This window comes from Phoenix dactylifera, chromosome 2, assembly GCF_051530095.1.
Source record: "Phoenix dactylifera cultivar Ajwa chromosome 2, Ajwa_hap1_PhDact_Kaust_v1.1, whole genome shotgun sequence".
Classification (NCBI taxonomy): Eukaryota; Viridiplantae; Streptophyta; class Magnoliopsida; order Arecales; family Arecaceae; genus Phoenix; species Phoenix dactylifera.
The window spans coordinates 42,539,528-42,603,310 of NC_143191.1; the positions used below are offsets into that span (position 1 = coordinate 42,539,528).

Below are 63,783 nucleotides of genomic sequence, written 5' to 3' on the forward strand. Positions count from 1 at the left end.
GTGATCGATTCCGGTGCTTCTTCTCATATCACTCCACATGGTGGTTGCTTCATATCCTATACTTCCGGTGATTTTGAATGTGTTAGGATGGAAAATAATGGTTTATCTAAAATTGTTGGCATGGGAAGTGTATGTTTAGAGACTAATATAGGGTGCAAGTTGCTATTCAAAGATGTTAGACATGTTCCGGACATCCGCCTCAATTTAATCTCTACCGGCAAGCTTGATGATGAAGGTTATAGCAATCATTTTAGTGAAGGAAAATGGAAGCTCACGAAAGGCTCTTTGTTGATAGCAAGAGGAAAGAAAATTAATACTCTCTACATGATGCAAGCAAAGCTAAAGAAAGGAGAGGTGCATGCAATTGATGATGATTTCTCTACAAAGCTTTAGCACATGAGTGAGAAAGGACTTCAAATTCTAGCCAAGAAACAGTTGCTACCAAATACCAAAGGTGTGTCCTTGAAAATTTGTGTTGATTGTTTAGTTAGAAAACAACATAGAGTTGTATTTCATAAAACACCTATATCTAGAAAAATTAACATTCTAGATTTGATACATAGTGATGTATGTATGATGGATAGTAGAACTCTTGGTGGTGCACTTTATTTTGTTACCTTTATTGATGATCATTCTAGAAAGGTATGGGCTTTTGCTTTGAAATCCAAGGATCAAATCTTGGATATATTTAAACACTTTCATGTCATCGTTGAAAGAGAGATATGCAAGAAGCTAAAGTGTATCAGGGCAAATATTGGAGGTGAATACAGAGGGCCATTTGAAAAATATTGCAAAGACTATGGCATCAAGCTCCAAAAGACAATTCCTAAAACACCGCAAGAAAATGGAGTTACAGAGAGAATGAATAGAACAATTGTAGGGAGAATCAGATGTATGCTCTCTCATGCAAAGTTGCCAAAACCATTTTAGGGTGAAGCTATGAGGACTGCAGTGGATCTGATCAACCTTTCTCCGTCGGCTCCTTTGGATGATGATGTGCCAGAGAGAGTTTGGACAGGAAAAGATGTATCTTATAGTCATTTGAAGGTATTTGGATGTAAGACATTTGTTTACATTCCAAAAGATGAAAGGTTTAAGCTTGATGGAAAGTCTAAAGAATATATTTTTTTAGGTTACGGCCATGAAGAATTTGGATACAGGTTATGGGATCCAAAAGACAAAAAGGTCATCATGAGTAAAGATGTTGTCTTCTTTGAAGATCAGTTTATTAAAGACTTTGGAAAGCAAGAGAAGCCGAAGTATTTGAATAGTTCTCCAATTAATCTTGATCTAGTTCCTCCACCTATGGTACATGATGATGATATGGAAGATGTGCAGGATGATAGTGAGCATAGTGATACAGGTGCTAGTGAGGGTTCTACCGGTGATAATGGTCACAGTGAAGTTTTAGAACATGGTGAGCTATCAAGTCAGTCTGAAATGACAGAACCAGAGGTCAGAAGGTCTACTAGACAACATAGGGCATCATCTAGATATCCCGCTTCAGAGTATGTTCTTCTTATAGATGAGGAGGAGCCAGAATGCATCCAAGAAGTGCAGAATCATAAGGACAAGGATAAATGGTTTCAAGCTATGCAAGATGAATGAAATCCTGGTAGTTGGTGTATTAGTCTTGCTTTGTACACCATGTGAAGGGCTTTGGTCGAAAGAAAGGTATAGATTTTGATGAAATTTTTGCTCTAGTTGTAAAGATGTCATCTCTTCGGATTATATTGAGTTTGGCAGCTAGTATGAACCTTGAGATTGAGCAGCTTGATGTGAAAACAGCCTTCTTGCATGGAGACCTGGAGGAGGAAATTTATATAGAGCAACTTGAGGGGTTTAAAACTAAGGGCAAAGAACATCTTGTTTGCAAGTTGAAGAAAAGCTTATATAGGCTTAAACAAGCACCAAGGCAATGGTATAAAAAGTTCGATTCTTTCGTGATGGGCCACGACTACAAGAGGACAAAATCCGATCATTGCGTCTATGTGCAAAGGTTTAGTGATGGTAATTTTATCATTCTATTGCTTTATGTAGATGATATGTTGATTATTAGCCATGATACTAACAAAATTGATAGGTTGAAGAAAGACTTAAGCAAGTCTTTTGCCATGAAAGATATGGGGCCCGTAAAGCAAATGCTTGGCATGAGAATTTCTCGTGATAGAAAGATCAAGAAGCTTTGGCTATCACAAAAAAGGTATATTGAAAGGATGCTTGAGCGGTTTAATATGGAAAAGGCTAAACCAATTTTCTCTCCACTTGCAAATCATTTCAAACTCACAAACAAGCAATATCCTACAAGTGAAAGGGAGAAAGAGGATATGCAAAAGATTCCCTATGCTTCAGCAGTAGGAAGTTTGATGTATGCCATGGTGTGTACAAGACCAGACATAGCCTATGCAGTTGGTGTTGTGAGCAGATTTCTCTCGAATCCTGGCAAAGAATATTGGGTTGCAGTCAAATGGATACTTAGATACCTTAGAGGTGCTTCCAAAGCTTGCTTATGCTTTAGAAATGAAAAAACTATGCTAGAGAGATTTACAGATGCAGATATGGCTGGTCATATTGATACTCAAAAAGTCTACATCGGGATACATGATGACTTTTGTAGGGGAAGTTGTTTCATGGCAGTCCAAATTGCAGAAATGTATTACTTTATCCACTACAGATGCTGAATATATTGTAGTGACAGAGGCATATAAGAAAATATTGTGGATGAAAAGATTCCTCCAAGAATTGGGCTTGAAACAAGAAAAGTATACTCTCTTTTGTGATAATCAGAGTGCCATTTATCTTAGCAAGAATTCTAGTTTTCATTCAAGGTTGAAGCATATTGATGTGAGGTATCATTGGATTTGGGATGTATTGGAAGAAAAGCTTTTGCATCTAGAGAAAATCCATACCGATGAGAATGGGTCGAATATGATGACTAAAATTTTGCCTAAGAAGAAGCATGATATTTGTATGCTTAAGGTAAGCTTGGTGGAACCTCTCACATAAGGTGGGAGGGGGAGAATTGTTGGCCGAATCCCACCTTATGTGAGGTGAGACCCAGCAATTTAAATTAAAAAAAAGAAAAGAAAAAAAGGAAACAAAAAGAAGGAAAAGAGAGGTTAGGGTTTATTATTCTATTAAAGGGTGGATGAGAAGAAAAAGAAGGCAACCGTCTTGGTTAAGTGCTTGTGGAATCCATCTCAAGAAGGAGGTGAAGATCTTATTCAAGGCATCTCTATAGAAAGAAGAACCTTGTGCAAACCTACACTCGGTGAGATTGTTCTCATTTTATTATTGGAGCCTAAACTCTTTTTCCATATAAACTCTTTGTTTGTGATCCAAGGAAGAGATCCTTGATGTATGTGATCCTCTAGCTTAGCATAGAGAAGATACTTTATAAACCCATTATTGTTGATAGTGGAGGTTTGTGGTGGACTTAGGTCCGGTGATTTTTTTCCTCACATTGGAGGGTTTTCCACCTAAAAATTCTTGTCTCTTACTTGTGGTTTCTTGTAGTTTGATTTTTTGATAGTTCTTACATTGATTAATTATTGTGGTATTCTCATTCTACTCACACAAAGATAGGAAAGTTTTTTATCTAGTAAAGGGTCTTTCCTAACATGTATCTAGTTTCCTATTGGTAAGCATTTGCAAAAGAAAGAAGAGCAGAGGCAAAGGGACTTCCGGAGTGCGATTTGAGCGTGCACTACATGAGAAGAGGAGTGGCAGGAGGTGATAAGGTTGATGCGTTGGCGTGCAAAGACACACCTGAACATTCATACATTCAAGGATGTTCGGCCACCGAGCCTGCAACCTCCGAGCTAAGCGTGCGATCCACACATTCATTGATCTACTTACTACTTTTTTTTGGCAGTGGTAGGCTCAGTGATGCTAGCCTACTCGTTACGATGCAAAAAATTCAAGCGGATACTGTACGCCTCAGTCCCAGTAGTCAAATAGTTGGTAGTAAACTAGTAATTGAGTCCAACAGAGTAACCAGACATCCCATCAAACCTATCCATTTTGCTAAAAAATCTGTCTTTCACGGTTTACAAAACCATCTTTCTATGTTTCATTATCTTCATCCGTTTTGAGATAAAGTTTCAAGGCCTTCTTGATCTACACTCCTTCCATCATTGAGCAATCAATGAAACTCTCTTGCAGGTGGCATAAATCCAGGACTCCAATAAGGTTACCATTTGTTGTGGGAATAAAGGGTCTCGGACTTAGTCCCACATCGACTAAATAGCGAAAAGATCTGTGCCTTAAATGGAGGGCTCGATTATTCTTCTCTCAGAAGGCGCCTTTTAAAGGGCAAAACCATGAGGGGAGTAAGCTGCCCACGACACGCGTCACGCGATACGTACGCACTTTCCTAAAGCGGACAATACCTTCTGTGGAGATGCAGTCTTCTTTTTCTGTTCCAGTTCGAGCGGGGCTCAACACCATTGGAGGGTTCAAATCTGAAAACTTTGCCGTGATGAGAAAGGTGCAAAGTTATGTGCCCGACTAATATTGTATTTATTAACTCAACCCACAAGGTTGGCTATCAAATTTCAGCTATGCTTGGACATCTGAACATACTGCCTTTCTAGCTATTCTAAAATCCATGTCCAAGGGTGCCTGACATAGAGCTTAAAATAGAGTAGCTTATATGTTGCCTGGCACCACTTCCATCTTTTTTACTTAAAAAAATATTTTTTAAAAAAAATAAAAAATTGACATGTTTGGTATAGTTAAGTATTTTTTTAAAATATAACTTGATAATGATAATGGAGACAATAGTAGTAACATTTGAGATGCGGAGGAAGCATTGACATTGTTGATTGTGGCAGAGACAATACTGACAGCAGTGATAGTAGAATGGATGCCAGCAATATGATAGAGGCAACGATGATGATGGTACTGATGTGGCTGTCGTAGTAGAGTTAAAAGAGTGGGATAGCAAAGGTGGCAAGAATGGTGGCATAGATGATGGCGCCATCAGAGATGGTGACAAAAAAATATAAATTTCTTATTTTTAAAATAATAAAAATAAAAATTTCTTATTTTTATTTTTTCTAGAAATAATAAACCATATTTGGAAATAAAAAGGTATGACTAATAGTATCAAAATGTTTTTCATTTTGGTTTTTGCAATATTATTTAAAAAAACAAAAAACGGTGCCAAATTGACCCTCACTGATTCAGCTATTTATTTATTTATTTATTTATTTATTGGCAGCAGTAAGGTGAAGATGATGCTAGCTTTATTAGACTGATGCAGAAAATAAAGTCTACTCGACACAATCTGGGCCCAAGGTCAAATAACTGATGCAATGCAGCTTGAACGGCTATCTGGCTTCATTTTAAAACAGCGGACTGGACCTATTTGCCTATTAGGCTGATCTGGCCCATTTGACGCTACTAGGAGCATGCGTCACATAACTCTCGCCATCTTTGTGTCTTATCTACTAGATTTGGTGGAGGGTTCAAAGACACCTTGCAGGTACCTTGGCTCATGCAGGCAGATAACAATATCTGGTATTACCTCTTATGCTTTCCTTTTTAAAAAAAGTATAGTAAACTTTTGACATTTCTTCCTTCGAGAGTAAGATTTCCACCGGCTGGACCAAAATTAGACAGGCTTTGAAGAAACCGAACGAAAACTCGTTTACCAAATTGGTTTGATTTGTAAGTCGAAGCCACTTATAGCTTCTGATTCCCATTGTATTTTCTCGTGGTCAACCTGACCCATTTCTAGAATGTAATCAAACTTAAAAACCGAATCAGGTTTAAGACAAAACCCAACCTAGACCTGACCACCCAAATCTAATTCCGGCTAAACTCTAGATCCCTCAACCCACACACGATTTAGACCAGGTCATGTTTAGTCAAATCCAATCAGATTAGTTTAAGTCGCACATGAATACGACTTTAGGCATAAATTCACATTACAATATAGGTTTGCTTAGAAGAACAAGTTGCATCTTGATTTGTCTTAGACCTGTTAACATTTCAGCTGTTGTAGATTGCTTGAGCCGCCTGCTAGAACTTGAACCAGTCGACGTGCATGGGACAATGTCTTTCACATGTTACCTTTGTTCAGCCTCAAATCCACAGTTGCATCTCCTCGCGCGTTAAAAAAAAAGGAAAATGCTCAAGGGACAGGTGTTATTATCCTTAAGAAGCTTTTGATTGCCACGTTTCGTTGGGGGCGTCAAACCACAACTCAACGTATCATCCCGGCCCGAGGAGTTGCACCTATCGCACGTACGTCATGGAACTTGAAGTTGGCACTGTCTTTGGGCCCCGCAGGGCATGGCACGGAGCTTCAAAATCACCGGCCAATTGCAAATCAGGCGGTGGAAGAGATACCCAATAATTCGGTCAATCATGGAGCACTGGAAGTTTTACAAAAAAAAGTACATCCCAACATCAGCGTACGACTGGGGAAGAAACCCATCTCACGGGATCTGATCGTAGTGTGAAACATGCGTAGCTTTCCGACGCCACTGTTCCAGCTTTTTCGTCACCCGATGGCCAAATGAGTCAAAAATTACGGTCCACGAAGATTTTGATAAGCACACCTCCCATTTCGTCATGGAGTCACGCACCTCGTTTCACTTTTGACGAGGGACAGGATGGCTAAAACCAGAGATTGCCTTTTTTTTTTTTTTCTTTTCTTTTCTTCTTTATCATTGTTATTATTTTAAAATAATAAAACAAGCCAATTCTCACCTACGATGCACGTGGAATAACATCCACTCGTGTGGGTCCCGCAACCATGAGGGAGGCCGACAGCAGTGCCAGTATCAAAACTATTTGTCGCATGGGAGCACTTCATGGATGCCGCTTATCATGCTCTGCTTATATCTCATAGAAACCGCTGTTATAATCTAAATTGGCCAATTGATTGATCCTGTCATGATGGACGATAGATTTGATATTTGATTCATATATAAATATACATAGATATCAATTATAATCAACTTTTAATGTATAAGCAATGATCTTTTTATTATTTTTATTATTTTGTTAGTATTATCTACAATTTTCATCTCGCAACTAAGAAAATTTTATTATAACTAAAGATCGAAAACCCATCAACTTGTTATTACTATTCTGACAAGAAAAAAGGAATTATTATTGACAAAATTATTGGTTGCAAAATAAAACACTGTATTCCAAATTAGAAACATTAGATATTTTATGATAATATTGATAGAAAATATTTTATTCTGCGAGATTTTATATAGATTAGTGGAATTTTCATAAGTAAGAAATGTTTATATATATAACATCAATTATATTGAAAAGATAGTTGTATATATGCACTCTTTATATGTAAGTTACTAAGGCAGTAGAAAAATAATTTATTGTGTCAATTTTTATATAGATTAACAAATTTTTTTGTATGTAAGAAATGTTTATATATACTGTTGAAAATAATATTATCTAGATTTTATTTTATAAAAATATTATAAAGGAATAATCTATATGGAAAAAGAGACAAAGCGGAAACTTAAAGAGTAAAAGAAGTTTATCTCTAGAAGAAATTTTTAGAAGATAGAGCACAAGTAAGAAAGAGAAAGATTTAATTATTTTGGATTAATCAAGGAGTCTATTTATAGACTCTATCTAATATTCTTTTTTGAAGAGTTACAACTGTTGTGCCTCACAAAAGTGTATTTTAAAACATTTAAAATAACTAAAAATTAGGAGATAAGAAAATTTAAATATTTTTATTTTTTAATTAAAACTCTAACATATATAACTTCAATTATATTGAAATGATATTTGTATATATTTATATATGCACTCTTTATATATAACTTAGCCAGAAGAATTGCAAAACTGGATGACAGCATTAAGATTTCTTGGGCCGGCACTCATGACATGCACCAGGAAAAACCTAGCAACTTAACATTAACCTCCTATTCTATTTAGCAATAATTTACATGTGTTTGATAATCTTCCGCCATGGATATATAGAACTTTTCATGCTTATTACTCTATTTCTATTTATGAGGTGAAAGTATTATAAATTTATTTTTGGAGTGGACGCAATCTCCTTAATCATCGGTTGAACGACGCAAACCCCGCTGACCCATAATGACAAGCCAACGATGCCATCAACGCCTTTTTTTTTTTTTAATTTGAATATTTATAATCTTTTATTGATATATATATATAAAAAAAGCGTGTGGGAAAGTGGAGTGAGAATAGGATTCCGGAAAGCAAAGGGCCCGGGCCCCCAAAACCCTAATTGAGGACTCCATCATACATACGCTATCAATCCCGGAGAGTAGAATAAATAAAGCCGTTCGTCCGTGTCCACCCTGCTTTTGATTTTAGAGAGAGCGAGAGAGGGAGCCTCTGTGGCCGAGAGCGGGTGAGAAGGACAGAGGAGAGCTCGAAATATCCGATGGAAGCCGAGTGCGGAGTCCCGGTGGCGCCCGGCGAGGAGGTGGCGGCGAAGAGGGTGAGGGCGAGCGAAGAGGGCGTGGAGAACAACGGGAACGGGGCCGCGGCGGCGGCGGCGGCGGCGGCAGAGGACGGGAAGCCGGTGAACGGCATCTCCGCTGTCATCCCCGGGTGGTTCTCCGAGATCAGCCCCATGTGGCCCGGTGGGTGCTCGATCTTGGTTCTTGGGTTTTCTTCCAAACTGAGGCCGATTCTGGATAATTTTTATTTATTACCTCTCTTGTCATGGATCTTGATATTGAAATCTATATTTGGATACAATTCTGTTTTGCTTATCAAGGTTGTGTTTTATAGTTTTTCCTGCTAAAAGAGTCTTTTTTTTAATGTGGTTTTATTCCCTTCTGGAACTGTTTAACTTACACTAAATATTATGTCCTGTGTTTCAAGATCGAGTCTTCTATTTTTTTTCTCCGTCTAGAAGAGTAGTTTTATTTTTGATGGTTTAGTTCTTTTTCTTTCTCTTCTAACTGTTTAATTTATGATGATAGATGGATCTCTTTTTATATTTACACATGCAACTGACCTATATTATGCTTAATATTTTTTTTGTGGTTATTTGGTTTGTTTTTTTGGTTGTAAAGACTCGAGTTGCTTGAAATGTTCTTCTTCTTCTTCTTTTCTTTTAGTTATCTCAAGAAAATAATATTCTTTGGATTTTATTTATTGTATTTTTATTTTTCTTAATTCTCTACAAATGGATGATGCTTGAAAGAAGGGCCAAGCATCTATATCTATATCTATCTATGTATATTTGTGGATCGAATTAAGAGGATGGTGGGATAATTGTCTCACCGAATAACAGAGACAAGAAATAATCCGAGTATAAGTTCCTACTCTGGTTATCCACCTTTCTGTGTTTCATTTGTTTTGGGTCGAAGCATAACTCAAAAAAGTTATTGAAAAATCTGTTATTTTCTTGGATGTTAAGACTCCTTTAGCTTTATTGTTTTTCTGCTTATACTTAAAAGTTTGACAATTTAATTCACTACCGTTGCTTCTTGTTTAGTTGGTGTGTGTGTGTGTCCATATTACCTTTTAGCTGAATGTTGGGTCTCCTTTTTCCTTTTTTTTCCTTCCAATGACTATTTCTTATTGGAAAAACTCCACAATGTTTATCTGTTCCAAATTTTAGTGAAGGTCACTGCTGTTATTTTCGTACCGGATAGGTATACTCTCATGACTGATGCTCCATGGGTTAACTTTGTCTGAAGATCCTCTGCAAGCTTTCCATGTTTTTTTATAAATATATATCTATCATGTGTTCATGTTAAGCACTTTGTTCTGTTCTGGGTCTTGTAAGATGTTTAGCTTTATGTTAAGTAGATTTTGATTATTACAGGACAACTGTTGCTCTTTAAATATCTTTGTCTTTTGTGTGCGGATCTGCTATTGTTTAAGAAAATTTGTTTTTGCAGATCAAGAAAAAGGCCATCTTTTGCTTTAATGATTGTCAATGCATTTCTTTGGTTTGGTTTGGTTTGGATTCCAAGAAAGTAAGGGAAATTAAAACAAGAAAAATAATTGCTACTCATGGCTGCATTGCTCCGATCAAGACCTCCATTGTCTTTTCCTGTTACTTTCCTAGTATCAAAACAGAGCCTGATCGAAGGCTTCTTTTTGTTTGGTCTTGTAGGATTATTAGGGTTTGCTAAAAATTTCCCAGTTTTTTTTTTCTTTTGCTATTTAACAAGTTATTGGAGAGAGAAACAAGGAATATGTCTTGTGAATATTCAACTGTTGATTGACTTCTCTGGCTCTGAGAATAAAATGATATTAGAAGGCATGAGTCTGGAAATTATCGTTGAGTATTAAAAATAATTCTAACACTACTAAGCTAAAAATAAACTCCTGAACATATAAGGGATTGTGAAAAAATGATGCTAGATTATGTTGTAATTTTATTCAAACTTCACTAAATTCAATGTTTATGTATTTTAGGGTTTCCATACATTCTTAAATGACTAAATTGTGTCAACATTTCTGCATTCATCGTGTTATGCTTATTATAAATTAAAGCCTGGTGATGTCACGCTCTTGATGTCTTCTGTGACAACAATTGATTTTTAAGAATGCCTCGTACCATTTACAGGAGAGGCTCACTCCTTAAAGGTAGAGAAGATTTTGTTCCAAGGAAAATCGGAATACCAAAATGTCATGGTTTTTCAGGTAATTCACCACTTTGAGACACCCTGAATATTCTCTGTAGGTGTAATGCATGCCTTCTTTTTTTTTTTTATAGATATACTTGTACTGTGAATAACATGCCTGTGCTATTATGGTTTCAGTCATTGACTTATGGCAAAGTTCTTGTTTTGGATGGAGTCATTCAAGTGACTGAGAGGGATGAGTGCGCTTACCAAGAGATGATTACTCACCTACCACTTTGCTCTATTCCAAATCCTAAAAAGGTAGCTTTGTCATATTAAGCTTAATGCTCCATATTTATCTTTGTAAATTATCTTAGACTAAAACTTTTGTCTTGAAATCTTGCTTTAGATGTTGTCTCATTGATTAAGTTAAACATCATTTGTCTGTTATTCCAAATGGGGAACATTCTCTTTCAGGATTTCATGTATGCATTATGATCTCTTTGAAGAAAATTAAATGAATACGTGGATGAGTTTCTTTTCATTTTAAATGGTTGAATCAGTGTTTATGGATGAAAGTTAAAGTTTCGGCTGTTGGACTTTTCATCTTGCACCACTTGATTGCGATTGACACATCATGCTAAAGCTATTCTGGATTTACTTTTTCATTCAATTTGACATGTGATAACTCCTGTTCGTGTAACTGCAGATTGATAAGTGGAGCCTCTTCAGAGGATTGATGTTGTGAAATATGTAATGATGCTCGTATTGAGTAGTCAAAGTGGCATCATTGCATTTTGATATCTCCATTTTCATCTAGAGAGAAAAGTAGATGTGTTTTAATGACAACATGTGCTTGGTCTAAGTGGACTTGGCTAATTATCGACAACCTTTTGTAGAGTTTTTTCTTCGATTGACACATTTCAAGATAGTTCTCTGAAATAATTCTTGAAAAATGCTGAAATAATTCTTGAAAAAATGAGTTTGAATTTGATTATTATAGGGTTGGAAGGTTTTGAATTTCTTTCATCTGAAGATCGTTGACTGGTTATCATTAGAGTGCACATCATGAGGTAACATTAGTCTCTGGGAAATCATAAGAAGGATAATAGATCAGCTAAGGTGTCGAATGATTTTATCAGGCAATGCACTTGATTTATCAATTATTCTTTTAGCATTCTGAGAGTATTAAGGGCATAATTCCTCCATCTCAAGGAAGAATAATTAAACCCTTGGTTCAAGCTATGGTTGCATTTCAATCTGCTGATCTCATGATGAATTAAAAGTCCTCCTCATTGAGGCATGAAGAAGGAGCTACTAAAGGACTGTTAACTTAGTCTAGTTCCATCTGATTTCTCAACTATGTGATGCTCAGCAGCTCAAAAGAAATTGTGGAAACACTCAAATAGCATCTTTCTCTTCATGCCCTATTGACTTATCCATCATATCTTGTCAAGCAGAAACTCAACTGATACCGGTCAGGATGTAGTAGATTTGATTCAGCTAAAGAAACATTTGGTCAGGTGTGGTTTGGTTGAATCTAACTTGATTTGAGCAAACCCATTAACATACTAGTTCAAAGTTGTAACATTCAAGTAACAACTGGTCATTACTATTAGTTAACCTACTCCACACAAAGCACCAAGCATGCTATTGCACTGCATTCACATTTTGGTGAGGGATGGACTTCCTCTGCCATGACTAATCTTGGCATCTTTAATTAAAACCTAGCCTTGATGATAATAGAACAGTTTGATACTGAATTAGCAATACCTATCCTCTATTTTTGTTTGCCAGTTTCGATAGAGAATTTTTTTTACACACTTAAATTAGGTCTTTCACAAACAAGCGGTGTGCGCCACAATGCATAGATAAATTCACCAGTTTTGTTGAAGATATTATTCTGTTTCCAGGCAAAGTTAATTCGTCTTTGTTAGTCCATAAATTAATTCATGGCTATATTTGACATGTCACTCGTACAGCTTATTTCTATGATTTTCCTCTAGTTTTTCCCATTGATTTACTCATGCGGTGATGAAGGCATTGTGTTTAATATTTTATTACAAACTGACAAGAAATTGATAAGCATGCTTCTTCCTTTAAGATTTTGAAACCTTTCATGTGCTTTATTGTTTGAAACAGCTGTTACTGTTGCAGGTGTTGGTTATTGGTGGTGGTGATGGTGGCGTTTTACGTGAAGTTTCACGCTATTCTGCCGTGGAGCAAATAGACATATGTGAAATTGATAAAATGGTTGTGGATGTGAGTAATTTAAACTCTTCTTATTGCCCTTTTATCTTTAATATTACTGTATTGCAACATAAAAATAATAAAATTGTGATTCTTGTACTAAAGTGTTCATCTTTCATCTGAGCATTTACATGATGCTTCCAGCATGCGGTTGTGCTCAATCATGAAAAGTTACTCAGCGAATTGTAACAATGAATGTCACTGGTTTATTTAATGATGTTCCTTAATCTACACAACATAGAATACGATACAAGTATCATTCACAATTACATATCTAGTTTAGGGAAATTCCCAGCTAACTTTACATAATATAAGTTGGTTCCTGCAATTTTTCTTATAATCTATTGATTTTCCACATGATTTTCCATGTAAAGAGAATCATATAGATAAGCCAAACCCTATATTCTATAAAAACCAATTGAAGCCCACCTATCATCTGTCCTGTTTGATTGCTGCTTGGTTTACTGCTTGTACAGGTGATATTTCCCACTCCCAGTATATGGGTTGTTTGGGACTCTGAAAATATTTCTACGACACCATTGCTGTTTTCTGTTGAATCTTTTCCCACAATCTAATACTTCATCTTGCTTGAAGAGTCTACTGAGCGATCTAGTAGGGACTCTTCTATTTCATATGAAATTTATCCGATTATATTAGACATCACGTAAAGCGACTTTATTGGCATACCCTATTTGCTCTGGAATGTATGAAATGGAAGTTTCCCAGCAACGTCAATCAAGGGTCGAATTTTGGACATTTGATTAGAGGTAGATTCTATGAGTGTGTAAAATGATAGTGCTTTGGTTAAGCTTGCAGTTAATTTTAAGACTGGTGGGAACCTCAGCTTGCTTAGACTAGTTAAGAATTTCCCTTTAATATTTTTTTCTAGTATTTTAGGCACAACCCAATACACCGCCTCCTTTTTCTGCACATGCTATATGACTGATGTTTCAAAAATCTATGCTAGTCCATGCTCCAAAAAGGACACTACTTAGCTATTTCTCATTTGTCATGAAAGTGATGTGAAATTTGTGCAAATTGCAAATTATGCAAGAAAATATGATTTTCCGTTTAGTCATGAATAAGGAGCATGTGATATAGTCTAACAACCTTTATATTATTCCTTTTTCCCTTTTTTTTTCCCTTTTTGAGGGGGATGGGACTAGGGCTAAAAAATTACTCTATGCAGTATGAAGTCTACTCAGGGAGCCATGTCTGTGCCTGTTATCCACTTTCAATTCTTAATATATTAAGAAGATCTTGAAAGGAATGTTGATTCCTACTCTCAACATCATTTTAAATGAGTGTTACGATGATCTCAATTGTAGTTCCTAATAGCTCAATCTTTTTCTCTTTTCCCCCTTTGGTTGCTTCGTAACTAGTTTGCCCTTTATATGAATCACTATAAAGCAAGATCATAATGCAAACTCCAAAATAATGGCATTGGATTTTATTTAAATGAAATGTGATTAATGCAGAAGGAAAAATGAGGTTGAAAAAAATAGCATTCATATAAAAAGTCATTTCCTGTTGTTCTCTTTTGCCCTTTCTCAGTCAAGGACCTCCTCTTGTTTTTTTTGGCTATTATATAGGATTGAAAATTGTATCTACATATTTAATTAAAATAAAAACACCAATAAAGGTATTAAGACTATCATTCTATTCTTTTTTGAGAACTAGAATAGGAGAAATCCCAGCCAGAATCCAGGGGGGCGGGGGCGGGGGAGGCGGGACTAAAACCTAGGTCCTTGGTACCAACCCCAAAGATTTTACCGTTATTCATCTAAAACTTACAAATTACAACACAAATATGTATGGGATGAGTCAATTCACCAGGTAATAGATATGCGTCTCTATTACATATAATGCTACAACCCTGGACTAAGCTAACACCTTATATTATAATGAAAGACGAGTACATCTTTGCATCAGGAAAACACCTTTCCTGGTACCCTTCTCTGTTCATATCTTGGGAAGACATCTACCAAACATGTCTTGGGAAGACAGAAACAAGACATCTACCAAATATGAGAGTGCATTAGCCAGTTGTGATAAATAATGGGAAAGGGGGAAAAACTTAACATGTTATTTCTTAATGGGATCTCTGTATTTGCTGAGCCTTCCATGTGCATTGCATGTGGTACTTCCTAGTATGGATAATAGTGAAAAAACTTATAAGAATCAAAAGTTTGAAGGCTGGCTATGTACATAGCATTCTGATTTACTCGCATGCTACAGCTAACACTACTACTCTACTTAGACCTCTGAACTATGATGAACATTTTATGTGCTATTGCTCTCTTCTGATTATAAGTCGACATAACAATTTATTCTCATCTTCATATATTGTAAGCTCTGCCATTTAAACAGTCTAGATAAAATTCTGTATCTTTTTACAATTCATTTATATATTACTTATAATTCTGCGCTTATTTGCTTTGTTTTTTCTTGCAGATTTCTAAGCAATTTTTCCCCCACTTGGCTGTTGGGTTTGATGATCCTCGTGTGAATCTTCACGTTGGTGATGGTGAGATGCTTTTTTAATTATGAATAGTTATCTTGTATAAATCAAGAGCATAACAATAAATAAATCCTCACCTCCCATTCTTTTAACATTGAGGCCAATGATTTGTATTAAAAATTGAAATTGCCACTTGAAGTGATTAAGATTCTTGCACATTCAATGTGATGGTGAAGGGGCTCAGTTACAACCCACATTCCTTGCAGTAAAGAGTAGCTTCAATTTTATGCGAACTATAATACCTTTTACCAATTTTGAGTGAGGATGAACCTTTTTATTTTAAATGTCTTTCAACTCTCACTATCTCACTTGCGTTTTTGCTTGTTAACTTCATTAAGTACTTCATATGCATATGTTTATAAGATTTGGGTGTACCTTTATTAGGGACTTGGAGTGAGAACTTAATCATGGTAGACCTTTTTGCTTTTTTCACTCACTGGATAACCAACATACAGGAGTTGCATTCTTAAAAAGTGTTTCAGAAGGTACTTACGATGCAATCATCGTGGATTCTTCTGACCCGATAGGTATGGCAAGATTGGTGAAGTTAACTTGTTTTTATTGCTTCTCACAAGCTCTAACCTCCTTTCTTTGGTCAATCAGGTCCCGCTCAAGAACTATTTGAGAAGCCTTTCTTTGAATCTGTAGCTAGAGCTCTTCGTCCAGGTGGAGTTGTATGCACTCAGGCAGAGAGCATATGGCTACATATCCACATCATTGAAGATATTGTTAATATTTGCCGTCAAATCTTTAAGGGCTCTGTGAATTACGCTTGGACAACAGTGCCAACATATCCAAGGCATGCTCGACTCTAAATGCATTGCTTCTTTTTCAAAAATTTCTCTTTAAGTTAGACTATTAAATGGACATGTGTTGAAGTATCAGTTCATTCATGCAGTGGGGTGATTGGTTTCATGCTTTGTTCCACTGAGGGTCCACCAGTTGATTTTCAGCATCCTGTGTATAATATAGACGAGGATGAGAAATCGAACAAAACAAAGAGGCCCTTGAAATTTTATAACAAAGCGGTACATTTACCTATTGTCTCTCTTTTGTTTCTATAGGATTTCTTATTCTCGTCATTCCTTATTCGGATTGCATTTTTTCAGATACATTCTGCCGCATTTTGTTTGCCATCCTTCGCAAAGAGGGTTATCGACTCTACAGCCAACTAAGCTTCATCCAGAGAGAGAATAGGTGCGGGATGGGGATATGACTGCAAAATATCAGAGCAGCTCAACCTGCATATATGTTCTCTTCAAATGTTAGCAATGTATGGCTGGAAAATAAGTTGACTGTGATTTGGTGGGTCATCTTGCCCCCTTCAGAAGTCAAATCTACAGAAGCAATATGTTTAGCAGCTTTTATTATGATTCCTTCTATGGATGATCTGAGATATTATTGGATGTCCTTGTGACAAGATTTTTTTTTCCCCATCCAGAACGCATTTCGATGTCGTCTCTCTCATTGCGTGGCGGCATGTGGTTAGTGCTAGTATTGTATCTTTGGAAAAATTAGATTACATTGCTATTTACTCTGGTAGGTCTATTGATGGGTCAAGTTTCTTGTTGACCATTGTTAAGGGGCCCTTCCTATTACCAACGTTTGCCCGTTCCTATCATCAAACTACAATGGAGAGCTGGCATGCGACAGGGGGTCAAGGTAAACCCTGTGAATCGCACCTGAATCTTTTCATGAAAAAGTCAATATGTCGCATCTGAACCTATGACATGCTGACTTACAGCATTTTCTTTGAAATCTGACTTAAAACCTGTTCCAGTTATGATACCTGAGACGTGCGGCATATTGCAATCATTTGTTTTACGTTCTAATGCGTTGTAGAACAAGTGGGCGTTCTATTATTTGTTGGAGAACAAGGGGGGAGCATATGGGATAGCCTTTGCGGATTGCTGCTTAACAATAATTTAAAACCTTTTACATAATTTACATATTAGTAAAATCCTATAAATAGGCAAGAGAACATGATTTTGGTTATACGGCGCTCTCAACACCCAGGGGTCTTTAGAGCATGCCTTATGCTTACCAAACATGTTTTGAATCAAACATTAGTTTCTACATGCATGTGTGCACACATATGTACATGCATAAATTCATCTGCCCATGCATAGACATGCGTGCATGTATGCATACATACATACATACATACATACATACATACATCTATACACATATATCCATGTTAATGGATATATCCATGCAAACATGCATGCATCATCCATTCATCCATCTATCCATTCTTCCATCCATACCTACACACACACAAATACAAAGAAGGGTTCTTTCAGTATTCATCATTCACCTGCATAAAACATAAAGTATAATGCTTGTAGTATATTTATATCACCAACCGAAATGCAAGATTTTACTAAAATACAATAGCAATATCGCGGCAAGCATGAATGATTATTGATACTAAGAGCTGGTGGATTACCTAACCATTTTAGAATGTGCCGTACAAATATTGGAATGTAACTGTAAAATGCAAATCTTTGACCAATCAAATATCTATCATTTTTCTTATCTTTATTTTACTTTGTTTTTATATTTACCTTTTAATTATCTTGCTTTATTTACCTTGCTACATACATATATACATACACACACAGACACCATGATTTCTACTATATACCCAGACACTATGCTTTCTACCATATGCCCATCCCATCATTGGAGGATAGGCTTTAACTGAAAATGAACCTCCATCCTCTTGCCCAAGTAGCGAAGGATGAAACCATTAAATTCAAGCGGCAAAGAATCATTCAAGCAAGTACTCAGTATTCAGATGATAATAATTGTACTCGTGGTACTTAGTAATGGTCAATATAATTACTATAAAGAAAGTTGTTGTAGTTCCTCACATAAAATTATTGTTTGTAATTTTTTAATTGTTAGTTGAAAAAAAAGACCAAAAAATATTCTTACAAGCATTTGGAAACCTAATGCCAGCCAAGCATTTGGTAGAATAACGTCAAAACTACCTTGTAAAGCTTGCTAATGGAAATTTGCTAATGGAAATTTGCTCGGTCAAAAATTTGATGTTGGGTTTGTAATAGCTGCAATTATGTCAGATAATACATGAAATCAAACACTAGTGAAGATTACTTGGAATGGTTGAAAGTACAGAAAAATTCACCCACTTGCAACCAAACGAAGCCTAGACGCAACTCCCATTTTGGTATTATCAATATTTGCACTAAAAATATCATAGGTAAATTACACAACAAATTAAGAAATCAAATCAGAACAAGCTAGTATGGCCCAATATAAAACTAATAATTTGATTAGATTCGAAAAACATAAAAAATAAAATTAAAAAATAAAGACTCCGTCTCAGCGAACAGATTTTTTTTTTTTGTTATGTCAACATCTACATTTTCAACCACTTTTCAAGATATTAATATCCATATATAGATAGGTATGAGTATTCATATCAGCATATCTGAAAAAGGTTCGCAACAACTAGATATCCATATGGAGCCATTTTCTGATAATATATATGCCACCTGATTATATCCCATCCATCTCCAGCCCTACTAGCTCATGAATATTTATCATGCAGTCATGCACACACGATAATTGTAGTGAGTTCATCCAAATCTGCTTTTGGAAAACCAAGTAGCTCCATATATACCATCCTGAAACAAATCGTTTATATTAACATTTGCACATCAATCAATGGTGACCACATTGGTTGGACATGAGGGAGACCGAATCAAGGCACAACAACATGCCTCCACTGAAAGATCCTACATCGGCTAGACTCATTTCAGAGCTTGGGCATATGAAGCGGATTTCTCCAAATCCTGCAGACGCGTTTTGGATGGAAAACAAAATAGGAGAGGGATATGAGTGGCGCGTGTGGGGCCCAGAACCAGATAATATTTGGCAGGAGAGCCCGTGTTCCCCCCTTATGTGGCTCCTACGTAGGCACTGGTTGCCTCACGTGCCCCGCGCATGCAGGAGCATGACATTTGGTATCAGAGCCGAGGACGACTCTAATCCGATGGTGGGTGAATGAAAGATTCCATATCAGCTAAACTCGTTTCAGAGTATGGGCATATGAGACAGGTGTCTTTAAATCCTACAGACGCGTTTTGGATGGAAAACAAAATCGGAGAGGGGTCTGAGTGTCGCGTGCAGGCCCCGAAACCGGACAATACCTATCAGGAAAGTTTCGTGTTTCCCCCTCATGTGTTCCCCATGTGGGCACTGGGTGCCTTACGTGCTCTGCGCAGGCGGGGGCGTGACACCCACCATGCTGACGTTACCTCAAAATACCCACAATGCTGGACAAGGCAACTAAGTAATGGGCCAAAACTAGGGTTTGTTGGTGGCAGCCAGAGTGAGTGGCATACTAAACTTCCAAGCTTTTCTCCTATCTGCAGGTGAGCGAAGTAGCGAGCGAAATGGTAAGCACAGATGCAGAAAAACCCATGTCAATGAGGAGCAGAAGATCCCTCGGGTGTTGCCGTTTAGGCTTTAGCAGAACCGCACCTTAAAAAAAAGAAAAAGGAACATGCCTTTGTTAAAAGGCTTTAATAAACATCATTTCAAAAGCAAACAGAATAATTAATCCACGACTGCCACCAAAAGTAGAATATTCAAGATTTATAATAGAGAAGAAGCACAATACATACTAAAGTAGAGTTGACAACCTCTCCAAACGCCAGCATTCTGAGGAGAGTGCTTTTGAGTAAAGGCGAGGAGTCCACAAGCTTCACATTGCAGTTAAACCACTTTGCTGAAGCCAAATACTTATCAAAAGACATTTTCAATGGTCTAACAAGGCAAAGTTTCTTGAATGACTACAGTAACAGACGGATCTCATTTTGTTCTTATAGAAAGCATTGTGCACTTCAACTGCCACTTCCGTGTCCATCCCTGCCAGGAATCAAAGGTGATGCAAATATAAATGGCATAATAAAGAAAAGGAACTATAAGCAGCAGTCACAGGTTCAACAACACAGAAGCGATATACCGATTTACCCATTAGAATGAGGTGAATCTTCATGGTGATATGTTGGTGACCTGCGGCGAGGTGAATAGCTGCGGCGTCAGGAGAATCTTGACGGCGATTGGATGGTGATTGACTGTAGCTCCGGCCTCGATAAGGTGAATGGGTGCGACGACGAGGGGACCTTCTTCTTCTACGTGGGCTGTAACTCCTGCTACCAAGAGAAGGAAAAGATAAATAATTTATAAAATAGGGAAAACAAATCATAACAAGCAATGGAGATTTCATGTGCTGTGAGAGGAAGAAACCTTGAGTAGTAGGTATCACCTCGATGCCCAAGTAGTGGAGATTACCCATGTCTTTGATAGAAAATCGGAAGCCAAGTTGTGCTATGATCTTGGACACAAAGGAAGAATCACTGCCTGTTATAATAAAATCATCGACATACACTAGGCAGTAGCAAGTAAGGCCATCAGAGTTATGGATAAATAAGAAAGTGTCAGTGCATGAATGTGTAAAACCATAGCTGAGAAGAGTTGCTCGAAGGGACTGGTACCATGAGCGAGGAGCTTGCATGAGACCGTAAATACTCTTCTTTAATTTACAGACAAAATGGGGTTTAAAGGATCTTCAAAACTAGGCGGCTATTTCATGAACACTGAGTCTTCAATAGTACCATGCAAAAAGGATTATTTACGTCCAACTGTTGGAGAGACCAACCTTTCATCACGGCAAGAGACAGTATAAATTGGATAGTGGTCGGTTTAACAACCGGATTGAATGTCTCCGAGTAATCAACTTCAGGACGTTGGTGAAAATCTTTCGCAACCAGACGGGCTTTGTACCGACTGATAGAGCCATATGGGTTGCGTTTCACACGAAACACCCAATTGCTGCCAACCAGATTCTGACCAGCATGAGAGGGTACAAGATTCTAGGTTCCATGCTTGAGAAGGGCCATGAATTCATCCAACATAGCTGCATACCAGCGAGGGTTCTTGAGAGCCTAACTAACACATGTAGGTTCTAAGGGTGCAAGGAGTGGATATTTCGTAGCAACAAAAAGTTGCTTGGGCCGGTAGATGTTGTTCATGGAGTGGGTGGTCATGTGGTGGTTGCGGGTAGGTATAGGTGGCGGACGTGGGGCTACGGGTGTATCGGTAGGAGGTGCAGGCGTGGGGCTCGAGTGGGATGGCGGGTGGACAAGGAGGACTCATGGGGCTCGGTCAAAGTGGACGGAGAAGAGACCTCACGAAGATGTGCTTGCATAGGTGTTGCAGCATGAGAGACCCCCAATGACACAATAGACACTGCTGAAACTCCAAAGAGATGCTTCTCAGATGGTGGCAGAGTCGATTTTGATGCTATGGTGGACTCTTTGAATGGGTAGATAGATTCGTTAAAGATGATATGACGGGAGACATAGAGTCTGTTTGTGGGAAGATGGAGACATAGGTAGGCACTCTAACTTGTGGAGTAGCCAATGAAGAGATAGGCAAGGGATTTTGATTGCATCTTATGGCTATTATAAGGCTTTAGCTATAGGAAGCAGAGATAACCGAATGATCAAAGTTTAAGGTAGTTAGGCTGCAGACTGAATAGAGCCTCAAAGGGGGACTTGTAGTGCAATACAGGATTTGGCAACCTATTTATGAGATAGGTTGCAACAGAGAAAGCATAGGACCAGAGTCCTTGTGGAAGAGAGGCGTGAGTGAGGAGAGTGAGACCGGTTTCAACCACATGGCGATGACGGCGTTCTGAGACTCCATTTTGTTGAGGAGTATGTGGGGCCGACGTATAGTGACTGATTCCATGATCGGAGAGATATGATTTTAAGGCAACAAATTCGCCGCCATTATCAGAGTAAAGACCACGAATTTTGGTGTTAAACTGTCTCAATCATTTTGTGATATTGCTGAAATAAGGTTTGGACATCAAATTTTTGTTTGAGAGGGAAGAACCACACATACTTAGTGAAATGATCTATAAAAATGATGTAGTAATTGTGACCAATAACACTAGTGATGGGAGACGGACCCCAAACATCGGTGTAGACAAGATCAAAGGGAGCATTGCTTGTCAAACCATGCTTATGGAAAGATAATTTGTGAGCTTTATTAATGGCACAAGAATCACAAAGTTTGGAGGACGACTTGGCACTAGTAACAGGAAAAGAAAAAGAAGCAACAAGACGAGAGACAACTTTGGGAGAGGAATAACTAAATCTACTATGCCAACCATCGAAAGAGGTTTTCTCATGAACAAAAGCAAATGCCTTATCTGTCTTTGGTATGCCAATAGGGTCCGGTAGAGGGTACACACCATGCTCACACAGTCCTCGTAGAAGAATCTTCCCCGTTCTCCGATCCTTCACAAGTAAAAAAGATGGGTGAAATTCAAGAAAAAACATCATTTTGTTTAGTGAAATAATGAACAATTAGAAGATTTTTTTTTAAGAGTAGGGCCTCATAAAGTATCATTAACATGAAAGTGCGATCAGGATATTGGATAGATAAAGAACCAACATGTGTCACAAGCAAACCTGAACCATCGCCAATTACAACTTCATTGGTGCCGTCATATTCAGGCAGTTGGGGATTAGACAGCTTGGTAGTGATATTGTGAGAGGCAGTGGAATCAATGAGCCATCGTTTATCCTTGGTCTAAGCAGTGGTAGTGCAGTTGGCAGTGGGCTCCGGACGATGCAGCTGAGGACAATGCTTACCAATATCACCGAACTGATCACAGAACTGACATTTAGGAGAAGATTTCTGCTTGGAATACCGGTTCTGGGAGTCGCCCTTATGGTTTTGGTTGAGCACTCTAGGAGGGAAAGTTGGTTGGTGTGAGTCGAGCAGTAACCTGAGTTGAGGTATTGATGGCGATAAGAGGATTTTCAGTGGAGGAGGAGGAAAATTGAGTGACATTCAAAGAGGTTTGGGATGTAGAATTAGCCATGGCGAAGATTTGGATCAAAAGAAAAACTCAGTGGAGATAAAGGCTTTAATCTGATACCATGTAAAAGAGTAAACTGTTGGTTTAAGAAAGGCTCGCACACATTTTTATTGACGTACATGATGTATATATATAGAGAATACAGGTTGGTGCATCTTAAAATTAAGCTAAGCTATAACAGCTTTGTGACAGCATATCTTTTATATAAGGTAAACAATAAGCCAGCCAAGGGAATGTTTGAATCTCGCTGTAGTTGCCGCTATAACAGTAGATCTTCTAAGAAATATAATTTCTAGAATAGTGCTACGCTATAACAACTTTGTGATAGCATATGTTTTTTATAAGGTAAACAATAAGCCAGCCAAGGGAATGTTTGAATCTCGCTGCAGTTGCCGCTATAACAATAGATCTTCTAAGAAATATAATTTCTAGAATAGTGCTACGCTATAACAACTTTGTAATAGTATATCTTTTATATAAGGTAAACAATAAGCCAACCAAGGGAATGCTTGAATCTCGCTGCAATTGCCATTCATGGAGGAGCTGATTGTGGTGGATTGGTAACTGTCTATATACTCCCCGAAGAATTTGCCCATGATCGAGTTTATTGGTTGGCACACCTTGGAGAATACCTGGCTGGCCCAGGAGGTAATGCACTCACTACATAACGATGTGGTTGGACAAGGTTTAATGATCATCAAATGGGACATTGAGAGAGGACCTGTGATCTCTATATTTGTTAGACTTCCTCGACTAGGTCCTGTTGGGTCACTTGAATCATTCAAGGAAGTTCCTTACTTGATCCCAATATCCAAGTCGCTTGTATTCCTGGTTCCTACAACTTTGAGCCTTAAAGAGTGTGGGTGCATCTGCTTTTGCAGCATGTTCATCTCTTGGGAGCCCCCAATCCCGAACTTTCTTAAAGTAAACTTCGATAGCTATGTTAAAGGGTGGCACTAAAGGTGGAGCAAGATTCTTGATTAGAGGCTCGGACTCCAGACTCGTTTTTGTGGGTGGCAGCCTGATCTTTGACATCTCGATTCCTAGACCAGAATTGAGGGCCGCTTGGGCGGGTATTAGTTATGCTCAGCGCGGCCTGGGAGCTACTTCCATCTTTGTGGAGGGCGACTCTGCTACGATGATCTTATAGATCCAGGGGCAAGCTAGGGATGTGGATGTCCATCTCTCACTACAAGGCATCTGGAGCCTATATATTGTGAGGGGGCACTTTATCTATCGTGAGGCACATCTACCAAGAAGCTAATGGATTTGCGGACTGGATGGCCTCCTTCGTAGTTCATCATTCCAATAATGCACTGTGGACGGATTGTTTACTTGCTACGAGGGCATTTCGAGATGCGTTACTATTTGATTTCTTGGATATATTCATACCAGAACAATATGAATTACCCACTTCAAAAAAAAAAAAATTGTTGGTGCAATATCCCCGAAATAGTTCATCCTTTTGAACATAAACAGCTGCTCCCTATCCTCTCTTGGCCACCATGGAGCCTTTGGCGAGTTTTTATGGCCCTCCCTTCCTCACCTCTACTGCCGGCCCTTGTTAACGACCAACCTGCATGGGTATTCTGTTATGTTTCTGAGTCCTTGGAATCAATCTAAAGTCGATTTACGTGGCTTGCTGTAGTTGTTGTTTTGTGATGGTTGTCGTGTGGTCCCAATCTTTTGGTCCTTTGATTAGGTGTATGATACATTACATGTGTTTATATCTTGTTGAGTGATGGGCTATAAGTTGGATGGTCTCTAGGGAACCATTATAGCACTAGGTGGGGTAATCATGATGCAGTGGCATCTCAATGCTGATGTGCCACCATTGCAGCTATGTTAGGAGTTCCCAATTCCATGCAACCATTATTGACTTGTGGTTACTAAGTTGAGGGTATTTTTGAAGTTATGATTTTTCCTATTTTTGTATCTGACTAGTACTCCAAAACCCTCTTATACTCGCATAGCAATGATGATCAAAACGTTAATACGAGTATATGCTTGACATGGCCCTAGGGTCAATCAATGAGCAACCATATTGTATCCCGATGATGATTGAAGTCTTCGAGCCCATGCAAGTTATTTATTTTCCTTCTACATTACTAAAATGTGGAAGGATGTGATACACGTCCATAAATTTTTCATGCTACTGTATCGAAAGCAAGGGCATTCTTGTGTGTCGATACATGTATATAGGAGAGGTACTTAGCCAGTTTCTCTACACATGTATTAGGACTATTATGTTTTATGGCCTCCATAAAGTAATTGTGTAGCACTTTCAATTGCAGCGGAGGTGCTTTGATCATATTTATCTGGAAAATAAATTGAAATAGAATAGTTGTTATTTTTTTGCCTAATAATCATGTTATAGGATAGAAACAAAATCAAGCTAAATAAATGATACTATTGAAAATTCTGACACCTGCATATAAAGATTCCACTTGAAGTGTCTTATATGCGTATTGCATGTTGAATGAACTGAACCTCATATTCTAGCTCAAACATAGTGAGGAAACATGAAAAAAATAGAGCCAAGGAAACAATATTATTGGAATTGCATAAACGTTGGTGAGCTAATTGAACTTGGATACATGACATGCTATGCATGTGTGTTGGTGTTGCCTGCTGAAACCCATGCATATTCTTGGTTGGATATGGCGAGAAAACCTGACGTCGTACAATTTGATATATATAGGTGCCGCGCTAAGGTGCCACTAAAAAGGTAACGTATTTGGAAGATAACGCATAGAAATCTCCACATGAGCCCAAAGACCGAAGCGGCCTGGGGCAGGTTGGCCCGGTCCATAGTAGGTCGAACTGCGGCGGACACGTACACAGCCCGGCCCGCTTTGTTCTGGCGGAAGGCAGGCGGCCCACGAGGGTCCTATAAATATTACCCGTATCCCGCTTTTTTCTTCCCATGATAGATTATCACCCCAAGGCGGGTTGCTGATCCTCTTGCTTGTTATCCAGATCTCCGCCGCGCGGCCACCGGCGAGGAGAGAACCGACGCCCCCATCTGCAGTCTTCTGTTTCTCCGCCGATCTTGCCTTCCATCCCTGGAGAAAGGGCGATCTTGTCGGGGAATGGCCGAACCTTCTGGCATCCTATCTCCCGTTTTTTGGCGGACTAAGAGGTAAAGAAGCCTAGGGTTTCTGTAGCAAGATCTCGATGCACTCAAATCTTTTCTTTCTTTCTTTCTTTTCCTTGTCTACTCTCAAAGCAATCTCTTGGGACGATGTCTTGGTTTTGATGTCTATTGTTAGTTTCTTGCTTTAAATCTTCATTAAGGCTTGTCTTTGTTAGAAATCTAGGGTTTTCTGTAGCAAGATCTCAATGCACTTTATTTTTTTATTTTTTAAAATATCTCTCTCTCTCTAAGTAATGTTTTGGAAGAAAAAAAAAATCTGGTTCCGTTTTAAAAATCTTCGACAGGACTTAATTGACGCTTACTTGCTAAACTTTGATATCTCGCGAAACCCTCGTGAGCCATATTATCAAATCTTTTATTTGAGATTTTTTAATTAAAATGTAACCCTATCGTGCTTCGTCATGGCCTTTGCTTACAGATATCTGACATCTTGGAATGTATCTCTAATTTTTTCAGGCTGCTCACATGTTTAGAGCAGCCAAACAATCAGCTGATTGGTTAGCTGGTGCTAAACAAGCCTCTTATTTCTCTCCAGATGATGCTGTTCGTTTTTCTTTTTTCCTTTGATCTCTGCTGATTGTTTAGGTTGTATTTTTGTCTGCAATTGAGGCTTAGCCTCCCATCAATCACAAAAAATAGAAGAAACCTGTCAAGAAGTAAATGTTTACAGCGTCTGGTAGATAAGCATTTGTTTGATTTTTATTGACAGCCATCAATGCAGGCAACGACCTATAGATTGACCTGTAGATGATGTAATGTATGATATCGCGGAAATAAATTATATAGCACATATCGAGGTAATATTAATCAACCTGGAATTCTTATAAGAACTAGATAATGGATAAGGATTGGATTGTCATCGGGGTTGCCAACTTCCTTTTAGGCAATAAATTGTCTGTTGCCCTGATTTTACAGTTTACATGTAGGCTTTCCAATTTTATTGATGACAATTAGGGTTTAAAGTTTTCTTTTTAATGTTTTGTTGTTTAAACTTAAAGATGACCCGCACATAACTTTGCCTTTGTATATAGGTTCAGAGGCATCTTGGTGACTATTATTCAATCTGATTGAACTTTTCGGGGGCTTGGCAGTGCATTAAAAAAAAACTCATGTGATCGTCTCGAAGACTAAAAATTGGTATGCCCTATTTCTTGGGATCTATTAAATGTAGATTTACATTTGGTCCATCATATGTCTTGGAAGTTGTTTATATGTTCAAGATTTGGATAATCTGGTACCCTGTTTTTACCTCACTATAGGCATCTCAAAGTATCTAAAACAAAAAAGTATATATTGGTTATGCTATACCTTAAGTTCGATGGTTGTATTTCAAACCTTTTTTGTGATCACAATATACATCTACTAGGGAAGATATGTGAGCTTGTTTTTTTAACTTCCATGAGTAGGTGCTGGAGAACATTCATTTCCAATACTCAGCATGATGCCATTTCTAAACAGAATTTTGGATATCACTTGATTTATAGCTGTAAACATAAGCATAATTCAATCATTTATCAAGTAAGTTCCTTGATTTTATAACCTACTAGAATTATACACTCATATAAACATGCATTTATCGGGGTTGTATTTTCCGGTACATTGATTGTACTGGCAGCATGTATGTATTCTATCCAGAATACATTGATTGTGCATTCTAAGTCCACAAATTGATACAACAAAGAACTAGGTGATACTATTGGTTCCTCCTCTAGTTTTGAGTTTTGGATGTTTGGTCAAAAAAGTAATAAAAATACCAAAAGAGCGAAAAAATAAGAAAAATAATTATAATTTAAGACAAATTATTTCATATTATTTTATTGTGTTCTAAGTTATTTAGGATCTTAAGTTGTTTTGTAATGCTAGTTTCAGGCTAAAATTAAATTATATTTTGAACATGTACTAAACTTTCCACTCACTATAAATGTATTATATTTTCCTACCATCTTAGCAAATTGTTGTAATCTACCTACACATTTCTCTATTTTTTGTAAATATCCTGTGTTTTCTCTTTTTTTGGATTATATTAAAATTTTCCCAGTACATGTTTCACTATTTCTTTTTAAACCCATCTAAGCATATTTTGTTTTATTTCATTTAAGGAACTCATCTAGGCAATAAAACATCCAACTAAGAATATTTCATCCTATTCCATATTAATAACCCATCTAGGCCCCCAAAAAGGAATCATCTAAGCATGCTGCATTCAATTTCAATTGAGTAATACATATAAGCAAGAAAAAACCCATATAAATAAGAATTCTTTTTGTTTCATTATTTCATAATGCATCTTACCTAATATAATAACCACTAACACAAATTTGATAAACAAAGCCTTAGATAAATGTGTAATTGAATAGTATTGCTCAATTTAGAAAATACTAGCCATATTAACTTGTTAAATAAAAAAATAAAAATAGCAGTTTTGATTGGATTTGGCCGAAACTAGCAAAACTGGACCAAAACTGGCTGAAATCGACTAAAACTAACTGAAATCGAAAAATCCATTCAGTTTCAATTAGGTTTCAAACCCAAATTGGATTGGTTTTGGCGGAAACTTAAAACCTTGTTCCACCATGCGGGAGGATTCGTCTGGGTGGACCACGCGTTACTGCCATAGGTCTTAGGCAGTCTTTTGTTTTCAGATTTTGTTGGTCGCATTCACACCGTCAGGTGTGAGCCGCTGTTGTGCCAAAAAAAAAACTTGTTCCAACCAACCTCCACGTCATTATTGTGAATGTAATCTAAGGATAGGTTTTAGGCAACAGTATTGGCCATGGTAAGCAGGTATACTTTCATAAAAGATCTCAGGGCCAAGTTTGCGGAATTTGATGGAGCTCAGTTGGATGCACACTTTTCTAGCCAGCGGGTAAGATAGCAAACCAGACTGGAAAGAGCGCTAACGGTATAACGGATAAGAGTACCAGTAGTTCTGAGTCTCATTCCCCAGAGTAAAAGGAAGAGATAGGGAATTTTTGTTTGCTTTTCCTGTTTGCTACCTAATAAGCAATTTACTCTTTGTTTGATATTCTTTCAAGGAAGGATCCATACGATCATATTGGCTCTATAGCTCTTCTATTTTTTTTGTCCCTTCTCAGCTGCTCTGATTCGAAAGTGTTTACAAGTTTAAAGGAAAAAATGGTTACGAACTCAATCTTCCTTCCGGGTTTGAAACTCCGATTTACTCCTTGATCTAAAGTCCACAATCCCAACAAATTCTCTTCCATCAAGAAGAGGTTCTTTCTCTCACGTAATTTCGCCCGCCCATTCCACTTCCGTGCCGGAGGAAATGGGATTCGAACCCATGATACAATCTTCTTGTATGTCGATTTAGCAAACCAATGCCTTCAAGATTGTAATCTCACAACATGCTTGATGTATAAAGCACCATTGAACTATAACCCCCATGTTCTGCTAGTGTAATTTATCCAATCATTTGCCAACTAGTGGAATTTTGGTAAATCCTACATCAACAATGCATGCCATTGTTCTTTACTCATTCATGTTAGTTCTTCAAGTAACGTGGGTAAGTAACATGGATCTGTGGTTTCTCATGTTTCAAATTTGACCCGCAAGTGGATCTCTGAGCCTTTTCCCATTTTTCTAAGTCCAGTCCAGTAATTTTTCATTCGCCAGCTCGGATTTGAAGCAAGCTCAAGTGCATAGTGAACTCAATTTTATCCTTTTCAATTTTTTAATCCAACACCACCATTAGTTTTTTTACTTCTTGTCTTTGTTAAAATAATAATATTGAAGTGGTTTGTTTGGCAAATATATAATTTCCAATTACTCTACCATCCTCTCTTTCTCTATGTTATCTTCTCAATCATGTGCAATTTCCATTTGACACAATCCCGCAAATATTTTTTATCAAGAAATCCTACTACAAATAGGTTCTATTTAAATCTTGAATTAGACATTTCTATTAAGTATTAAACACAGTTCTGATGAAAATTTATGGCTTTGGGAGTCATGTTAGGATTGTCATGGGATATAATGTAGTTTAGCGAGCAAGTACTTGAAGTGCTTTCAACTGTGCTATGCACACTAATGGGGGCTGCGAATAATTTAGGAGTCATGTTAGGATTGTCATGGGATATAATGTAGTTTAGCGAGCAAGTACTTGAAGTGCTTTCAACTGTGCTATGCACACTAATGGGGGCTGCGAATAACATCTAACAACTTCTGCAAATTGTGCTTTGCGCTAATTTTTATAGGAGTCATGTTAGGATTGTCATGGGATATAATGTAGTTTAGCGAGCAAGTACTTGAAGTGCTTTCAACTGTGCTATGCACACTAATGGGGGCTGCGAATAACATCTAACAACTTCTGCAAATTGTGCTTTGTGCTAATTTTTATGGTGGATAATAGGGATAATGAAAGCAATTTTGGGTGTAAAGCTGTGAAAAACTCCAATATATCTGTACTTTTCAGAGAGGGAAAGAGATTTAGTTTACATTTTCCCAAACATAGGCCAATGTATCATTTTCTTTACAGCGAAATACTAGGGCTTCTTGGAGCACATCATCCATATCTAGATGATAAGGCAGAATTCCACCGAAAATTATTGATTAAGATGATGGTAATTTTAGCAACCCGCAAGCATGATGTTTCATATGATCAATTCGTAAACAAAGAGCTTCACCAAAGATTGAATAAGAGCAACAAGAAATTATTTAACATGAAAAAGGAAACTCCTACTGTGCTGGTTCCATCAGTTAACAATGGATTACTGTGGTTCAATTAAGTAATAAAAGTGTAAGGAGATATTTGAGCAAACATAAACATGCCACAAGCATAACTATACAGTCTAAGTCAGCTCGTGGCTCTAACCATTCTGAAATGTGTATTATGTAAAGACCGTGGATGCAATTCTCAGGGCTTATTGGATCAGATTAGTGGTCCCTGTTGCTTGCATTGCGCAGTTAGGAGTGTCGAGAAAAAAAAAGAAAAGAAAAGACTCAATGTTTCCTCTTCTTTTTTATGTCTTTACTTTGTTCATTCTCATATTTTGTTTCCTTAACATTTCTTTATTCTGTATTATTCGCTGTACTTATTCTATGGAACTTTTGAGCTTTTCCTGTATTCTTCTAATTTTTATTATTTTTCTTTTTTTTATTTGTACTTTTCATCCATTTACTATTTTAAATTCATACAGTCTATACATGTTTTATTTTCCATTTTAAGTTTATTTTATTTTGTTTTGAATATGTACCTCTACTTTGCACTTTTAGTTCTTCATACTTTGGTTCGAATCTTCTATTTTTATCATTCAGCTCTTTTTTACTTTCTTTCCTGTTTTATCTTTGTTTTGTACTTTTAGTTTAATTTTTCCATAGATTCACTTGTGTGTGTTCTATTTTACTTTTTCTATATATCTTAGAGTCAAATCTATTGTCAACAGTATGTTATGCCTTTTCTAATTTTTGTTATTTTTATTTTTTCTTTCTTATATTTTTATATACATTTCACTTTAGATTTTCTTCGTTACTCACTCTACTCCATCTCTTTACCTTCAGTGATATTGTTTTAATTTCTCTTATGTGTTTTTCATGCATTTTGTATTTGCAATCTTATCTACTTTTGTTTTGATTTATTTTATTTTGGTTTATTGATTTAGTAATTTTCAGTTTGTTCTTTTTACTTTGGATTTCTAGTTCTACATAATTTGGTTTGTGTATTCTGTTTTTATGTTTAGTTTTGTCCTTTAGTTTTTTTCTTTAGATTCTTTGATGTGTTTGTTGTGTTATTTTAGTTGTTTTTGTCTATTATAACTTTGCTAATATGTATTTTCCATTTTTGTATTTTGTGTATTTTGTCTTCTAGCTTCTAATTCTAGTAAACTTCCAGACTATTACTTTTGTTTTTTTCTTATATTTCTATTTTCTTACATTATATTTTGTAAACTTTTTTTTGTTTTACTTATAGTTTGATCATTTGAGTTTTGTGATTATGCCTTAATTTCTTTTTCCTATTTTTTTAATTTGTACTTTTAAATCTGTTCTGCATTTTCAGGTTTATAGTACTCTCCATGTTGGTTTATTTTTTTTATGATTTAGTCTTTCATGAATTGGTTTTATTTTTTTCAATTGTTTAGTTCACTTTTTATTTTTTTCTTATTCCGTATGTGTTCTTTTACATTTTTTGTTTTTGTTTTTCTGTTTTGCATACTGTTATATTTTCTTTGGCTTTTTTGAGACCAGGACGGGATAATCCCCACCTGCTATCCCATCCCACCCCATTTCACCTAGGTCGGAGCATAGGCCCCTGTGTAGGCTGAACCACTGCTTGCAAAACCGAGAAAGTTAATTAATCAGGGGTCGAAAGGGGAGCCCGAGACTATCTAGAATCGGAACCCTGATATCTTTGTTATCAAGCAAGAGAATGTACCATCTGAACTAAAGTTTTTGGTGGTTACGTATGCTATTATATTTTCATTTCTACTTTTATCATAGTCTCATATTTTCTACTTTTCATTTTTATTCTTTATTTTTATTTGTAATTTTTAATTTTTCTATCTGTTTCAGTTTTTTGTTTACCCTGAGCTTGGTGTTGTAAATGCCCCATTGGGGCTGTTCCTCAGAATAATTAAGATATCTACATCTTATAATGCCCCAATTTTCGGGATGCCCTCAAAATCATCATTAATTTCATTGGTCTTCTCCTGGCATTAATAAATTTTTAGTAGATTCCCTGTTGAACACTGGTGTCATGTGCCCTGACCAGATCTGTCCACTTGACACATCACACTTCCAAAATTTCTCAAAAAAATTGCATTTGCCCAAGCATTGGCAATATGGTACTCATTTAAAAGGGCGCTGAGTCGAGAATCTAATGCTTTTTAGTGAATGCAAGATTTCAACTTTATGGTAGAGAGTAATAGCCATTTGTTTGACAGCTGTGCAAATTTATGCTGAAATTACATGGGAATAGGTATATTTGGTCAATTTGAACCTAGTTTGAATCAGGGATGTGCTAGCACGAGTTTGAGTGGTTTCTAGAGGTTCGTAATTCTCTCAAATTCTTCTTGAGTCTCTCGAACCATATTCAGAGCAGAGGCCTATGGGCCATGATTTAGGTATTGCTGTCAAAAACTGAGACCTGAGTTTTCATATTGATCTTACATGCATAATAGGACACATTTTGATTGGACCACCTGGACCTGATCAGATGCAACCCATATATGTAATCATATCAGAAAACTAAAAAAAATTTGCCTGGATTTTGATCAGAAAAAATAGAGCCAATCAAAGGAGATACTCTTATCAACAAACTAAAGATAAGAAACCAATGATGGATATCGGGAGTTTGCCAAACAGAGGAAAAGGTGATTTCAACATAAAGGTTATTTTAAGATGCTTTGATTTTGACTTTATTTGGGAGCAGCATGAGCAGCGTAATTAGGATAAAGTTGCCATGTCTGAAGAAAAGCTGAAGCTGATGGAGAAGTTGGACAACTATACTGAGCATAATCTCTGAGTCTGGAAAGATAATTTGGATCCCCTTGATGGGGGCTTGGCATTAGATTCTTCTCAACAGCAGAGGTATCACTGGAGATAACACTGAAACTGATCAAGTGATAATGAACTTAACTGCATTTTTTGTTGTAGTTTAGGAATACAAGACACACACAGAGAATAGGTATTCAAGTTAAGAAGAGATTCATACTGGATATGTAGTATGGGTAGGCAAAAGAAGTGCATTGCCTAAAATTATATATCAGAATTAGCAATAAGGTATCAAAAAGAAAAATTACCAAGATCATCTATTACATGATTTATGTCATCGGTTTCTGTGGTTTAATACTCAGATGAATTATAAAATCATTAAAGAATAAACACAAAAGATTTCCGTACACAATGTGTTATACAAATGATCACATGCATAACTTTATATTAAGGAGTCACTGGATGGATAATTGCGGCACATGTAAGAGATCAAATGAAAATGTTCGACTTGCTGATTTTGTGAACATTGCTTATATTGGTAATAGCCATTGTTCTGAAAACATAGTCATGATGACTGCCACGGTGGTTACCATGCTAATTTTGGGCCTAAACCACCATGCCTTGGTCCATGGTCGCCTGGCATGGCAGCCAGGTATGGGGCAGCCTATATAGCGTGTAAAACCCGATGTGGTGCTGCTGTATCAGGTGATATAGCGGATGCTTCCCGTAGTAAAATGGGGATCTCTTTTAAGTGAACCAGATGGCTCAATCGGTTGGCTTGAGGTCTATTATAAAAAGATTAGTCTGTTCGACAATGTGCATCAGTTGTCTCTTTTCAAGCCCTAGTTAACATACGGAAATGGAGGAAGAAAAAGGGAAGGAGGAAGAAGGGGTTCTGCGACCGGTCAATACCAGACCTCCATTGTTGATGTACAAGTATTTTTTTTTTTTTAATTTCTTCCTCTCTTTCCCCCTTAAAAAGTAACAAATACTCTTCTTCGGAATGGTATGCCGTACTGGTTCGAATTGGACGGTATGGGGCATACCGTACCGGTTCGGTATTGGTATTCGGTACGGATGGCGTACTGATATTCGATACGCCAAAAAAATTTCGTACCATACTATACTGACACTGTGCCAGTATTGCACCGGTACGGGGTCTGGTATCAAGATGGTGAACCTTGTTTCTTCCCTTTTGCTTACCTCCTCCCTCTCCTTAACCTTTATGCGGACCAGATTCTGAGCCAAAGCAGAGGAGGCAAGACATCCTCACTTCTTTTTCCTTTTCTTGCCCAAAAACATGCAGTGTCTGGTTTCAACTCATTGTGGCAGCAGATCAAAACTGTTTCATTCCCCTGTTCCCTTCTGTTATGGCAAAACAGATAACAGCAGATTGCGAAGTAATCAGTCATTGACTCTCATAGTCTTGCACATCAAAATCACCCTCTATTTTTCCCCTGTTTTTTTCTCTGCTTCAATTTCTTTTTTCTTTCTTTTTCCCCCTTTCTCTGCTCAATGCTGATTCCCCCTCCTTCATTCTCTTGTTTTCTGCTGATTCCTATCACCAGTGGGTCTGGTCACAAGCCCACGCTCAGAGGAAGTTATAAAGAGGAGAGGGACAGAAAAGATGAGGAAGGAGATAGAAAAAAAGAGAAGAAACAGAGGACTTTATGGATTGGTCTTTTCAAAGTTTGCATTTAGCTTGCTATATTTTAAGCTTTTAGCATTTCTCTCTGCTATTGTTTTAATTTCGATGGGAAATACGACTACTTGGTTCAAAACAGTTACTGAACTCAATAATAAAATTAATAAAAGTTGTTCTAAAATAAGTAACAGTTTAATTTGTTAATTACTAGTTTTACTACTTTGTCATTGAATGACTAAACCTTAAATTAGATGGTGAAATGCTCATATATTATGCTTATCGTTAATTCCTTATATGCTGATATAACCATTATTTTTTTTTCCGGCACTTCTTATCCTGTATCAATGTTCAATATGTTGTTCTTATTTCTCGTTTCTTATCCCACTATAGTGCATCGGAGAGCTACTTGTTTGAGTTGATAGTGGGTCCTCACATTGTATGGATGTAGACATGATGATTTTTACATTAAATTATGCATCTCAACTTTCATCTTTCATAACTCTCTGATATTTCGTAGCTTCGTGATTGATAGTTCTTCTTGGCATTTTTTGCATCAGGCTCATATGAAATATTGGCTAGTTGATACTTAGAAAATATTAATGTCTTAATAGCCTGCATTGGGTATAGAATGTCCACCATGGGTGCCCACCATCTGCCTTCTAGAACTTGTTTGATTTGCGGGAAGAGGAGGGAGGAAAGTGGGGTCAACAGGAATATGAAGAAATACTTCATGTTTGGTTGGAGTTTTCAAAGGAGAGAGATGAAAAAATAGTTTTCTTATGGAAATAAGATTTCCACATTTCATAGAAAAGAAAAACTCATGTGGGACATGGAAAAATTCAATTTCCACTGGTTGGGAATTGGGCTAATCTTTTTTTAAAAGTGCCTTTAAGCTTTTAAATAGAATGGGGTAAGGTTTTTCCTTTTATTAAGGGCATAACAGGTATTTTATACAATATTTTCCGAAAAGTAGATGCTCAACCAAATATAAGTCACTCTGAAATGTGCTACTTTTTTATGGTCAACCAAACATAAAAAAATCACTTTTTCAGGTATCATATATCCAGGCATCAGCTTTCCAAAAAAAGCATTCCAATGAGAAACAAATTTTTCCATGAACCAAACGAGTTCTTAGTATATTGGTAATAGCATAAAATAGGAATTTGATTGCTCTACCCAATACCTGACATGACCTGATAGTGGAGAAAGAGGGTCCACTTGCCACAATTTTGGAAGGATGCCCTGGCCAGTTATGTCGCTAGAGGGCAAAAAAGCTGGTTTAAAATGATGATATTGACCATTCAATTTGAGGATGATTGTAAGTGTTTTACATGCTATATGCTCATGACATCAGCTACTGCAGTGACCAAAATATTATCATCTAGAAACACAATACCGTAAAATTTTCAAGTTTGAGTTCGGTAGAAGAACATTTATAAAGCTTGAAAAGACAATATGTTGGTACTTCATTCTTCTGCTAGTAATATCTATGGATATATGTCTATATAAAAGGAAGCTAGGGTGTCTTCACATTTTGCTTAGCTAATGGTAAATCCTTGATGGAGATGAACGGATGCTTTGGAGCTCTGAAATGTTGTTCAGTGGAGACAAGTTTCTCCATGCAACTCATAGCAGTCTTGTCACTATGACTAAGAAGGAACTTGGTCGGGTGTAGTAGTTTTTGTTTTCCCCGTGTGAGTTCAATCATGAGAATATCTTGTAACTGGTATGATTTTTTCTTTAATTCTGACTTTCTTCAGTCCTGAAGTATGTACCAAGTTTACAATGCCATGCATTCCAACTCTCAACCTTTTTATAAAAATATTTTTTCTTTTATTCTTTTCTCAAACTTGCAAGATCCAGATATGCAAATTTGTGGTTGAGATCCTGCAATTATCATCTTTTGAAAATCTTACTTCTGGTGGGTTGCAGCCGTCTGCTGCTAGTTTATTTTTTCCATGTTCTCTATATTTATACACCCATTATGGTACACCATTGATATGGTAAAACACTGCATAAAACCAAACCAACTTTCACTTTAGTATGACAGCATATCGCCATACTTGTCTGTGTAATCACAATCCTGTGGCTCTTAAGCAATCACCATTGTTAATGGTTGGTACAATTTTGTTCCTCACCACTATTCTTATCGGCAAGTAGCATGGGATGTTATATAGCTAAAATAATCCAGTTTCTCTTAATGATTTTCCAGTTTATTGGTTCTTTGTCTTGTTTCAGTGCTTTTCTCTTTGACATTCTTGTCAAAGCTCTCTAAAATTGTGATTCAAGTCACCTGATGGTGCGAATGCATACTTATCCCAAAAATGTCATGTTTTACTAAAACTATATTTCTTATGTGCTGACGTTACATTCTTCCTAGTTTTATTGCTGTTAAGCTTTCTAATGTGTAAATAGAATTTTTTTCTCTTTTGTCATAACTCATCATAGCAAGTATCATACACTATATAGCAAGGTTTGCCATCTTGGTACCAGATCTTGTACTAGTACCATCATATTACAGTGTTGGCATGCGGCATGGTACGAAACGGCGAGACGTACTGAGTATTGGTACGGTACAAGACTACATACAGATTCAGTACCAGTACGGGTATGGTACATCCGGTACGGTATAGTACCGACTGGTACGGTTATTATTCTTTTGGGCTCATTTGCATCAAGTATTTTTTACACCTTATTGATTTTCGCTATGTTTGAAATAAAGCAATGAAATGAGAAGTAAATATGCATTAATTTTGATGCATTCAGGTTCTGTCCATCATGTAAGAATTGTGCCGTTCTAATATGTGGCATCTATTTATTTGGCTAGGTTCTTATGCTGGATAGCTACCATGGACTATGGTATAGATATCGGATCCTCTAGTTTTCCCACAAAATGCAAGTTGAGCAGCAGAACTGTAAGCTAGAACCAGTAACATCATGCCTCATGGCGCAGAGAGAGGGGGGGGGGGGGAGGGGGAGGGTAGTTATGAAAGAGAAAATGGATGTTATTTGTGAATTTCATCTTTGAACTGATTTCTGAAACTGAAACTGTTATTCTTGGTAGGTTTCATTAAAGTCATCATACAAAACTGCTCAGCTTCGACTCCTTAGCCGCCACCCTGAGGTGTATGAGCCATGTGACGACTCATTTGCCCTAGTGGATGCTCTCCTAGCTGATAGAGCAAATTTGTTGCAGCACAAGCCAAGGTTATGCATGGAAGTGGGCTGCGGGAGTGGCTATGTCATCACATCTTTGGCCCTCATGCTTGGGGAAGAAAACTTTGGAGTCCATTATTTTGCAACTGACATCAACCCACATGCTGTGGAGGTGACTCGTGCGGCACTTGAAGCTCACGGTGTACATGCAGAGATCATCACCACAAATATTGCTTCCGGGCTTCACAAACGCCTTGCTGGTATGATAGATGTGGTGGTGGTTAATCCTCCTTATGTGCCAACACCTGAAGAAGAAGTTGGCTGTGATGGGATAACTGCTTCTTGGGCTGGAGGAGAGAATGGACGCAAGGTGATAGACAGGATCCTTCCTGTTGTAGATGAGCTGCTTTCAGGTGACGGTTGGCTTTATATGGTCACCCTCACAGCCAACAATCCTTCCCAGATTTGCCGTTCAATGAGAGAAAAGGGGTATGCATCTCGAATCATTGTCCAGAGGTCGACTGAGGAGGAGAGCCTCCATGTTATCAAGTTTTGGCGTGAAGATATTGCAGAGATGGAGGGGGCCAGAGCTGTTGCATCGGGATCTGAGTCGTGGTTATCGCAATTTCCTCTTAGATCCTTCTGGCGTGGTAATAATGGGAGAAGTGGCTGAATTGAGGATAATGAATTCATGGACCTCTAAACTTGGTATCTGTAGTTACCAGATACATATGAAGCACTGCTTGGATGCACTGTAAATTGAATGGTCTCAGTGAATCTAGTAAATTCAGTACGTGATTAAATTTGTCACCATTTCAGTTTCAGCTTCAGTTTGAGTGTACTATGTATTTAAGCTTGCTACCAGGTATATGTGAAGTATTTTTTGGACACATTGTTAACTGAGCAGCCTCAATGTGTCAGTGAACCATAGACTCTTGTGAATTCTGGAGGTATCTGAGTTTGTTACCGTTTCAGTTTCTATTTTAGATTGAGTGTAATATGGCCGTGTAAATGTTCTGATGTTGTACGTTTCTCTTTCAGTTCAATGGATTTCAATTCAATTGAGATAACTTACTGCTGTTCATTTGATGTGAGTTGAACTGATTTTACTTCACTTTTTTATGTTCAAGTGATTCTGACATATTTATTAATGTACAATTTCTTTTAGTACATTCATTTGTGCAGTTCATATATCTCTCAATTAAATTATTCGTCCTCAACTCTTGCATCGGTGAATCCCTAAAAGAGAAAGGTAAGTTGGCTGACAATTTGATTCTCATTACGTGGATACTTCACTACAAAATTACCTAAGTACATGAACTCTCCTTACATGTTCTCAGTCCCCAAAAGGGCCAAAACATTGAATTGAATCCCCCTCATACATATCTATCCTTTAAAGATCCCTTAATATGCCAACAATGCATTCAACCTGAGACTCCATTGGCATGGACCCCAAAACCCCTCCATAAACCACCATTAAGGCGAGCCATTTAAGATGAGTTGGGCTTTGAGATTCCAACCTAAAGTCAAAATGCACTCGCAACCATCTAAGAAGCCAGTATACGTGGGGTCAAGTGCTTCCTGTTTGCTTGGCTGCTCTAGAGCTTACGCTGATGCTTCCGATTACACTGGATGAGCCATTAATGATCCCTTTCTCCTGTTCATCTTGTAGGCAGATCATGCCAATTTAAATAACTACAACCCTGATTACCTGGAACACCAGGTTGAGATCAGAGATTCGACTGAAAGTTTAGAGAGCAATCGAGAAAATTGGAGCACCGTTAATATACCAGGTTGAGATCAGAGATTCTTGACCTGTTTTTCCACAAATGTTCCAAATATAATGATTCTTCTAACATCATTAATAAAAATCATATTTATTTTAATTAAAAATAAAATAAAATTTTAAAAATACTTTTTTATTCTCCATTATGATTGCCTTATAAATATTTTTTTTTCACATCTATCCATTAAAAATATTTTAGTTATTTTAATTTAAAATTAATAATTTTTTAATGATGTTAGATGGTGTGTGTATATATACAAAAATAAAGATAAAAAAATAGAATAATAAAACAAGTAAGATATAGATAAAAATATCAATTTTGAAAAAATATTCATACAAAGTTCAATATTTATAAAAATATTAATGCAAAAAAAAAATCCAACTAAAAAGCTTTTCCGAGTGCACCTTGGGCAAAGCCGAAAGGGACGAGAGCAGTTTTTCCTAAAGCCTGGCATAATTGGTGCCACAGATATCATAACAATTCTTCTAATGGATAGGACTGGAATCGCCACGGCAGCACAAACATTCAAGGATGACAAAATATCCTGAGCCAAAGTCCAGCAACCCATCATCATCATGTAGAGCCATTGATGTTAGGTTTCCCATGATCAGCAATGCCTTCAGCACATTATCCGCTTTTCTTACCGTATCTTTCAACCTCAATAGTGTATCAGATTGTTTAATCTGATTAATTACATTCTCTCTGTCATAAATTCAAGACAAGTTAAAAATTTTGCAGACATGAATTCTTCTTTTTCATGCTTTTGCCCCTTCATCACCCGCAAGAACGTGGCTTCCCACGAATGCTATTTGAAAACAGCGCAAGGTGACGAGAGGCTAAACTTGTACAATAATTTACATGAGAAACGAACATATACAACTGTATCATCAAAAAACTCAGACACGATAAATCATCCCTACCTCCAGAGTGGATGCATGAGGGATGCCAACTGCATAAGCCGGACACCTGCTATTCCTGCTCAAAAAATCATACCCTAGATCGATCGCCAGCCTCTTGATCCAACCTGAGCCACTCTTTGCCCTGACGTAGGAACGCCCAAGGATGAAGGCCGTCCCTGCTTCCCTTGCCTCCATCAAATCCTGAAGCTCCTCCCTCACCCCGCCATCCATCTGCGGGCTCTCGGGCAGCACAAACCTCACCTTTTTCCTCGTCGCAATCACCGGCGATTGTATCTCTCTAGAATCTGAAGGGCCGGCCGCATCCGCTGGCTCCACATCGACCTCGCCAAAACGGACTCCAGCTCCAACAACAGCCATTCTCTCTTCATCCTTCTCAGGCTCTTCCGCTATGCCATTGGCTTCAGAAGCCCCTGACCTTATGAACTCTGCTATGCTGCAAACCAAGTCCGTCTCGAACTCCAAGTCGTCCTTGTGGACATCATGGTATCCATAGCGGACGATGCACCTATAGAGCCTGTGCTTCTTGGGGCCGATTCGACCCACAAGGAACCGCTCCTCCGGCCGGACGTGTGGCACTTGGACTGACTTGATGCAGAGGAAGACGAGGACCTGATGCATTGTGGCATGTAATTGAAATTGTGTGAGGGAGAAGCAGATCCCATAGAAGAACAATGATCAAGAAACATATCGAACATAGGTCATTTTTACTATTTAATGTGCTCGATATATAGTTTACCAGTGGAAAAGCAAATTAAAATAGCAGACCTGGTGGAATGCAGGTAGGTTGGTGACGAAATGGGAGAAGATGGCCGGGATTCCTGATACTAGCTCAGTATGTATGAGGCCAATCCCTTTCACGCGAACAATTCCAAGGGAAGGACCGAGGCTGAGGAGCCAGTTGATGGAAACCTTATTTTGGACATCAAACTCGTATTTCTTCAGGGTGCCATAGTGCCAGACATACATGATAATCATGACAATGATGGAGAGGGCAACAGGTACCCAAGCTCCTTCTAAGAACTTGATAAGAGAAGCCGAGAAATAGAGAGCTTCGATTGTGCCAAAGAAGAGTAAGAAACATACAGCCACAAAGATGCTCTTACGCCAACACAAGACCATCACCAGGGACATCAAGCAGGTGGTGACCAGCATGACGGTTATTACTGCCAATCCTGTTCCAAGGAAGAACCAAAAAAACATTAGCTCTTGTCGTGATTTATAATACAACTTGCACATGAGTAGGAATAGTGAAACAACAAAGGTTTTCATTCAGACTGCGCTGGATTTTCTTTTTTATTTGTTTTTCTATGCAAAGATGGTGTGAAAATGATGAAAGTCCAAGCAAGCATCCTCTTGGAAGGTACTATTCAGTTGCAAGAAATTTAGTGAAGAATCTGCTGACTTAAGATGTATACAAGTCACTAGTTAACATCCATAATGGGATACAAATATCGAATATGTTCATTTACAGCTTGACCGCTTATCACTTTCAGTATCTTCACATCATGTGCTAGTCTTGAGGGCATCATGGTACCCATTATAATCAATGGTACATTAAACAGGTCTAATGTTCATAAATCGCAGAAATCATGTATGGTCTTCATGATAAAGGGTCCAAAAGACTTGGATTTGATCATTATCTTTATACAAATCCAAAGTTGACAATCAAAGATCTTGATAACTACAGATAATGGAATATATAGACAATATTACAAATGGAAGGAGGAAATGAGCTAATATTTCTAAATATTTTCATTTAAAAGCCAAAATCTTCGTTGACAAAGTCTGATCATGATCAAGTTTACCTAACTGACCTGATTATGGGCGTCAATAGTTCAAGCTAAAATTCCTAAGATTGATCTTCAGCAAATCATCCAAATCAAATCAATAGATCCAATATATGACATATAATACCAAATGATAGTTTCAAATTTGATGCAGAGAAGGATTTAGGATCAGAATGAAGAGAGCCTTGTTATAACTTATAAGTTGATTTCTAAAGAGGTAGCTCAGTCAGTTACAGTAGTTTCAACTAAACATTCAATGCACGTGTAAAGATTTAATTATTAAGGGCAACGGGAATTGAAAAGGGTGTCACCTATGTCCTAAAATTAGTTCCTATCAGAAGGCACATAATTATTCAAACAGCAATGACTGCATGCCTCTGTGTATACGCTTGAGGCTGGTTTGTGATATGTTAAAACAGAAGGGTTAAGCATAGAATTCAAAGGGAATAGCTGATTATATCTCCAATGTCTTACCTGATGCATTACCCATGCGCTTTGTGTCTCTGAAACCAACAGTAACAGCCAAGCACAATATCATTAAGATCCAGTTAATCTCTGGAATGTATATTTGTCCATGTACTTTAGATGATGTGTGAATTATCTTCACTCTAGGAAAGCAGGCCAAAGCAGAGCACTGTTTGATGATGGAAAACGTGCCAGTGATAATGGCTTGGCTTCCCACAACAGCTGCAAGTATAGCTATTGCCAAAACAGGCCATCTTATCCGCTCTAACAAGATAAATCTCTAAATATCAATATGCTGAAAGTCAACATGTTATACATAAAAAAAAAAATTCTTGATTCCATTGTATTAAAAGTACAAAAACTTAAAAGTGACTACTGACTACCTGGTACGGATACATAGAATCCAATTCGATAATCACTTTGAATAATATGATGTTTAGATAGATATGCAGCCTGTCCCATATATGCGAGGATCAATGATGGATAAACCACAGAAGTAAAAGCAATCTGCAGATGAGAATGGTTCATTAGAAAGATCTAGTACAGTACCCCTGGCTGCTGAAAGCATAACAAACAAGCAAGGTGTCTATGAATGAAATATAACCAGTCCCCTTACAAGAAGGAGCATATATCAAATTGCCTAAACAGATATTCATGTCCCTCTAAATCTAGATGCATAACCATAAGTGACAATGATCAACACAGGAGAAAGTTACAAGAAATCTATACAGAATCCAATTCTCCAATCAAATAAAAGAAACCAACTTTATCAGCTCCAAAAGGTTAGGTAAAAGACTAGCATGGTCTTAAGCAGAAGCTCGAGAAAGAAAATATAATATTTGCAACATGGTAGACCGCTGCGATTGGATACATAAGTGACTGTCATATAATTTGCCCTTGTAAGAATTCTTCATTTGCTACTTCTCATCAGCTAGCCTAAAGATTCAAACAAATCGATTATTGTCATATAAGAATGCAAATATGTACATGGAACTGCAAGAGTTGCAAATGTAAAATTTCAAGAGAACTTGGAGCTCTAGGAGAACTTATTAAAATTATTAAACAGATGCATCAAATAGAGCATGCATGTCCAGCACACCACAGGGAGTTAAGATTCCTTAAATCTTTTGACTTATGTTTCTTACCTTTATCGATAACTGTGAGAAATGTCCCAGATCAGCAAACATAGCTTCAGAACCTGCAAGAATGAAAAATAATTAGAATATGATATATGCATAATGGGCAGACAATCAGAGAAAATAAGTCATGTTCACATACCTGTAATGCATAATAAGATTCCACCCAAGGACATCCAACCTCCTCTTTGAGTCTTTTTCAAGAACTTGTACATGTAGTACGGAGAGAGTGCTTGATAAACATGTGGGTTCCAATGGAAAATGTTATAGACACCAATCATGCTGATACATAGAAGCCAAGTAATGACGATTGGCGCAAAAAGAAATCCCACTCGATGGGTACCATAATGTTGCAGAGCAAACAAGCAAACCAGTACAAAACATGCAACAGGAACTTCCACATCTGCAGGTTAATGGATGTTGAAGAAGTAAATATAAATTCAAAACCTGATTTCTGTAAGTATGGATTTGCACAGGAAAATCAACAAAGCAAGTGAACTTGAAGGCACAAATAACTGATACATAAGCAACCGGCGAGTACGCAGCATACTTAGAACTCAGTCTGCCAACAGTCAGCAACTGAATGGCAATCATTTGTCAGCATCCTAAGCAACATATTATTTGTCTTAAGTCCATAATTTCATTCACAAATTACATCCTATATAACTACAAGATGTGTACTGAACAAAAATAGTATCTTGACACTCAACTCATAATACAGCTGCTATAAGTGAAAAAGAATGAGAAGACAATAAATTTACCTGTCATGCTATCTCTTGAGTTTAGAAATAATCTTACATCACTAAAACCCTACTATCTCTTCACCCTACTGAAGACAGGACCTAGAAAAGTAATCCTAAATTTGATATGCAGTCTCCAACTTTCATGATTATTCTAAAAAGTTCTCTTCTTGCAACCTCTTTGTCATGTTCAATTCATGTTCTTTCACTTCTTTGAGGGAAGTGGCATCGCATTATCGCAGCTTTTGCTAATAGATATGTCAAACTGCTTCTGAGCAAACCTCAGTACGGAGCCAAAGTCAAAGGTGGTGTATATTATTCCAGAATAAGGTACGATAGCAGAAAGGAAACAGAAAAGGAAATAAAGGGAAGAACAAAAACCAAGCTCGTGAGTTCAAGAAATAAAGGGGCCAAAATCACAACACACTTTTCCAGTAGATGAACGAAGTATCTCAAACCCATAAATTTTATGTATCCATCCTTTATGAATTACCAACCACTGATGTTATGTATGTGTTGTTATTCTTTTGTATAAGGATTTCCACAAGAAATGGGATCTCTTCTTTTGGAGCCTACATCATGGTTCCATCATGCACTATTTAACATGTTCTCCAGTGCTCATTGTGCATGAATCCCTTATTTTCGTAGGATGGATGCCGTGCTGAAATATATTCACCCCAAAACTCGAGGAGAACTTGTTCCTCAAATTTTGGAATACTAAATCATGGGATCACCATCATCTACCCTTCATAATTCTATATCAGGACTGATGACTTGCTGAAATGCAGTATTCACCCCAGAACTTGTTCCCCAAGTATTGTGATATCAGAGCATGGGATCGCCATCCTACATCATCATCTCCGTCATTGTGTTGAATTTACCCTCTCATGCATAGAATCTAGCAGGACTTATCAATATAGTAAAAGTTATTGTAAACCAGCTTTTAAAGAGTTTGCTGTAATTGGACATTTATCAATTCACCAAGTTTCTTGTAAACTTTTCACCGCCAGTGCACCATGAATGCTGACTTCTATATGGCTAAAATAAATCAGATTTTATTTCGGGATCTGAATACTTCTTTGGTGAGCCTCTTCGATCCTTCAACATCACCATACCACCAAAGGACTTGTGATAAAACTCTCATTTTCACCTCCCCTTTAACTACAAAAAGGGTGGCCTAGAGCATGAGCCTCCCGTTATTATAGGATCTTGGGAGGGTCAGATATACGCAGCCTTATCACCACATGTTTCAAACCTGTACCATTACGCCAAGGCTTGCCCTCTCCTTTTCAACTGCAAATAGTCCCTCAAAGATAATATCCAACATGAAAGGACATCATCACTTCAAATAGCAATGGTTCATTTTAATCTATTCAGCTTTTAAAAATATCACCCTAAAGAACATTATTTCTATTATCTCCTGCACTGAAATTCGAGTTTTAGGCTTAAAAGGACTTGTTATTTCTTGGATTCACTGCAGGACCTAAGATTTTGGTATGAGGTGAAATTCTATTATCCTTTTTTAGTTTAAGTTGCCTGATATAAGGCTTGTTTATGCTGCATGTATGTTTAGCAGGAAAAGGTTCTCCTGACCTAAAAGGGTTCCAAGTCACCCTGCTAGCCTTTGGGTTTATTGTCATCTCAATCTGCTTTATGTTACTACTGTATTTGGACTTCATCAAACTACGGTGTTTCTTATGTATCACGTATGGCTATTCCATGCCATCTAACATAATTTTATATGCAATGCTTGACTGATTTTCAGTAAGCTGCTCATGCTTCCTTCCATGTCATGTCTATAGCAGCTTGTTTTCAAAATTCCCCTTAAGCTCACAATTCCACCCCCTGATTCACATTGAACTAAATATAGGCTATAATATTCTTCTAATCTGAAATTTCTTTTTGGGTTCTTAAAACTTTCATGGGTTCTTTTGTTGATAATGATCTTTGTTTTGTAGAACATCCAATTGTCTCGTTATTTAGTCAAAGCTGATTCTTGGACATCTAGGTTATTGCATTTTTTCTCTTAACATATTGCTTCATTTTCGGGTCTGAACATGCTATGGTACGTATCTTCATACTTAGGAACCTTACTTCAATTGCATGTGCCTCAGACCCCAGCGACGACTTTGGTACTAGAGCATTGTTATCTATCTGCTTGTGTGGCCATCTAAGAGACCTTTGCTTGAGATTTGAAAATCTTGAGAGCGGCCAATTACTGCATCTTACACTTCACTTCTGATGGAGTTGTTCCATTTTGCATATATCCTTTGTACTTCATGATGTTAGTTTTCTTTAAACCAACTTCACTATCCAAAAGACCTTGTCATGAAATTTAGCAATCATTTTCACCATTGATTGCTTATATTGACGAACAGTCACACCTCCACTGCACCCTAAAAAGTTCTGACACCACGAATTTGCAGTGTTGCTGTGATGCTCGAAACTTCAGTCACTCCAAGTGATGTCACCAGCTAGCCTACTCACTCAGTGGAGTGCATCAGCTAGTATTCTCATGATCAACCAAATATATGCCAATCTTGCCATCTTGAAGTTCTATGTGATGAAGCATTGTTACTTCTTGCTTTGTTATCCACACAACCAGTTGAGCAAATTAGGCCACAATTTTGAAAATTTATATTGTCACTTCAATAAGAGTCCATTATGCTGCCAGAGAACCAGTCATGCTCAAATGAGCTTACCTGAAAACTCTCTACGCACCTGCAAACTATTCTTGTTACTTATGCTGGTCGATCTGTTTGGTTATCAGCACCCATAATTTTCCATCCATGGCTGTGCATCCACAAGCATCATCCTATCTCATCTGTTGGACTTGATGCCTTAGCCACCTCATATCAAATCATTCATAAACATTTCTAGTTATATTGCCTCTATAAAACATTCCCTTCCTGTTAACAGTTTAACAACTTATCTTCTTGTCTTGATCCTGTAGAAAAGTCATGAACCAACTTGGGCAGGATATGTTATGATTGTAATGGCAACCCCTAGTTTTGTATAAACATTGCAACATATACATGTTCAGCTTGTTGTCCATATTATTCTTCCAGAGCTCTAAAGAAATTATAAATAGACTGCCCCGTCAGTCATTCATCAAAATGATGAAGTCCCTAGTATACTTTTGAATCTACCGTGACCCCTTTCTTATATATACCAGATGAGCTGAGGATTCATCAATCAGAAGGGCCAGCCTGTATGAAACTAAGGCCTGATGCATCACAATTGTGGTTGTCCGAATAATATTAATGTAAACAAAGTTGCATATATTTAATTCTATGTACCTGGTTGAAACAGCTCAACAGATGAGTGTAATCTGCATCTAAATGAAGATCTAAGGTTGCTCTCAGGCTACCCAGAAGAGTATATTGTTAAATTAGACAAGCAGAAAGTTCAACCAGAGCATGAGAGTCCAGTTATACGGATCTTTGAGTCTCAGTCTCAAACGTTTACCAAACAACCAAGCAATACTCAATCATTTGCATCAATAGAACCATGATTAAAAAAAAAAAAAAAAATCATCGCCACGCTCTAGCAACAGCCTATATCATAAAAGAACCAAATGATTATGATCGTGCCGCTCAAATCACTTGCAAAAGCAAACTATTGATTGTCCAGGCCGCATTTTTCTCTGTCTACAGTAACTTGTTCCATACGCTATAATTATTTATCCAAGAAAATATTCAAACCTCAGAATTCCCTTACATTTATGCTGCTCTCTGGACGTTGAAAGCTCCAGCCCCGAAACCGCCGAAAAAACTGCCAAATCACTGATCGCGTAATCAGAAAAGATTCAAAAAAGGAGAGAGAGAGAGAGAAGGGGGGGAGGGGGCGGGACAAAAACCAAATAACCCAAATAGAACTATAGAAGTCCAGGCCAAAGTAAGAGCACGACCAGAAATAGCAGGGGTGAGGACGCCGTCCCCGATGACCATGCACGTCCCTATGAGCGCCAGCACCAGCAAGCACCGCTGCAGCACCTGGTGCTTCTCCAGCATCCTCCTCACCCTCGACGCGGCCGCGCCGCCCACCGTCCCGCGGCCGCCGATGCTCTCCCCTTTTTTATACGCGGATAGCTCCTCGTCGGCAAGCTGGCCGTTAGGGAGGAAGCCGACACGGGCGTGGCGGCAGAGGAGGGAGTAGAGCGCGAAGGTGCCGCCCTCGCCGTTGTCATCGGCTCGGAGCACGATGAAGACGTACTTGAGGAGCGGGACGAGGGTAAGGGTCCAGAAGACGAAGGAGAGCACGCCGTAGATCTCCTCGTTCGTCTCCGAGTGCTGGATGTCCTCCGCGAAGGTGCTCTTGTACACGTACAGCGGCGACGTGCTCAGGTCCCCGTACACCACCCCCAGGCTCTGGTACGCCAAAGTTAACACCGCCCTCCACGAATCCCTCTGTCATCACCCAGCCCTCGAATCCTTATCAGCGCATAAAAACTAGATGCCAAGATGAGATGAGACAGGGAACAGATGAGCAATCCAGCTTACCTTGGAGGGACTGGAGTAGATGCCGCCCTCGAGATCCATGGCAAGCGGAGAGGTCTCAAGATCTTGGAAAACGCATTGAATTTTTCCAGAGAACGCGTCGATGGGAAAGAAAGATTTCCCAGCTAAATGCTGGGGGAGTGAGAAGCTCGAGAGGGGAAAAGGACAGGGCAGGGAATTGGGTTTGGGTGAAACTTCTTTGATTTTTATGGGTTTTGGTAGGGGTAGGTGAGATTTTAGAGCCGAAGGTCAAATGGGGATCGGAGGATCATCCAGGGAGGGTGAGAAAAAAGAAGAAGAAGAAGAAGAAAGAAAGAAAGAAGCGAAGAGAGAGAAAGAGATAAGAAGGGGAATTGAATGGAGCGAGGAGTTGGTTCGGAGTTGGACGGTTCCGCTGCAGTTTTGTTTGCTGATAAAGGGGTAGGCCGGGGAGTTTTAATGGCTGCTCGGAGGGGGTGTCAGTTTCTGTACGGGGGAAGGGAAGAAACGGTTCCGAGAGTTGCCGCTGAGATGAGAGGAGAGTGGAGGCAGTGGGTTTTGAGGTGTGGAATTGGTGGTGGCCTTTTTTTTTTTTTGGTGGCATTTGGGTTATGGGTGTCGAGGTGGCCTGGTGGCGTGGGAAAAAAAAAGGAAAAAAAATTAGGGTGGGGAGGGGAGGGGGATAAAAGGGTGGAATTGAAACTTCTTATTAGAGTTATTAGAGAGACGATGAAAAGGTCAGTTGCATGTGAGAAACATTTTGGACGGCAGAGGTCTGCAGCGAAGACTTTGATTTTTTTTTCCCCCCATATCTAACTATACTATTGCATACTGTACTCTCAAAAAATTATTTCATTTGACGAGAAATTATATTTTATAGTAGATATATGATACATGCCATTAACCAGAGCCGCTCATTTTTTTTAAACTTCTTTCATTGAGTGTCTGATGCATCTTATCAGGGCCGGCCCGACCCTTAGGCGACCTAGGCGGTCGCCTAAGGCCCCGGCCCATTAAAAGGCCCCGCCCCAAAAGCCTGAACTACGCCGCTGTGGAGTGGGGACAAGGGATTTGGGATACGTTTACGGCTGGGATGAGGTGAGGAATAGCTGAGAGCTGAGGAATAGCTGTCAGGTGATCACACCTCCATTGCCTACGATTTTTGGGTGAGCCTTCTTCTCCTCCTCTTCTTCCTCTTTCCTTCCAGAATCCCTCAAAAATGGATTTTTCGCTCATCCATGTGATTTAGAGCCTTAGAGGGCAATAATCGTGCTGTATAGATCATTCTTGTTTCTTGAATGGTGCTGGGTTTCCTGTGTTTGCGGGTTTTGAGAAGCGGAGGGGCAGATTTGAGTTTGGAGTTGAGTTTTATCGCTGTTTGTTGTCTGTTCTGGGTCTATTGTTGCCGAAACCGTATCAAAATACTATCTTTTTGAACAGATTTACCTGGTTTCCTGTTGATAATTTGCAATTTATACAAGAAAAATCGCAGGGGGGAAATGGTTTTTTTTAGTGTTTTTTTCCATCGCTTTCTCATTTATAGCTTGCATTTAAATGTAAAAATGGTGGAAAAGAGAGATCTTTTTAGCTGTTCAGGTGGGTTTCGCCTTCTTTTTTCTTTTTCAGCTGTTCATGGAGCCCCAGTTTAGATTCCGATGGTTCTTTCCGGTTGCTCTCGATGCGAGCATTCTAAAGGCTGGTCATACATTTGGGGTTTTTCAATATTTTGTTTAACCAATTGCAAAAATCAGACATTTTCTAGATTCCAAATGGATTTTGAGCGTCGGCGAGATGGCACTGTTTTTACTTCTTTGATTGTCACTTGTCAGATGACCTCATTCTATGATTTTTGAGTCTTTCCCATTTGGTAGTCCCGTGTCACAACACCAACAAATTTTACTTCTTTTCTGACACCTATTCACCCACTATATGCAACTATATGTCTTTAGGTTGTGTATGTCTTGTAACAACATATGATTATGAATCTTGTAACTGCATACAACAATATATTTTTTGATTTGCCTGTCTATGCTTATTGGTATCAACACAATGACTACCACATTTGTCTCTGTGTACTGTAAATGTCATCAGCCCGCTGTTGCTCGTAAGTTATTCGATGAAATGCTTGAGAGGGATGAGATTGGAACCATGAATTCTAGTGCTGGATCCACTGAAGATGCACAATATGTAGTGCTATCGAATATTTATGCTGCTTCAGAAAAATGGGAAGAAGCAGAGAGGATAAGGAGGAGAATGGTGGAAAATGGAATACAAAAAATGTGTGGTTGCAGTTCGATCATGAAAGGTAACGCAGACTATCAGTTCCATGCTGGGGCAATTGTAGAGTCTCAAGCACATATGCTATGTGGGGCCTTGGACTAGACATTTTAAGTAGTACGATCATGAGCATTGGCGGACGCTGGCATTGTTGGATGTTTCCAAACTCAAACAGGTTAGAGAAAAAATATTCAAGTTGCACAAGAAAAGTTTGCTTTGAGAATTTAGTAGATTTTATTCAATACTGAGCTTAGGATATGAGCTGAAGCAAGGAAGAAGGTATTGGCTCTCTCTTAGACTAATTTTGATAGTGGATCACTGGATAAACTAGGATACCAAGCAGTGAGCTGAGATGAGATGAAAACAGTATGATATTGTTTGCACACAATGAGCAAATACGGTAATGAACCCTAAAGATATACTAATTCTTATTCAAGATTGAAGCATAGTAAACAAGGTTTAGAAAAAAAGAATCTAAGCATAGATTCCCGTCAACAAGAGGAAGTCTTCAAAAATTCTTTCATCATTTAAAAAAAAAAAAAAAGGCCCCCCTTAGTGAGTTTGCCTTAGGCCCCCAAATGCATTGGGCCACCCCTGCATCTTATAGTATTTTTGTTTTCTAGATTCGTATGTTTGTTTCACTTTACTTTTGTTGGAATCAAATGGTGTTTACGCGGATGAAAAAGAGAATCACAAAATGACATTCAGATGAGACACTGAAAAAATTGACTTCAACATTCCATTCACATGTTACCTTTATTTACCCAGATGCAAGAAATAGATTTGAACAAGATATATTTCTCATATTTCTTTAGAAAATTGTGAATGTATTTTTCTAAGGTGCTCTTAGAAGGGGACAGGAGTCCAATCCAAAAAATTTCTTCATGTGTCCAAGAGATAAACAATAAATGCCAGCTATATCACCTTCTATTGTAATAACTATTCGAATTATACCTTGCTATTTTTGTTAATCTCTTGAAATTATGATTTTGTTTTAATTCAAATGGTAGTGCTCGCTCCAGACTAGTATGAGCTACCCATGTACCAAAAAAAAAAATGATTTTAGATATTTATATCTCTAAATCAATTCAAATAATATATATATATATATATTTATAAAAACAATAACACAATCTAGTAGTATTATTAAAATCAGATTATACTGGGGTAAATAAAGAAAGGCCGTTACTTTCGTTCCAATAATAAAGTGGCTCCGGATGGCAGGTATTGTGACGATACACAACGCTGCAAGGGAGACCCTGCTTTTGCTTTTTGGAGGATGAAAAGGAGGGGGGAGAGCGTCGTTTACTGTGCTCGATACCGACTTTTTTTTGCTGTCGAGTGCTTGCCACGAATTGGCATGATATGCGGTAGCTCTTCTTAGTGCAGCTGGCGGCACATACGGCTTATCAACGTTTTGTTACAGCATCAGCCCGTATTGTGAAAGAGGCGTTGATGTTGAGTTGGTAAGGAGAGACTGGGCTCGTAAATGGGGGTCGCATCGAAGTGGCATGGAGGTGGACATCTTTTGCTAGAAGGAATGGATGTAAGCTTTCCTTTCCTAAAGGTGCCATTTCGTGATCCGAACAGAATCTTTGAGATAATTTTAGATCACCGATGATCCTTATTTTGGAGTAATTTGATTCCGATGATCTACGCTATATTCCAATGATTAAAGATTTCTAAGTATTCACAAATAACTTATTTGGTATTCCATAAAAATCCAAAATTACTGGCCATATCATACCAAAACTTATTCTAAAAAAATATATTTATTAATCATATAGATATATTATAATAAAATTATTAATATATTTATTAGTAGTATATTCCAAAAATATTTATTAGTTTTTTAAATTATTAATCCTATAAGATATATTAATTGTTATTATAGAATTAATGTTTTTATTTATATTTATTCTGATTAGAAAAAAAGAAAAATAGAACTAATATATTAAATAATTTCATTATATAAATATAAAGTACACTAATATATTTCTAGTATAATTTAAAATTATCATTGAATAATAATATGACAATAATACGATTAATAATATATTATAATATAATATATATCATAAGTATAATATATTTAATATAGTAATTATTTTAGTTATACTAAAGGATATTTTTGTCATCAAATTTCAGCCTAAGATCACTTCTTTAGGGTGATTTTAGATTTCGGGCCTCAAAAATAGGTATCTTATTATTAGATTAGGTGGCAATTTAAAGAGTGGGGATGATTTGGGATTACTACTACATAGAATTATCATGTTGCAACTAAATACGGTAATCATATTACTTCCATCCACATCACATTTAATTTTGGGATGATTATTGGATACCAAATACTCCCAAAAAGATGACCATGGACTGGGGACATCATAAACACTGAGATATTATAATTAAAGTGAAAAACTGTTGTTTGGATAAAAAACATTAAATGACAGCTAGCCCTAGCCATTTATAATAGTTTATGCAATGGAATAGTGGCATTTATAGAGACTCATTAAATGTTATTATTTAGCATTTAGCTAGCAATATTATATTTACATCTAATAATATTTTCAAAATAAATATATAAAATTTTGTGAGTACTTTCTTTATTTATAATGGATTGCAATTAATATATTAAAATAGTACTTTTGGGCCATCTCGGAGCAATCCCTTAGAGGATAGGTGCCAAATATTGGATGTTTTGTTGGCCATTTATTTTAGATCGAGAAATCTAAGAATTTAGGTGTTTTGTCTCCCATGTTTCGATATTCTTATTGCATCATGTTCTCCTGCAAAATTATCAGCTGTACATGTGTCAAAATGTAGTTTTACATTTGGATTTAGGCTACCCTATATGAATTCAATATATTTATTGTATAAATAATAATAATAATAATAAACTATCAATGTAACAAGGCTTGATTCAATTAAGTGGGTTGGCTTGAGTTTAAATCTGGATATAAATTTAAATGAGATGGAATCTTAAATCATGGGCTAGCCTGGGGGGAAAAGCAGAGATTCATGACATTTTCCTAATAAAATGTTTCATTTTTCTGGAAGACCAGTGGTCCTAAAAAAAGGAATGTTATTCCACATTTATCAGGTGCCTACTTACAAGAGTTTTTTTTTTTTTTGTGGCTGGGAAGCGAAAGGGAATTAAAGCTGCCATCGCATACTTATCTAGGTCACAAATTTTTGGAACAGACATAAAAGCGTTCAACCCTAGTCATTAGGCGTTAGGCCATGGAAACATTAGGAAGGTTGGGAACGGCACTCAAGAGAGGGACAAAAAATTGGAAGGTTTTAATGATGGCATATCCATCTTTGAAGGAAAGGGTCTATGGGAGCAAGAAGAAAGGAAAAGAACTGGATGATGATCAGAGCGCCCTAAACGCATCTCTATGGGTCAACTTAGTTAAATATGTAGAACAAGATAAATATCTAGGCATCAATTTCATAAATTAGTCCGTTTCACTGCATGCATGCAATTGTAAAAAGCTATGGATCTCTACCTAGTAAAGTAGGAATTGTTGATTTGATGACTAGTATGCCATTAAAATTATTAAATCCAAATTTCAAATAAATAAATAAATAGATAAATATACAAGATAAGTGTACACACGCACACACACCAAATGTACATCTATCTAGTGGAAGTGGGAGAAAGAAAATAGAATTACTTCTAAAATTTTTATTTGACTAATATTCAGCTAATGAAATTATCAAATACCAAACACAGGCTTGCCATCATAACAATTATTTGGAAGATTTCTCTCCATGGCCCAATGCATTTACCATGCTAGTCATTAATCTGACGTTGCATGACATTAGGGGCTCGTTTGGTTCACGGAAAAAGAAGGGAGAAAAGTATGGTCAATGGAAAAGTAAGGAGATACTTTTTGTTTGGTTGGAGTTTTCAAAGAAGGAAGATGAGAAACTTGTATTCCTATGGAAATATAATTCCTATGGGAATATGATTCCCACGTTTAATGGAAAAGTTCTAGGGCTCGTTTGGTTCGCGGGAAGTACTTTCCCTTCTAGGAATATGATTCCTGGAAATTAGATTCCTAGGAAGAGGATACCTAGGAAAGTACTTTTGGCATGTTTGGTTAACCATGGAAAAGTGACAAATTTCCAAAGTGCTTATGTTTGGTTGACCATCCACTTTCCTGGGAAAGTTATGTATAATTCCTATTATGCCCTTAATAAAAATTAGATCTTTAATGCCTCTTTAATGCTTCTTTAATGCTGAAGGGTCTTTTTGGGAAAAAATAAAAAAGGAGTAATTCCCACCTCATGGGAAAGTAACTTTCCCATGTTTCTCATGGGAAAGACTTTCCCATGTTTCTCATGGGAAAGACTTTCCCATGAAATGTGGGAATCATATTCCCATGGGAAAGTAACTTTCCCATCTCTCTCCTTTGAAAACTCCAACCAAACAAGAGGCATTTCATTACTTTCCCGTTGACTACACTTTCCCCCCTCCTTTTCCTGCGAACCAAACGAGCCCCTAATGGAAAAGTTACTTTTCCGTGAGCCAAAAATCACTCAATTTTTATTTTTTCCTAAAAAAGCCCTCCAGGATTAAAGAGGCATTAAAGACCTAATTTTTATTAAGGGTATAATAGGAATTATACATAACTTTTCCAAAAAAGTGGATGGTCAATCAAACATAAGCACTCTGAAAATCTATCACTTTTCTATTGTTAACCAAACATGCCAAAAATACTTTTTCAGGCATCCTTTTCTCAGGAATATGCTTCCTAGGAATCATATTTTTATGAGGAAAAATGCTTCTTGCGAACCAAACGAGCCCTAGAGGATTGATGTGGTGTAGGAAGAGCTGGTGTGATCCACTGGAGAATGGGGCATGGGCACTTACCACATTGTACGGAACCAATTTATAATTGGTTTAAGCTCTTTTATTTTTTCTTTTTTCAAAGGAAAAAAATTAAAAAAGAGCATAACCACATGGGAAGTTATAACCAAATAAATGAGTGGATTGATTTTTCAATGCTGTTTACAAATGTTTTTGAAATATTTTATTCTTTATTTGCAACATTTCGACAATTCAACAAGTTCACATAAGAAATTATTAGATGGATCATATCTATGGGCAATTACACTATTTAATACAGATTGTTTTAGTTGTAGCTGTGCAAACAGTCCGAGACAAGTATTACTCGGAACTAGGACAACTTTACCACATGCACTTCTAAACTCCACACGTGAAACGGAGAAATCCTCGACAAACCGTCCTTTCACAGCACCCATTTCCATACGATGATCGCTATCACGAGCTCTAAACAATACGAGGGCACAATAACTATATACCTTATTTCAGACCGCATACAATACTATTCGATAATGCATTGGATCTCAGCTCGATAGACAAATGCGAAAGGTGGATACACAATCAGATCCGAGCATTTGGGATGCACAATATTCTCTAGATCTACAAGGTAGCTTGGCATCCAGTTAGGATACACAATCCTTCTTTGGAACTTTGAACAAAGATAACCGTGCTACATAGGTTTCCACACACAAATCTTGAAGGAGGAAGCCAGCCAAATATATATCAAGTCCCCTATTTTACATCATTACATGTGATAGCGATCAAGATGCTTATGTTGGTATGTCAATTAAGGTTACTAGAAACTAACCTATATATGCTCTCCTTTTTGGTATTACGTGGAGGTGATCATCACAATGTTTTTAACTAGGAGAGACTGCATCAACAAGCAGCATTTTCCATTCGCCTTTGGCATCAGTGTTGGAGACCTAGAGAAACAAACTATGTTGCCATTTCATAGAACAGCATGACCTTGTGTATAAGAGAAACATAAATAGCATGTCTTGCAGCTCTCATGACGAGAAGCAAACTCTCCATGCAGCATGCACTCTCTCTTGTCAGCAACAAGGAACAATATATCACAAGGCAATTTTGTTGGAGTTTTAACTTAAAGACTAAAAAAAGATTGAATTTTAAAAAAATAATAAATATCCGGTTTTATCTCCTAAATTTATAACTCTTTTGAAACAAATGTTGATTGCGATGTTTTTGAAACATCGTATTTTCAGAAATGCAACACCGTATTGATAGAGTCTATATAGATTTCTCCAAGATAATCCAAACTCAATCCAATCTCTTTCTCTCACTAGTACTTTGCCTCTCGAGAGTTATTCAGTTGGTCAAGCCTTCCAGTGATCATGCTCATTAGAGGAGGATCGAGCTGAGTCGGATTATTGTACCTTAGGAACGAGATCGCTACAAATCCACATGTAGGGAGCAAATCACGTTCTTAGGACAGTATATATCACACGCCTCGATTTAGACGATCTTTTTTTAAATTTTTGAATTTATTTTAATAAATTATTCTTTTGTAATATTATTATAATTAAAATAACAATATAGCAGTTTTTAGACAATAGTTTCCAACAAATTTACCCTAAACTAAACCATTGGTAATTAAGAGAGTGTCGGAGCGAGCATTCTCATATGCAGGGGTCTTTAATTAACATGATCAGTATATGTAGTCCACATATTCCCTGGCGTGTGCAACCACCTCTCTCGATCGCATCTTGTTAATAATATAAGCATGATAATAGAAGGAGATCATAGCATGTTATTTATGCTGCACCAAACCGACCACAGGGATCAATACAACACGATCAGAATATCCATATGTTTTTTTAATTATATACGCTAATTCATTGAACGAAAGCTTGTTTTGGAAGAAGAGAAGGTGGTGGGAGGAATTGTTCGGAGTCTTAACACTTCTTTTGAAGGGACGCGGACGCTGAGCGTCTTTGAATAACCCTCTGTTTTAGTTTAATATTATGTCATGTATTTTAAGGTCCAAATTATTACAGTCGACGTTGCATGTCGTCCATATCCAAAGAATGAAGACAAAAGTTGATGTAATATTTCAGGGGCCCACTTTTTCCTTTAATGATTAGCTAAGAAAATAGACCGTTGCCCACGGCCATAACCAAGCACTCCGGCCATATCATGGTTAAAAAACAAAAAAAAGTTTACAATGACCGTTTTTTAGTCGTAATCATGGCCATAAAATTAATGGCCATTATCTTTTATATTTCTCTAAAAAATGATGATTATTGAATGATTTTGGAGGCCCATGCAATATATAATACCTCCGCAAACAAACAGGCACTTGCACGCCCAAACCTTTCACCACCCCATACAATATTATTTTAAAAAATTAGTAATAGAATATGGATGGATAAAAATATTATCCATTTTTTTTGGATTTTTTGAGGGAATGCCCAGTATTTAATTATTATCTTCTTAATAGAATTATTTGTATAATTAAAAAGAAACAGTTGCCTGCTCTTTGAATATTGTGTGGTGTGTGTGTATATATATATTGTATGTGTGCATGCAAGCTTATGCATTCAAAACTCTTGATATTACCAAAGATACGAAGGAGAAATAAATTTTTATCATTATTTTTGCAAACCTTGTTTTATAATATAGGTACAACCTAATGTGTGTTAATGTAATGTGTTCTCTTTCAATTGTGCTTGGGTTTAAAAAAACTGTTGACTAACCCAATAGTAGCCATCATTTATTCATCTAATTAAAATTGATGTTTTTAAATTCAAATATCTAATCAACTAGAAAAATATAGTTATTAGTCAAGCTTCAAGGTTGTCATCCTATCATCACCATCCATAATATTTTAGACATCAGGGTGCCCGCTAGTTCATTTGATATTGTTACTGGAGATGGATGTCAATCAACTAAACTATTAAGTTGTATGTACACTACATAATTTGTTAACTTAATATATTAGATGGAGGTCAGAAATCCTTTTTTATTGTCTCAAAAAAATCAAATAATTCAAAATGGTGTGTATATATATATATATTGTTATAGCAGTGCGGAACAAATAATTACAATTTCAAGGGGAGGACAGCTTTGGATTGGAAAAATTGTGTTATTGAAACTGTATTGCTTCATCTCCCGACATCGGAAAATCAAAAGTTTATGGGGAAAAAAACAAAAATGGAGAGTAGAGAAGGAAGGAAGCAGAGAGAACCAATATGAAGAGACTGCCTCAGTATCTAAAAGATATCCATCGATGAAGGAAGATTAAATACTTTATTTTATTAAGATTGCTTCATTTGTTTAAGGCAAGGCTGATCTATTCATGGGTTGGAACATATATATATATATATATATATATATATATATATATATATATATATATATATATATATATATATATATATATATATATATATATATATATATATATCTTTTGGCAACCTAACAGCTCTGAAGTCTATTGGCAAAATCAAGAACACAGCTAATCCAATAGGTCACATAGTCACTGTCTTGGAACCTCTGTCTACCAACCATTATATATTTAAGCATGTCTAATGGAATTCGGAAAACTAGTAAGAAACTAAGCAAATGCAAGAAAGCGAGCAGACTTGGTCTTCATGATTTAGAAAATAAGCAGACTAAGTAGGGCCAAATACAAAATAAAATAGAATTTCTAATGATTTGGGATCAAGTATTTCACATGAAGTAGCCAACTTGATCATTTGCTAGCCACCTCAGAATTTATGGAAGGCAAAAACTATCATGAAAGAATGGCCATTTTCACCTTATTTGCATCATATTATATACCAATATGATGAACCATGATTTCTCTCAAAAAGAACGAGATCGATGAACCATGCCGCTTATGTTGAAGTGTGTCAAAACTGGATCATACGTGCTTGAATCCTGCAAAGTGTGCTGTGATATATCAACAAGTGCATGAAGTGGTCCTCATGTGATGTTACATTGTTGTTGAGCCGTCACGCTCACTCTATGTGTCTCCTGATGAGCTCTAAATAAGCTACCAATATCCACGGCACTTTTATGTTCTCCAGTAACTTTAGCTGCTTTTGATCTTTGTTTTTTTTGGTGGGGTGGAAGGTAAGAAGTTGCTTTTGAATTGATGGTGGGTAAATTTGTAGTTCTGTCAAACAAACGTCTACGTCTCAAGGTTTTCATAGGCAAACATCTCTTTTTGAGATCAATAGACACCATCGAGATTAAGCTTATTAGTGTAAGCAAACTATTTTGGCTAATTTTATAATCCAAATATTATGATTCACTAAGCAAGCAACTTCAGTATCCATGCATGACAAGTAATTCAATATGATTGTCGTGCTTTGGTGCTTGGATTTTCTCTATCTAGAGAGGCTATAGGTTTGAATCGTGCATGCTTCGGAATTATCAAATTATTACATGTTCAGTGCTAAATAGAGTTCGGATCCTCTCCAATCTGGATTTTAATTGGAGAGGGAGCCATCTAAATTGGCCTAGTTCTTGAGAATTTTGAAGTAACGTGCCTTAAGGTAGGTAGGTAGGTTCCTCCAAGTATAGCCTTTGAAGGTTTAATTAGTCACCACACAAGCAATCAAGCGTGCACTCAAGCACGCACAAAGGCCTACACGTACCCACACGCATACATATAACAAAAAAAATAACAAAAAGAAATGGAGAGGCAAGATAAGTACGAGATAGAACATGATAGCTTTGCCATGATGAACAAAATAAAAACTAGATTTACCTATTTTATTGTTTCATTGTTACAATTGCATGGCCTTGGAAAAGCATTTTTTGTATGCAATTGCAAAAATATTTGCTTCCTACGGCGCCGATTTTAAAGCCGAAAGGTCTAACCATCAGCAAAGCTTACTTCCTAAACTTCCCATGAACAAAATAAAAATAAGTAGCTTTTTTTTTCCGCAAACAAAACGTGTTTTAATCAATGAGCTAGGGATCTCTTCCCTCCAAGTATCTCTAATCCCCTAATTCAAGTGAAAACGGGATTCAACTCTAACTTCTTTAGCCAAATTAAGCTGGCACCTTCGAAAATAATAGTTTTGAGAATTAAAAAAAAAATCATACATGGGAGTGTCAAGCTTGCAAAAGATTATTCATGAGCTATAGAAACTTTCTATCTTAAAGTTCTATGCGCATTGGCCCTTAAATCTTTCCACATATTCAAATCATACTCTTCTGTAAATAGACTCATCCGATCCAACTCATCTTGTTGACCGACTTTTTTTTTTTTTACTAAAACAGATGTATCATATATTACGGGTATGAAAACAACCAAAATAGTCGAAAAATAATAGGTTCCGGAGTGCACCAGATAACTCTCTCTCCCCATCCAAAGAGTATTTTCGACATGATTGGCCACATAAGATGCCACCCAATCCGGGGCTCCGTTGGCTTCTATATACATATGCTTCGTCTGGCCATCCCACCACAGACTATAGCCCGGATGTCCCTAAGCAATGAGTAGTAATCGCCCCACTCCACTTACGTTCTTTTGGATCCAGCCAACGATTGTCGCTGAATCATCCTCAAGCAGTACAACTCTAACATGCAGCACCCGCCAAGCATAACTCGAGTCAGCTCAAGTCGCTATTTAGCCTGAAGTGTGAAAAATTTGGCCGCTGCTTTTTTTTTTTTTTTTTTTGACAACTATACTGCATCAGACAAGCACATTTCGGAATTCAGATTCCAGATAAGAACCTTTGTTGATCCAACAATGACAATAGGATGTGTACGCACCAAAGGTCACGTTACTTGCGAATTTATTCAGTCCAGCTCCCAAGGTTACTGCAATTGAATTGAGCCACATGTTCCAGGGATGGGACCGGCATTTTGGCAAGCACTCAGAGTTCATATCGGACTCTTCTCTCCCACGAAGAACGTGGCAGGGAGAGAGAATGAGATCAGAAACTGAAGAAGCCTCCGGAAGGCGAGATTTTGTACAGACAAAAACAGTGGCGCGGATGGAAACCGACGCATCGCTTTCTCGTCGTTTTCTTTCGCTAATAAATTCGACCCTCGAACGTCAGTCCAAAAGTTTAAAGACGGAATGATTAAAGAAATCAAGGTTATGAAGATTAAAGAAATGGGAAAAGAAAAGGAGCCTAAAAGAAGGGTGTAATAAAGGGTGGTCCATCTTATCTGTGTTGAAACCCCTGTATGCTTTTCTGACTGGCTTCCCACTCGTCTCGTTCTTGCGTGTACTTCACCTGCTCTTCCTCACCAACTCGTAGTAATCAATTGCTTAACTCATTATTCAAATGTACATGTTTATATCAGCATATAGTTTATTTGATCGGTTTAGGTCAGCAGTCGGCACACACTCTCTTTCGCCGGATTTTGCCGCTGATTCGTGCAGCTGCCGATGGCGGCGCTATTCAACTCTATGGCCTGGATTGAGCTCAGCCAGTTTGATTCTAACAGGCAAAACTGAAATGTTTAATCCAGCTTAAGCCCTGATATGCACGTAAGAGGCTGCGAGTGATTTTAAGTAGAATTGGATTTGATATAAATAAATTTGGATCATAGATAAATTAATCTGTCTAAATCTGTTTATTAAATAAGTTAAGTTTAAATTTAAACCTTTGACTTGTCAGATCATAACCCAATCCATTTAATTTGTTTAAAATTTATTTAATTTGTTTGAAACCTTCTTTAACCTATTTCTCATT

General features: G+C 37.4%; 3 protein-coding genes across 9 annotated transcripts; 2 read left to right on the forward strand and 1 right to left on the reverse strand.

The window, feature by feature from the left end:
* The first annotated feature begins 8,281 nt into the window (after positions 1 to 8,281).
* On the forward strand, positions 8,282 to 16,858 carry LOC120106334 (spermidine synthase 1-like). Its single transcript, XM_039119326.3, has 9 exons — positions 8,282 to 8,609; positions 10,556 to 10,632; positions 10,752 to 10,874; positions 12,711 to 12,815; positions 15,258 to 15,330; positions 15,780 to 15,851; positions 15,928 to 16,123; positions 16,223 to 16,352; positions 16,434 to 16,858. Exons 1-9 carry the CDS (start codon positions 8,408 to 8,410, stop codon positions 16,497 to 16,499), a joined length of 1,044 nt encoding a protein of 347 aa, XP_038975254.3. The 5' UTR covers positions 8,282 to 8,407; the 3' UTR covers positions 16,500 to 16,858.
* A 9,322-nt stretch (positions 16,859 to 26,180) lies between these two features.
* Positions 26,181 to 39,728, forward strand: LOC103699203 (uncharacterized). 6 transcript variants are annotated; one of them, XM_039119328.3, is made up of 5 exons: positions 26,181 to 26,396; positions 27,443 to 27,548; positions 38,024 to 38,144; positions 38,330 to 38,417; positions 38,567 to 39,728. In XM_039119328.3, the coding sequence occupies exons 3-5, from the start codon at positions 38,113 to 38,115 to the stop codon at positions 39,329 to 39,331; spliced, it is 885 nt and encodes a 294-aa protein (XP_038975256.1). In that variant the 5' UTR covers positions 26,181 to 26,396; positions 27,443 to 27,548; positions 38,024 to 38,112; the 3' UTR covers positions 39,332 to 39,728. The 6 variants fall into 6 exon arrangements, 5 of the variants coding, with proteins under 5 accessions (XP_038975256.1, XP_008779486.1, XP_008779496.1 ...); XM_008781264.5 differs by lacking the exon at positions 38,024 to 38,144; XR_015975645.2 differs by lacking the exons at positions 38,024 to 38,144; positions 38,330 to 38,417 and having other exon boundaries at positions 38,567 to 38,703.
* A 1,321-nt stretch (positions 39,729 to 41,049) lies between these two features.
* Positions 41,050 to 50,588, reverse strand: KUP6 (K+ uptake permease 6). Of its 2 annotated transcripts, XM_026801842.4 has the most exons (10): positions 49,996 to 50,588; positions 49,404 to 49,902; positions 49,214 to 49,267; positions 44,896 to 45,156; positions 44,763 to 44,815; positions 44,001 to 44,124; positions 43,627 to 43,881; positions 42,131 to 42,537; positions 41,366 to 41,974; positions 41,050 to 41,147 (listed from the first exon to the last, which is right to left on the reverse strand). In XM_026801842.4, the coding sequence occupies exons 1-10, from the start codon at positions 50,032 to 50,034 to the stop codon at positions 41,133 to 41,135; spliced, it is 2,316 nt and encodes a 771-aa protein (XP_026657643.1). In that variant the 5' UTR covers positions 50,035 to 50,588; the 3' UTR covers positions 41,050 to 41,132. The 2 variants fall into 2 exon arrangements, with proteins under 2 accessions (XP_026657643.1, XP_017696571.1); XM_017841082.5 differs by lacking the exon at positions 41,050 to 41,147 and having other exon boundaries at positions 41,176 to 41,974.
* Positions 50,589 to 63,783: the final 13,195 nt, after the last annotated feature.

Bases quoted from the DNA above. Each gene is read 5' to 3' on its own strand.
- LOC103699203 (XM_039119328.3), top strand. From the start codon at position 38,113: ATGGTACATCCGGTACGGTATAGTACCGACTG. The intron at 38,145-38,329 runs GTACGGTTATTA...TTATTTGGCTAG, and splicing joins GTACGGTATAGTACCGACTG to GTTCTTATGCTGGATAGCTA. The intron at 38,418-38,566 runs GTAAGCTAGAAC...TATTCTTGGTAG, and splicing joins GCAAGTTGAGCAGCAGAACT to GTTTCATTAAAGTCATCATA.
- KUP6 (XM_017841082.5), bottom strand. From the start codon at position 50,034: ATGGATCTCGAGGGCGGCATCTACTCCAGTCCCTCCAAG. The intron at 44,816-44,895 runs GTATGTGAACAT...TCATTCTTGCAG, and splicing joins AATCTTATTATGCATTACAG to GTTCTGAAGCTATGTTTGCT. The intron at 42,538-43,626 runs GTAAGACATTGG...TCCTTGGAACAG, and splicing joins GCGCATGGGTAATGCATCAG to GATTGGCAGTAATAACCGTC.
- LOC120106334 (XM_039119326.3), top strand. From the start codon at position 8,408: ATGGAAGCCGAGTGCGGAGTCCCGGTGGCGCCCGGCGAGGAGGTGGCG. The intron at 8,610-10,555 runs GTGGGTGCTCGA...TACCATTTACAG, and splicing joins GATCAGCCCCATGTGGCCCG to GAGAGGCTCACTCCTTAAAG. The intron at 16,353-16,433 runs GTACATTTACCT...GCATTTTTTCAG, and splicing joins TGAAATTTTATAACAAAGCG to ATACATTCTGCCGCATTTTG.